Source organism: Carassius carassius, chromosome 23, assembly GCF_963082965.1.
Source record: "Carassius carassius chromosome 23, fCarCar2.1, whole genome shotgun sequence".
Classification (NCBI taxonomy): Eukaryota; Metazoa; Chordata; class Actinopteri; order Cypriniformes; family Cyprinidae; genus Carassius; species Carassius carassius.
This window is the reverse complement of record NC_081777.1, coordinates 5,463,782-5,535,870: the sequence shown is the minus strand read 5'-3', so window position 1 is coordinate 5,535,870 and position 72,089 is coordinate 5,463,782. Positions and strand designations below refer to the sequence as shown.

The window sequence follows — 72,089 nt, the reverse complement described above, 5'->3', positions numbered from 1 at the left end:
CTAGCCATGTCATGGGTCTCTCGCTCCATCAGTGGCAGGTCAGCTGAGCTGTAAAACTCACTCTAGTGTGTCCACCGGTTGGCAGAGCCACAAACATATCTACGGCACTTTGAGAAGCAGTTAAGCTCATCCATTCAGAGCCTGACACACTTTGTTGACAGGCTACAAGCCCCTCTCCATCATTAAGAGTCTGAGTGGGCCTGTTAGAAGCCATTATGGTATTGCCCTTGGTATGGCAGCCAAAGATATTACACAGTATACTGTATCTCAGAGCATGGAGCCTGGGAAAATATGGTTTGTCTGTACAGTACGAACAAAACACAAAGCTGTCAGCAGTTATGGTAATGACAGAATTAGGAATGAATAAGCAGGGTCTGTCCGCCTCCCTCCTTGAAGCTAGTCAGGATCAATTTGATGCTGCTGGAATGCCCCATCAGGCATCGGACTCCACTGTAATTCTTCTGTGGCGGAAAGTTATGAAAATTTGTGCTATTTTTTCAGCCTACCATAGGCTGCTTTTGCTGTGCTGTACACTTTTGCTGTACTTTGCCATCCTCTCCTTTATCATCATGCTTGTATTTCTGTCATCCGTCTCCAACCTCAAACCTCAAACACAGGGGCCAAGATGATCAAACCAATGCAGAGCTGACAACTGCAACTACACAAGAAGAGACTAGGTAAAACAATATAAGATGTGAGAAGACGAGAGTTGAGATGAGGACAGAAGGAGACAAGAAGAGAATAGATGCAACCAAATAAGTTGAGAGAAGAAGGTAAGAAAAGAAAAAGGAGGAATGCAAATGAGAAGGTAATACAAGTTGAGAAAGGACACAGGACCAGAGGAGACCAGATGAGATAAGTTGAGAACTGAGGAGAGAGGAAAGAGTCAAGGTGAGATTAGACAATATAAGAACAGAGGAGCAGAGATTAGATAAGGACAATAAATTAAAATAAAAAGAGATTACATGAGAATAGAAGAGAAAAGAGAGAACAGTAGAATAGATTATACTAGAACAATATGAGAAGAGACAAAAGGAGAAAACATGATGAGAAATTAGAGCAGAAGAAGACAAAATGGGAACAATGCAGATGAGATAAACTGAGAAGAAAGAAAAGAAAAGAAAAGGAAGGTGACAATATGAGAATAGAGGAGATGAGATGAAAAAAGAGACAAGGGAGAGGATACAAGATAAGAGCACACAATGTAAGGTGAGCAATATAAAAAAGGAGACAAGACCAGTTGTGATGAATTAATAAGGGTAAATAGGAAAGAGCGAGACAAGGTGAGTTTATGAGATTATATATAACACGAGGAGAATAAATGAGAGGAGAAAAGAAGAATCGAGAGGATAGAAGAATAAAGGATAAGGCTAAATTATAATAGGGAAGAAATAACGAAAGATAAGATGAGAGGTGAGGAGAGAAGAGGGAGATGGGACAATATGACGAGTAGAGAGAAGATGAAAGGAAACGAGAATAGATGAGGAGAAAACGTTTTCTCTTCTTTCCCGTTGTCTAGTCATTACTCCTCTTGCATCTTGTCCTTTCTCCTTTGCCTCATCTTTTTTTGTGTTCATCTTACCTACTCTTGTCTCTTTTCACCTCATTTATTCTCTGTATTGGTTCAGATAGTGAACCAAACTGAGAGACCATTTTGAAGGCTGAGGAAACCTTTGCAGGTGTTTTTAGTTAATTAGCTGATTGGCATGTAACCATATTCTAATTTGTTGAGATAGTGAATTGGTGGGTTTTTGTTAAATGTGAGCCAATCTACTTCAGTCTGTGTGCATTGAATTTATTCAATACACGAGTTTCACAATTTGAGTTGAATTACTGAAATAAATGAACTTTTCCATGACATTCTAATTTATTGAGATGCACCTGTATATCAGTGATGTTGAATAAAATAGACCTGACCTCATCACCAGAAGAAAAAAAAATAGCAAAAACTATGACTTTATCAAGACTTTATCGGAGCAATTCATTTACTCAAACAGTACACTGACTGAACTGCTGTGAAGAGAGAACTGAAGATGAACACCGAGCCGAGCCAGATGACGAACATAAGACTGACTCGTTCTCTAAGCAAGAACCGTTTCTGTCGGACGCGTCTGATTCAAGAACCGAGGAGCTGATGATACTGCGCATGTGTGATTCAGCATGAAGCAGAGCATCTGAACCGAACTGATTATTTTGGTGATTGATTCTGAACTGATTCTGCGCTAATGTTATGAGCCCAGGTAAACCGAAGGCTTGAATCAAGGGCAATCATCGCCAATGACGTCATTACGTTGAGCGCAAAAGAACCGGTGAACCGTTTTCTTCAACTGGTTTATTGAATCGAACTGTCCGAAAGAACCAGTTTGCGGAAAAGAACCGAACTTCCCATCACTACTGGTGATCCGAAAACCGATGCAACCGGATCATGACTTGAGAACGAGTAAATCTTTCAATTCATTATCTGGCTCGGCTCGGTGTTCATCTTCAGTTCACTCTTCACAGAAGTTCAGTCAGTGTACTGTTTGAGTAAATGAATTACTCCGGGATATTGGTTTGTTTGAGGGAGTGTTAGCCACATTAAAAAAAGTTAACAGCTTAAGTCATTTGTGGAGTAATGCTTTTGGAGATGCGAACCATTTCAAACGATTCAGTTAGATTTGGTGAACTGGTTGAAGAAGATCCGGTTACATCGAGTGATTCGTTCGCGAACCGGATATCACTACACTGCAGTGAACGCGCTCCCAACAGACACGGAAGAGAAGACAATGCTGAATAAAGACGTCGTTTTTGTTATTTTTGAACCAAAATGTATTTTCGATGCTTTATTTCAAATTCTAACTGACCCTCTATTGTCACATGGACTACTTTGAAGATGTTTTTCTTACCTTTCTGGACATGGACAGTACCGTACACACTTTCAATGGAGAGACAGAAAGCTCTCGTACTAAAAGATATCTTTTAAACTGTGTTCCGAAGATGAACGGAGGTCTTACGGGTTTGGAACGACATGAGGGTGAGTTATTAATGACATAATTTTCCTTTTTGTGTGAACTAACCCTTTAACTACACACAGAGCTTAGCCTGATACATTAATGCCACACAGGCTATCTGCACATACTCGGCAGTTACAGCACAAACAGCATCTGATCTGGATATGGCTTTCTTCAGTCAGTGTAAACACAGATCCTGATGCATTCATTTTCTGCAATCGTTTTAGCTGAGGTCAGACGTTGAATTCATTATTTAGTCATGTGATGATCACTGAAAAGGAAATCAATGGCAGAGATGTCTTTATATCTTAATACATTCCATCAAGAAAATGCAAATAAGTAAATTTCACTTAAGAAACACACACACACAAAAAAAAGGTTTTTTGTTCCATAGTACCTTAGTACTAAAATCTACCTCAAACATGCCTTTATATTACTATATACAGTAAATACCATGGTATATGAATATCATTCAGTACCATCACCATTGCTTCCATAACTACAGGGTACTACACTATATAAAATAATAAAAACTGTAGTTAATATAATGAGGATTTACTGGAGAATGTTTTACAGAACTCTCTTTGAAATGCACTAGCTGTTTTTCACTAAAATGTGTTTCTACAAATTTTTTTCTGTGTGATCTAATATTATACTACAGTCAAGCTGCCATTAAAAAATTTTTAGCTACAAGCTGCTACGTACACATTCACCATCTGATCAAACTGATTCCATCAAATGAATCAGATTTTTATAATGAAACAAAATGAGAAATTAAATGGAAAAGCATTTATTTAATAAATGTAATATTTATTAAAGTGATTATTGCTTCTGCTGTACAGATGTTCACACACTCCGCACATAAAAACAATATGATGTAATGTATGTTCCTATCAAATTACTAGAAACACTATTTTAAAAACTGAATGGTACCAAATGTATTAAATGTATGTAGTAAATTTACCATTGTAGTAAATGGTGTTGTTACTTTTTGTTTTCTAGTTTTAGTTTACATATATATATATATATATATATATATATATATATATATATATATATATATATATATATACCTCAAAATGGTATTACCATCTGATACCATTACTTTATCCAACAGACCTGTGCTCTTCATGGCAATCAAACCCTAAACCCCCCACCCCATCCCCGCCATGCACAGCCGGATCTGTGTTGAAAGGGCGCAACACCTGAAAGCTTTTACCCAGCAAACAGGCCCCAGATAAGACTCAGAGACTTGTAATACCTTCCACTCTGATTTCTCCATTCCTACCTCCTCTCATCGCCATTTCCCCCTCTTAAAAAAAACACCCCCAAAACATTTTGTTTTTCTACTGCTCACATTTTCCAGCTTCCCTCCCTCTCTCTCTCCTCCCCTACCAGGGCTGTAGGTCTGCCGGAGCAGATGTGTCTGGACTCCGCAGTCTCAGACTGCTTTAATAAGGGATGTGTTTCACCGGTAAGGAATTTGGTCGGCCAGTCCGCCCCATCTAAAGCAGACCCACTCATCCTACTCATCACAAATCAACTCCACTTTGGAATCTCTGTCTTTTATCTACCTTTCATCATTGTCGTTGTGTGATGCAGCATCTGCGGCAATAAAATGGCAGGGGTTGCTTTTGTCTTTTTTTTTCAGATGTGAACTTGCAGAATTGTCGTGTTCCTGCCAACGAACATTCTGTTCAATGCAATATGTGAGAATCAACTGACTTCAACATAGCTCAGCAAAAATTGATATAAACGTCTCACGACTCAAATTTCGGGCCTAGGTCCAGTCAAAAAGTACTCACCCTTGCATTATTCCAGACCTGCAAGATTTTCTTTCTTCTGGGAAACTTACGGTCCTATGAGCTTGAATTTGAATTAATTGTAATACTACTTCCTTCCTGTCAATTGCATGTGTTCATTACCAGTAGGCCTTGATTTGCTCACATGCTCACACTTCCAGTAACCTATGTGCACAGAAGAGATTGTTACCTAGTGACCAAAGTAAATAGTATGTAGCAATGTTTGTTTTTCTAATTTAATTTCTCTGAACTTCTTATATGAGCAGGTAACAGTCATATGGGATTTCAGACCGTCCTGTCCCTAGGCCTGCTCAATAATGAATGATGCAGTGTCACCTCCAGATACTCTATACCTGTCTCTGCCTCAGAGAATGAAGGAAACCATACGAGGCACATCAGGGCACTGTAAGGCACTAATAAATTATTTAAAGTAACTGAGATGGAGTACTCTGTCTGTTACCTGAGTCCCAGTAGTCTCTTCATCAGAAGGTTCTGGTTTAAATGGGACAGAAGATAAACTGTCCTGTTGTGTGTAGGTCTGCTTTTAGCATTTCCTGAAGTTTGTGACACCATGGGGATGATTCGGTTCTTTCCTCTACTCTGTTGCTTCCTCTTGGTTCTTGTAGAAGGTAAGGAGCAACGATAAAGGATAATGTCTGTTTTAGGACAGAAGTGTGTCAGGAATGTTCTTGATATTAAGCAACAGGACAGAGAGTTCATGTCTGAAGGGGAGGCTTAAGTAGCGATATGCTGAATAGGAAGGTCTGTTATACTTTTGAGTTATTAACAATAATATTTGGTTGGGGAGAATATTTTTTGTGATGAAAGAAAAACCAAGCCAATTAGAACTCTACAGAGTTTAGTTCAATCAAATAATAAGTTAATCATCTTAACCGGATAAAGTTAATGCAAAGTTTGCAAACCTGGTAAAATAAATCATAATGTCTTCTATCCCTGTTGAAAAAAAAAACAGCATATGCTGGTTAGGTTTTGAAGCATGACTGCTGGTTTGAGCTGGTTTAAGCTGGTCAAGTGCTGGTCCTGAGCTGGAGTTAGTTGCTTAGGACCAGCACATGACCAGCTAAGGACCAGCCATTCTTCAAAACATACCTAACCAGCATATGTTGTTGTTGGTTTTTTTCAACAGGGATGTCTATCATTTAATATTTAGTTTGGCACTTATATCTGTAAAAATTTAAGATTTAGGTTTAAGATTTAAATTAGTTTCGCTGACAGATACAACACGGCTTGCATTATATATGTGACAATATGGGATGCAAGTTTTAGTTCAACAATGCCAATGCACAAATATCCTTTTCAAAGTTGCATTTGGCAACTGTTATGATTAACTGATTCAGATGATGAAAGTGTCTGATAATACGCATCATATGGCTAGTTATTTTATCTTAATTTGGTGAACCCAATTAAGGGTTGATTCACTGTGTTAAGAAAACAACTCTTTAATTGGAATATTTATCTTATGTGAGCATAAAACAAGTTACTTGTATATGATTTCTGACAAATTCACTATTGTGTGTGCATAGGTCTCGATATCCCTGACCCCGATGAAATTGAGTATATCAGGCAACATGTGGAGGCTACAGTAAACAGCACTGTGCACCTTCATTGTGGATCCGATGTGCCAACACTGTTCATCTGGGTTTTCTCCAGGCCTGGGACAGAGAGAAATGAGCCTCTGGCCTACAACCACGGCCAGGGGTCCAAACTCCTGGCCTTAGCCAGCACCCTGGGAGAGATTTCCCTGCTTACTAACACAACCTCTCTGGTGATTGAGGGGGTCTCGGATGAGGCCGAGGGGGTCTACACCTGCCAGGCCTTGTACGACATGGAAGAACCGCCTAAGGTTAGGTTTTACTACACCCAGCTGCATCTGCAGGATGAGGAAGAGCGATCCAGGGGGTCAGGATCCTCACCCCCATCCAGTGATTAAGCAGCAGTTTAATTAACAATAATGTAACTAATCACAGAATTTTAAAGAGGGATCAATCATGGACAGTTTATGTGACAGTATACAATATCAGTGTAATTTCACTGAGATTCAATTAGGCTTAACATATTCACATTTAAATAAATGAGTTTTGAATACAAATAAACTGCAGTGGTCAGATTGATTTTGTAATTCAAATTTTGTAATCTAAATAGATTTAATTTCTACTAAACTGGTTTTCACATCCAGCTGACTCATCCACTTAAACAGCCATCATCCAAGTTTCCATCATTCCATCTGAGGTACCATTAACACAGTCAATCTGTCTCTGAATATCTTAGTAGCTAAATTTTTGTTTTTAGGTTTCCACCGTGAACATAACTTTCCCTTAGTGTGGGAAATAAACAGCTTTTGGCCTTGAGTAATGAATCCATAAACCACCATGTCTGGGCTTCTATGCTGCAATAGATCAGTCAGAAAACCAGAACTTCCGATATAAATATTGGTCACATAGCTCAGTTATTTTTATGATGGGAAATTCAGCCATGGCCATCGCTATGCTCAGGCAATGGGAGTGCACCACAATTGTAGCACATCCAAAATTATATGCCTACAAATTATGAACAACAAATTTATCTAGGGAGAATTGTTCAGTCTCTTTGCTACTTCAGATATGACTCTGTATACTGATTACTGAGATTTTGGCAGGTACTGTGGGAGATGTAGATGTAGGGTTACTATTGCAAAACCGCAACCCTTAACCCACAATCAGGAGGAAATGATAGGTTGATATGCCTTAGATAGTTTGCCCAGAAATGATAATTATGTTATCATATACTCACCATCATGTCATTCCAAACTCTTCCAAAATTATGTGGTTGGTTAAATTTGGGACAGTGGCAGTACACAGAGAAAGGCACCCAAGTTTGTCAGCAAAAGGTACTTGCACTCAGTTATCTTTTTTTTCTTACTCCAGTAAGGTTTGGTGCCAAACAACCTGATGAAAGAGAAAGAAAATTGAGGAATGAAGAGCACATTTTACCACTGTACTCTGAGACACAAAATAGCACTCAGGAAAGCAATAGTAGCCACCACAGTCTTACTGTTAAATTCCCTTAAATATTGGGTTGTTTTTAACAAAACCAGTTGGAGCACTTGAAAATGATCAATTAGATTTGCTGACACTATTAGGTGCTTTATTATGTGTTAAAGTTGCCACTGTATGGCTTTCACCAATCAAAATATTCATTCAGTTGTCTTCTTTTTTTCCCACAGAAGAAATTAAGTATCACACTTGGAAGTGCATGATTGGTTAATAGGAATATTGTTCCAGTATAAACAATTATATCAAACCTGGCAAAAATACACTAAGTGACCATATTGACAAGCATTGCACTCTTTCTCCTACCCCACAAGGCAAGAAAAATAGGAATTGACTTTCACACATCGTCAACTGGGATTGGAAAATGTTGTGAAGGTTGACTGAGGTAACGGCTGCTGCTGTCAGCGTGTATAAGTTACTTGTCATCATTGGTCTAATTATGAGCAGAAACATAGACACATGGAACTCTGAAGCGTAGCACAGGTCTGACCTCAGGAATAACCAAAAGCTTGTAAATTAACGTTACAAGACTTTTATTCCCTAAACACAACAGAAATATAGTGATAGCCATAAATAATTCAAACCCCATATGGAATAACAACCCAATCATCAGCTGATCTGCTAAGTCTTGCATACATTTCCTGTCGGCTGTGGAGATCTTGGTCAAGAAAATGGTAGTTTATTTGTATAACACTGATTATGGGGCCAAAATTTGCTTAAAATAATAGATGTCTGGTGCAGGGCCAGAGTCCTAAAGTTTTTATGTGGTTTTGTAACCTCTCGTGGATAAATGGTTTGGAAGCCGAGTCAAATCAGGCAACTCTCAGAACAAGAGACAAGAAAAGAGAAAGAATCGCGGACTAATTCATGTGTTACATTCATTCAGGGCGTGCCAAAGAGACAGGCGAAGAATGGTGGGCGGAGGAGGGGGTTGGAAAGGGTGCTAACAGGTCCTCTCAGAGACTGGGGGAGGAATTTTTGGAGTGGACAATGGGCACATTTGTTCCCATGGTGCCCTTAATAAGGGGTCTGAGTGCTGTGCAGGAGGAAACAGGACAGGCTTGAGGCTGGGTAAGTAGAGAGCGACTTCAGACAGAAGCAGGTCTTTATAAGGAGGTCCTGAACCTTATCTTCATTTCATCAAATGACCTGAGACCTCTGTCAACATCTCTCTTCTTTCTCTCTGTATCAGTCACTTTTTTCTTCTTCAGTATCCTTTTCCCATCTATTGTTTTTTGGAGTCTTTCTCAGTAGAGGGGTTGGGAAGTTTTGGTCCTGGAGGGCCACTGACCACTGATCACTGACTGAGTTTGCTTCCATTCCTAATCAACAATCGTTCCTACATTCTCAGAAATAAAGGTACAAAAGCTGTCACTTCTGCAGTACCTTTTCAAAAGATACACCTTTGTACATAAGAGTCCATATTGGTACATAAAAGGTACAAAAGTAACTTTTGAAAAGGTACTGCACCAGTAACTGCTTTTGTACCCTTTTTCTGTGAACATATGCTTTCATAATTGCTTAAAAGTTACAGGCGTGTATGTTTGATTAGGGCACTAAACTCTGAAGGACAGTGGCCATCCAGGACCTAAGTTGCCCATCCCATTAATAGAGTATGGTTTCAGCACCGTACCTAAATGGTTTTAGTACCTTGCCAAAAGTTTCTGATTTTCTTTTGATTTTTGATTCTCTTTGATCAGTTTTGCATTCCCTGGGAATTGAACCCTTGACCTTGGCGTTACTAGAGTCCTGCTCTATTATTTGGGCTACAGGAATGCCTTTGTGGCTCAAGCTATACTGGTCACCGCTCTAAAAGTCATCTTCACAATACTGAAAAAAATTCACAGGTCCAGGAGGATAAGCTTTGATATCATTGCGTTACGTGATATGCTTCAGGTTTCTAAGCCTACCTTTGCCTGTTGTTTAGATCCTGGCTTTGGTTTTCCAGCTGAAGCCCAGTGGAACAGAAGGGAAATTTTCAAATCCAGACACGTAAGCACAGCCAGAATTCAGGAAACCACCTTGAAGTGGCCGGGATAGTACGCTAAATGGTTCACCACAATCTGGCAACAGTAAGACCTGCTGTCTTTCCTTCATCTCCATTTTTCTTTCCAACCAAGAATGACAGATGGAAGCATCATGATGTCAAAGGATTTGTAGGGAATAACCCGTGGGCCTGAGTGTCTGGTGGCAGTGCTGGCACTATAATTGGAGAACACTGACTGGTTTTACTTGGAACTATGAGACTAAAAGCTGACAGCTCTGTTAGCCAATATCCACTTCAACAAGCCTACTTTACTTAGAACTTAGGCCAAAATATACAGAGGTTTCAACATACCAGTCATGGTTAGTCAACTTATAATGTCACAACATGACAAAGGCTTAGCTCATGAATATTAAGGTAGACACAATTTTTCTTTATCAATTAAGCTCATTTTCAAGTTAAAATGGGAACATTTATGACTTATTAACAACATTTAGCAGTGAAATTCAAAAATTCTAAACAACTTAGAAATGAAATGTGAGATGTAGGTGCAATCGTTATTTTGGTCAAATGAGTGTATTGTAGAATACATTCTGCATTCTTCTGGCAGCAACAAACCTCAGTACTCTAGGGTGCAATAAAAAAGCATTCATATGTCTGCATTAATATTTCGGAATGTTGCTTTAAACATTGACTTCAATTTGTTTTGCAAGATTATCTCAAAAATGTTTCTCCTACAAAAACACTATGTCGAATTTGAAAAAACGTTTGGAGTCGCAGCACAGCACAGTCAAACTTATAGAGCAAGTCACACCAGGTGATGAGAAGCAGAGAGCAGGAGATCCCCGACCACCTAAACAACAAAAGCTGGACTTCGGTGCAAAACCAGTAAGTGGGGGAGAGTTGAAGAAGTTAGTCGGGCAGTTTGTTGTGGAGGAAATGCCATTAAATACGATTGACTCGCCCTCATTTCATGCCATAATAAACAAGATCCCTACCACTGTCAATGCCGCGCTGCCTCACAGAACAGCTTTTTATTCTTACATGGAGGAGTATTATTCAGTGATGGAGAGAAATCTAATATTTTTTATTAAAACGAGTATTTATTTTAAGTCAAGAAAGACTGCCTTTATTTTTTGTAAAAACATATTTTTCCAGGAAATAGTTTTTAAGTTCAACTTTGTCAGGAGATAGATTGTGGATGTTACTGTTAAAAATACACTTCCAATAAAGTGAGTGTTGGCAAAACCGGTTGTCATTTATATGTGGTCGGCAGCTGCTGAATGTAACTAATAAAGTAACTTGTAAAGTAACTTAGTTACTTTTAAAATCAAGTAATCTGTAAAGTAACTAAGTTACTTTTTAAATCAAGTAATCTGTAAAGTAACTAAGTTACTTTTTCAAAGTAACTGTGGCAACTGTTCTCCACCATGACAACAGTGAAAACTGACTATAAAATAATTCCACCAATTCCTGCTATTACTGGCCCTTGCGGAAGTTCCGAAAAACATAAATCACTCATAATATTGATATGAAAACATTTTCTTTAATAAACAAAAAAAGCTAGAGGATATATTTTATATCAGAAATATGAGCTTATCGATTTTCTTTTAATACTGGAAGAGTCTACTTTGGATGAGCTATAGACGGGGAGTATGTATCAGAGCTTTCTTTTACAGGAAGGGTGTAGCCAGGAGTCTCTATGTGAACAGGGAGGTCAAGATGACATTAAGAGAACATATATTTCAATTTTATCATCATTTTAGTCAGTGATCAGTGCAAAAGTTCAGGAGACATTTTTGAAGCCCAGTATCAGTAAAAGCTCTTTATGAATGATGGTGGAGGATGTTTGGGGTCTGAAAGTTACGTTGTGTTTCCATAGTACACCAAGCTCTCGTATCTCAAAAAAAAAAAAAAAGTTATAATAATAATTTATCCTGATCCCATGACGGATGGAATTATGAAAAACTATGAAAACACATCTTTATTAATCCAGCCAGTCTGAAATCAGCTGTTAAAATGCACCACCCACACTTTGGGAATCTGTGGACAGTCAACTTGAGTACAAACCACATCTGAAGCTGAAATAAGGAGACCACAGTAATGAGCTCCACTAGGCAACCAAACAAAAACACTCACGTGATGTCACCATGACCAGCGCCTTTCAACACAGTCTGGCAAGGTCAAAGGTCATTCAAGCACTTGCATATTTGTTTATGGTTAACAAAGAGACGTGGAGAACAGTCAGGAGGTGTGGCTGCGGGGACTGACTGTGGGAAACTTCAAAAAGCTGTTGCAATTACCAGATACTTGAGCAGATATTTCTGATATCCCTCAGGCACCGACAGTGCAGACTGCTTTATTGATTATTGTGGGAGCCAACTAATTTTAGGCTAGGTGAAGACCACAAAACCAAATGTTTTGGTTGCGAGCTTGCAAGCTTCCTGGATTCCAGCTGTGTATAACATGTGTTTTAGGGGTGCAATAAACCATGTTGAGGGGCCATATGAAACCATGGTAATATTCTCAAAATTTGGCAGTTTGGCAGAGCGTAAAGTATGGTATAGTGTTAAAACTTCAGAGGAGTAAATGGACAGGTGTAATACTTAATCTTCTCTTTATATTATTACAAAACTTTACACATACAATGGCTAAACTCCACATTGTGTGGAGCAAACAAAAAAATTACAAATAAAGTCAAATAAACAACAAAAAATAAAAAGCTTCTCCTCAAAAAAAAAAAAGCATAAATAATATAAAAGAAACTTTTTTCTTACAACAGATACATTCATATGAAATAATATTTTACTACTACAAAAAATAAATAAGTCATCTAAAGAGTTTTTACGTTTAAAAGTCCTCTCACAAGTGGGATCATTTCAGCCTTTGAGTCTTCCAACATTTTTGCCTAAAAGTCTCTTCTGCCCTTCGTACTCTTGTCAGTCTTTTCCAGCTCTGTAAGCAGTCAGTTTAGTGTCCATTTCAAGTCACACAATGTCTCTGACCAATCCATCACCGGCTGTTTCATTTTTTTTATTATTCATTTATGTTCCAATTCCCAATTTCTCTCTTTTAGTGTGTTTGATGCATAAGTGTTTTCTGGTTTAAACGTGTTCAGATCTCTTGCATGGTAGGCTGGATGAGATCTCCAGTCAGGCTTCCAGTAGAGATCCAGGCTGTTTTTTCCTTACAGTGCAGATCAGGCAGTCCCAGCCGTTCCCAACACACCACAGGACCCTCCGAGTCTTCATGCTGCACGGGCTGAACTCCTGTTGCACACACACGCAAACAGATTTATGCACTAACTCCAGTATGCAGCAGTCTAGTCAGCTAAAATAATACTGCATGATGGGTAATTTACAGTTTGCCAATGCTGTAATTTCCTGAAGTGCAAGAAGAAACAGTGACTTTCCTCATTCAGAGGGAGTACGGAGTGAATCAGAGGGCTCTTTATAGGGCTGAAACTCTCTCACCTCTCTGCTGCTCGAGGGTGGATTTTGTTTCCACTGGCAGACAAGTGGAATTCTGGGAAAGGGGTGGAGCATTGCCCTCCTCTGCCTCTTTGGCTGGATCTCTCTCCTGGGAGCCGTGGAGCTGCGGGCTGTCACGTCCATGACAGTGAGACAAAACGGTGTTGAGGGGCATCATTTCCAGCCCGTCGGGTTGGCGCGCTGCCACGCGGTGCATTAGAGGGAGAGTACCGCCCGAGAAAGTGCCATTGGTTTTTGTGTAACACCTATCAGTTAAACACAAACGCAAAAGATGTGAATAATGGCCACCGCACGTGCCGAGGCTGAAACTTGAACTTTTTTACTTCAAACTTTTTCTAGATAGTCTCATGAAAACACAGATATAAACTTATATTCTTTTGCCAACAGGAGAGGTTTCGGCAAAAAAATTAAAATACCAAAAAGCATCATAAAAGTGGTGCATATGAATATACTATTATTTCACTATATGAACTTTAGTTTTAGTCTTCTAATTTTTTATTTTTTTGTGCACAGAACTACTTATTTCAGTATCATAAAGATATTATTATACGTTTTTATTAACAGTTTTGTTAATAGCGAGAATTGAACCTTAAAATAAAGGGTGACCTTTACATCCATTGTCACAATATACTTCTAGTGTACTGTGCAGCATGAACATTCTTCAAAGTTTCTACTTTTGCGTTTTACCAAAGAAAGTCACACAGGTTCACAGGTATATGAGGGTGTGTAAATGATAATAGAATAATATTTATTTTTTTTGTGAATAAAACCATTATAGTACAGCTTGAGCCTGTGTACCAGCTGAAACAAGCATCTCGGCAATGTCGAATTCTGATCGCATCTGAGATCACAGATTTATTTCCGCGAGTCTCTACGCTGCCTGACCAGACTCAACAGCCTGTGTCTCTGTGTGTTTGCACATGCTGATAAGACAGAGACTTCAACACACACACACACACACATAAACAAACAATACCTGAGAGCATAAATACACATGCAGATAACTGTATGCTCACTCAAGAAGTAATCGGGGATATAAAGCGTACACAGATGCACACGGTTATCTGGTACGCTGATATCAGCTCCATTCAGAAGGACTTCCCTCAGCTCTCCCACTGGCCACGGCTAAATAAACACTCCGCTCATTAAGACTGTAGCAGGGGTGCGTTCAGTGTAAACTGTTACTGCCGGACACACTAGAGTAAACAAACAAGCCTCGTCGAGGGAAGTCGCCATGTGTGTATGTGTGTGTGTTTAGCCCAGAACAGAATAAGCTCAGGTCAGGGGTGAAATGAGAACCAGATGGAACAGATGATTGGTTTGCTGACTGGAGGCGTGCTGAGCAAAACATAATTCGGCAGGCATGTAAACACCAAACATTAAGAAGCTACTGGGCTTGACTTCTCCAGTATTACATTTCGCTCTTTCTTACCTGTTGTTGTTGCAGAGGTTTTGACAGCTCATGCAGTCCGATGAGTCGTTTTGGGGCAGAGCCGTGTATATCCCTCCACCCTGCCAAAGCAAACACACAACAGATATAACTTAACTAGCCATATTTCACTTCCAGTCAGATATGAGTGTTTTATAGGCTAGCACTGTTTCTTACTCTCAGTATCACTAAACCACACTATAAGAAAAATTATACCAGGGAGCAGATAGACTATTGATGTTTATATATATATATTTACTGTATGCATATGTTTTTATATCTACATAATAAATATACACAGTACACAAACATATATTATGTAAAGAACACTTTTATTTTGGATGATTAATCATCATTAATCCTTAGAATTTAAAGAATAAAACATTATACTATGCTACAATATACTGCTCTATACAGTATAAAATGGATTTTAATTTAATGGTTCTGGATGCTGATTGGTTAATACAGCATTCCACAATAAAGTAACCGCTACAACACAAAAACTGCATGGGGATCAAACAGGCCAACAATGTCAGGCACTTTATCTCTATTCAGTTACCAGAACTGAAATACAATCACACATGCACACATTTACTCACGTTATGAAGGTGATGAGGGTGTGAGTGATCGTACTCCATGGTGTTGTGGGGCAGAGAGGCGTCATGTGTGTGCGGATGCCCAGGAGGGTAGAGGCCTCCTGATCCGTTCAGCAAAGCCAGACCATTGGGCAGCTTGTGGTGGAGGTGATGGCAGGCCTGGGGCATCATGGGAGCGGTGTGTCCACATCCCGAGTGCACGCTTCCATTCACATGGCTGGAGCCGGGCAGCGTGGAATATTCCAGAACATGGCCGTTCATCTCTGCAGACTGGTAAAGGTAACTTGGAGGGTCGTATTCTACAGAGAATATTTTTTTTATGTTAGTATGTTTTGTCATGGGTAGCTGACATCCCGTTGTGTGACACGCTAAACTGTATCTAAAACTATTTGTTTATTGCTGTGTCATTATTATACATCATTTTTTATACTGTTCAAACTCTTGGGTTAGTTCTGGTTAAATGAATACTTTTATTCATCTAGGACAGTATGTTACAAAATATTTCAAATAAAAACTTTCTGAAAAAGCATATCAGTTTCCATGAAAATATCTGTGCAATATTCCAACACTGATAACAATAATCAATGTTTCTTGAGCAGCAAATCAGCATATTAGGATGATTTCTGAAGGATTGTGTGACACTGAAGACTGGAGTAATGGCTGCACACCGGAGTGTGTGTGATTAAAGTTAGCAGGGCCATTTGTGGCCTATTTCAGGGGGAGGTGTGTCTGTGTTACTACTTATACACACTGCTGTGGCCAACACTGTTTATTCTGTTACTCAATCTCATTGAGAGTGGAAGAGAGAGAAAAAAAAGGCAGAAAGAAAGAAAACTTCAAAGGGTCAGCTTTCGAGGAGAGGCAATGAAAACCAGGCCTGGATCAGGAGGTGGACTTAAACTCAGTTTCATAAAGAATTTATTGACATAACACAACCCTCTTAACCTTACAGAAATACTACATAAACTAAAACAACAAAGCGCTGCTGCTCTCCTTACTACATATCTAAATATAATAATAATAACAACAGTGGCTTCAAAAGAAATTGATACTTACAAAAGCAACAAAAATATACACCTTAAAACAACATTGTAACCATTTTTGGAAACTACAGAGATGGAAATTCAATAGTTTTCTTAGAAATCATTCAGTACTTTGCTTCTCAGCAGCCCCAATAAGCATATGGACAAAAACTAAAACCTAGACCAGGAAGTAAATAGGAAGTGGTGCTTACTATGCAGACTGCTCTGCTGTCGGTTCCTCCACAAGCACATGACGATGAAGACCAGCAGAATGAGCACCATGATGCCCAGAACACAGCCCACGATCAGGTAGAGCAGGCCGCCCGGCTGGATGGGTGTATCTGCGGGGGAAAAGTCTGGAGGGGTTATGGGGCGCTGGCTGGGCACACCTGGAGGTTGACGGGCTGAAGGGAAAGAAATAGAAGAAAGTTAGTGTGAAGGGATGAAACATCTGAATACCTTTCAAGAGAATATATCACAAGTTCTACATTAATAAGTTACTGATTGAGTTTTTATTTTTATTTTTTACATTTACAAAAAGAAATGCTGCTTGCCCAGGCCAACTTCAATGACACTATACTTAAAACCCAAAGTATACTTCGGTTTTTATACGTAAGTCATCATGTATTTGTAATTCGTAATTACGTATCGTCAAATCAAGTATTTGAGCTGTAAGGTGTTTGCAGGGTATTCTATACTGATGATAGAATGTTCGGAGTGGATTTTAGTGTCAGTGAATAAATAGGAAAACAAAAGTTATTTGAAAAAGTAACCCAGATATTTCTTTGCAAATTTAAAAGTAATGTGTTACTTTACTAGTTACTTGGTAAAAGTAATCTGATTACATAATTACTTGTAATGTGTTACGCCCAACTGGTTGTTTAATCAACGGTATTGCTTTTGTCTAAATCATCAGCCCATGCTACTTCAACTTATTTGTGAACCTCTTCCAGGTGAAAAGTTACATTACCCATAATTATACAGAGAAATCTCCACCAATCAGATATTTGTGATAACCAAATTGCATTATAAGAAAACTTTAGCAACGGCCCACTAAATTATTTAGTTTCTGCATACCCAACACATTTAAATCAATATATTTATATTTCTCCATTGTTTTTATTTTTATTATGAATAAGTGCTTTGTAGTTCTTTCTCTCATTAAGCACAGTCTTTTACCTTTGTCTTTTGTCTGATTTTCAAATGCTTTTTTGTTTAAATCAAAGTTCTGTAGGGTTCTGATTCTAGAAATACTTTTTTTAAATCCCTACTGGAAAAAGTAATGGTTAAAATACTTAAAGATAAAAAAAATGTAAAACATTGGCAGCACTGTTACACTCAATATCTGCAGGGTGTCCTGGGTGGTTGCTGACGTTGCTAACCTGCTAAACTGTTTGGGATGATTTTAGCACATTTACTATGGTGTTATGGATTCTTTCTTGATCACGAGAGAGCCTACAGCAAGCCTACAAAATAATTTTCTACTCTATGGATTATCTTTCCTCTCGCTTGTTTTGTTCCATGCAAAAATATATTGGTTCAATTGCTAAGAAACACACAGCTCTCCTCAATAAGCTGCATGAATTGATGAGTCAATCATGTCTGTAGAACTAATGGGGCATGATAGATTATGCATTGTTTAACACTAATACTCTAAAATGTAGGATTAGGGGTTTGTTCAAATCTCTAACCCAAGTATAAGCAATAATGAAGCAACACTAGCAAATGCTGGCACATAACAATGCAACTGTTGTCAGTCTTAAAGCTTGCGGCAGCAGCAGGTCTGTTTGCACTCCATGATTTTTATTTGCTCTGGCTGTGAATGATGCTCTGGTTTGATTTCAACAGTGCTGCATTAGGGCAGTTATCAGTGAATGATGTCAAGAGATGCAGCACAATGTCTCTCTTTGTCTAGCTACTAATAAAACGATAGCTTGCTTTCCTCTGTCATTACCGCAGGGGCTTTATGGGTTCCTGTCTACACGTTAAATATACCGTTCATGTGACGGTACTTCAGCTTCTCACCTCTAGTCTCACAGATCATGACGTTACTATATTCGCTCTCGCCGCCGTCGTTAAAGCACTGCATCTTGATGTCATACGACGTCTCCGGTTGGAGGTGACCAATCAAGTGACTGAATTTGAAGCCTAGGAGAAGGAGGCGGGAAAAGGAAGGCAATGAGAGTGACTCTACTGAATGAGAAGGGCTTTTCTCAAAGCATGTGTTGTTCTCTCCAAACCACAATTCATTTTCTCAATCTCATTTTTCTCTCTGGCGAACACACACTCTCGCTTTCTCATTCTCACAGTGTCCCAGAAGGATTCAGACAGTTGCTTTGCTGCAGACAGGCTCCTTATAAGGCAGCTTAACGTTTGTTTTGGCCTGGCTCCAGTATTCCCACTGAACACACTCAGGGCCCGGAGTACACACACACACACATATATCGCCACAGTCACTCGTGTATGTTAAGAGCCAGCTTCGTGCCACAATATTTTATTTGTGTAGCTCACTTCTCTTTTTAACACAGTGAAGGCATGGTGTACACTAAATGACCAGCTGCTGTACTGCATAATGAGAGAGAAAAACGCTAAACACACAGACTCGCACAAACATGAAAAATGCTTTACAGGCTTTTTAGTGCACTTTTTTTTTCTCTGCACACACAACATATCAGTGTTCCCTGCACTGTTGTTCAGCATGAGTGCTGAATCAACTGTGACGCGGAAAAAGAAATGATATATAAATTGTGAGTTTGCAGCCGGAATTGAATGTGATGAGATAAAAAGCTAGAGTAAAATAAAGATTACAAATATAATAAATAAATAAATTTATATATATATATATATAATGTTTGTGTATTAGGATTTGAATTATGAAAGTGAACAGTACAATTTTTAAACCTTTAAACCCTAATATGATACATTAGGGTTTAAAGGGTTAAAAATTACACAATTTACTTTCATAATTCAAATCCTAATTCAAGATCCAATCAATTTTTTTATGATTAAAATAATGTTTCTTCCTACATTTTTCCACTTTTCACTGATTACAAAAGAAAAATGGGTTGCAAACAGTATTTCACATTGACTTTAAGACAATTTGTAGGACACACTCCTGAGATTTCTGTAAATGCTGAGACGTATGAAGCCATCTTATCTGCCCAGCGTGCTTCTGACAGCTTGTTGTTTGGATGGACGAGGAGAGGTTCGAAGGGCCAATGTGAACAGAGAGAAAGTAAAAATAGGAGACGGAGGACAGGCGACGGCAGTTAACATTCCTCTCAGAAACTTGAATCCCTCTATGAGCGGTCAGTGTTGGGTTTCAGTTCAGGCCCATTAGTATGGCAGCCATTTATTAAAAACACTTTTTACACAGACTCATTACTCTGAGCGCAGAACTCACTACACATCAATCAACAGATTACGCTGTCTTTGTCCCGCCCCCTCAATAACCATTACACACTCATACTACAGGGCTCTCTGGAATACCTTATTCTGATTGGTCTATTGTAGCACTTATCTGTCAAATACTTGTGTGTAATGTCTAATCAACTCTATAAATGATCACTGTCCCAGGCACCTGATTTCCTGTGTGCATCATGTCTCTCTTATCATCTTTTTCTTAAAAAATGAAATTCCAATATTTCAAATTCCTTTTTGTTTATGTATTGTGTAAGAAGCCATGAAATAAGAGCAATAACAGAAGAAAGACACCACGATCTCACCTTCCACCACATCTCTTTTGTAGTCACTGTCATTGTCGCTGTCTGTTGGCCGATAGTAGATGTAGAATCCCTGGATGGGTGTGTTGTTATTACTGGAGGGAGTGTACTATGAAAGAGATTGGGGGAAAAAGCTAATTAGATATTTTTGTTTCTTCAATATACACTATGCCATCAAAGATAAGAACTAGGGCTGCATGATAAATCGCATGCAATATTTAATGCGCATCTTGTCAGTAAAGCCGGCTCTGTAATCAGGGGCAAATCTCCATCTCCTGCGCACTTTCACATGGAGCAGCATTTAACACACAGAGCTGTTGTTCAGCGACGAGCTGCGCAAAAATCAGCAAAATATGATCAGTCAGTAATGACAGATTTTGATTTTTTTTTATGACCTTAAATGAACTGCAGAAGGTGTGTGGACTTCATTGTTTTTTTTTAACATGAAATTTTCAAGTCATTGTAATTGTGCAGAAAAGAAACGCTAGTACATTCTTCCAAAATAATTTCCAATTCCACAAAACAAATACAGATGAAGCGAAGTAAATGGCAAAACATTTTCAAATTCTAGATGGACTTCTCCTTTAAGACACATCAAACTTTTTCTCCTCATGCATGTCTTCTAAAAATAGCTTAACTCAATCAGTCTGTTCCACTCGTTAAGGCAGGATAAGGATTCCTTATCTGTTCCTAAACTCACATACACTTTTTCCTGCAAAACTGCACCAGTAACCATTGCCAATTAAAGGTCTGTTTGGACATTCTGGGGTGGCTCTCAGGGGCTGATGGGAAAGCTACTACACAGTGCTTGGAAAAGTGCGCACACGAATGCACTGCAGAGAAGAACAAACCGGGGAGTGAACTTGTTAAGTGGTTAGTTCTGGACACTTTTTACACTCTCTTTTTGAATTAAGCAAGAAATGTGTGTGTAATTAAATTGGCCATTAGATATAAAAGGCATATGTCTAAAACAATAACACACACACACGCTAGTTTAAACCCCGGAGCTGCTAATATGAGGTTCAGGGTTATTCCTTCAACAGACCAGAAACAGAAACAACATTTGTTTGTACAAGTGGTGAGACCCTTTTTAAGATTAATGTGCTAATGATACACGTACAGAAGCACGGAATGATAGAAAAACTCACAGTTTATCCAGTGATGAGTTATTGAGTGCCTGACTCTGTTCCAAAACCTAGAGAGCTGCCTCGCTGTCTACTGCCTCTACTTTAACCTGAACCATCGTATATTTTGTTTCCTACTTTTACCAACAGCCTTTGTGTTAGCAGTACAGCTTAAAATGGGCAGCTCAGGTTTTGAGGCAGAGTAAGTCAATGTAAATGTACTGCTTTTGTGTACTCACAGTCCAGCGTAACATGATCTGAGTATCGCTGACAGCGTCAGTGGAAGAGATGTGAGGGCCGGTGATGGGACGGTTTGAGACGGGTGGATTCGACAGGGAGACCTGGTACGGCCTGGAGGTGGCACTAGCAGGGCTTTCACCATAGGTATTCATGGCAATGACACGGAAACGGTATGTGGAACCTGTCAGGAAAAGATTTATTAGACCTAATAACATTTTTGTATTTGACTACTAATTACTTGCTAATTACAGAACAGAATTTCAGTCACTTTTTAATACTGAATAATAATAAAAAATGATTTGACTATTAATTCAAATACAATTTAACCCTGATTATTAAAATAAACAATGGTAACACTTTAGTTTGGGGGCCACTTCTTACTTTTAACTAGTTGCTTATTAGCATGCATATTACTAGCATATTGGCTGTTTATTAGTACTTGAAATGCACATATTCTGCATGGCCATTATCTACGTCCATTAATCCTGTATTGGTAACTCCAAACTTTCAGCAGCCATTACTTCAGTCTTTATTGTCAGATGATCCTTCAGGAATCATTCTGATATTCCAATTTGCTGCTCAAGAAACATTTATTATTATTATTAGCATTAGTATTATCATCAATATTTAAAACAGTGGAGTACATTTTCTTTAATGAATAGAAAAAAACAAAGATCAGCATTCATATTAAATAAAATAAAAACTTTGTAAAATACACAGTATAACATTCAGAAGCTTCGAGTCAGTATTTTTTTTTTATATGTACTTTTATTTAGCAAGTGTGCATTATATTGCTCAAAAGATGACGATGATAATGGCATTTATAAGGTTACAAAAGATCTCTATTTCAGATAAATGCTGTTCTTTTGAACTTTCCATTCTTTAAAGAAACCTGAAAAAAATTATACTCCGCTGTTTTCAACATAATAATAATAATAATAATAATAAATGTTTTTGAGCAGCAAATCAGAATATTAGAATGATTCTGAAGGATCGTGTGACTGAAGTAATGATGCAAAAAAATCAGCTTTGAAATCAATGGAATTAATTACATTTTAAAATATATTCAAATACAGTTATTTTAAAAGTACAATTATTTCTAAATGTTTATGTTTTTGCTGTACTTTGGATCAGCAAATGAAGGCTTGTTTACTTCTTTAAAACACATTAAGAAATCCTGGTGTAACCTTACCTGGTTCCATGTTGCGCACTTCCACAGACAGTTTAAGTGGTGAGATATTATCGGCCGCGATGATCCAGTCCCCACTTTTGCCCTGCTTCTTGTACTCCACACGAAAGGCTGTGATTGGAGAGCCACCATTGGCTCGTGGGATCCAAGTGACATAAACAGAGCTTTCTGTCGCCATAGAGATAGTTGGGCGATCTGGGGCCTCGGGAACTTAGGGATGAAACCAACCAATTAGAAGTTTGAAAAAAATATATGCAAACTATAAGATCTAATTATTGTGTTTTCCAAAAATAAACAGCAGTTTTCATGTCAAGTGCAAGATGTAACCTCAACATCCATCAGTGTAAAGACCAAAAGAGCAGACAGAGATAAAATAAACCTACACACACACACACAACAGACTGACAGCATGCCAGAGTCAATTGAGTACTTACTGAATGGGCTCTGAGCCATAGACACAGAGACGCAAGCAGAGAGAGAAAGACAGAGTCAAATTTATGTGGCAAATAAAACTGGGTCCATACCCATAATAACTAAATGTGCACACACTCAAACTCTAATTACAGAAATGCATCGCACACATCTGTGAGTCCCTGTGTATATTATAAGATTATTTCACCAAAAGTGAATATTTACTCATCCTCATGTATTTTTATTTGACATGGAACACAAACGAAGACATTTTGATGAATGATATAACAAGTTATGTGGAGTAAGCTTCTGTGTAGATTTTTCTTATTTTTCGGTACTTAACAGGGTCACAATATGGTTTCACTGTATGAAAAATAAGCATGAACACATCAAAATATCTCCTTTTGTGCTCCACGGTATAAATACAATGATTTTCCTATTTTTTGGTTAACTACACTTGGAGGGTAAGTATATTACTGATTAGAGCCCTGCACACGCCTCAAATTTAGGCCCTAGCCCTGCCCTGGCCCAAGATGGTCAGGCTTATACTACGGTTGCAACTATTAAAATACTTCAGTTTTGTATGTAATGGCAAAATTATTATATTTAGTTTAGTTTAAGTTAATTTAGAAAAACTTTTTTATAATTGAAATATAATTATTTGTTTTTTAAAGTTACGACCAAGCAACCAGCAGCAGACAGTTAGCTGATCATAGCATATGTTTGATCAATTTAGCCTTCTAAAATAATTTCAACTTGCCTAAAATAAAATCTAGATATACTAAAACAGTTCAAGCATATAACATCAAACATAGTAAATGTGTGCTATATCCAAGTTTGTGCAGAGAGTGGAAGGTAAAGCACAATTTGGAGGACATGGAGGCACCAGCGCAACTACTTGCATTTTTTTTTCAGTGGAAACAACTTAAAATAGCCTAAGCCATTATTTTTTGCTCATAAAGGTAAGAGTGATACATCATTCTGAGCTGTAAAGGGTCTAATTTGTATTTGTATGCACTCACAATATCAAAAAAAAATTGTGCTTTTATAAAATAAAGATAACAAACATGATGTGCTTTCTGTGCTTTCTATATATATATATATATATATATATATATATATATAGAAAGCTTTAAATTACCACTTCACAAAATAAACCTAAAACAAAATCTCTTTCATTATAATCATAATCCGTAAAGATGTATTTCTCTCTAAAGGTGCATTTAATGAGGAGATTGCGAGTCAGGATCATCATCTTCATCTTTGCTACATGGACTCAGGAAACACAAGTTTATTAGTAAATGATTCAAATGCTGAGGATTTACTGCAAGCTGAAGCCTATTCTGTGCATCTGAATGCAGAACTCTTCAGCTGCACTGACAGCACGCATGCTGCTGCTGTGGGACACTAAACAGAGCCGCTCTTGACAGTCGCTGTAGCATGGCCTCGTTTTGTTTCCACCAGCACTGCTATTTTTTTCCATCACTAATTGATGGATGTCCAAAATATAAAAATTAGGAGAAGCCTAAAATAGGCCTGAGGCCCGGCCCGCATCTGAACTACGACGTGAAAATTGGCCCGAAGTTCAGCCCGAGGGGTGTAAAAAATTCAGGGCCTGTCAGGCCCAGACTGAAATGCAGGGCTCTATTACTGATGATTAGTAAGCAGAAGACAGACATTTGTGGTGTAATAGCATTGTGGGACGTCCCCTTACCTCTGTCATGTATGACCACTCCATAGTAAGTGTTGGTGGTTTTATCTTCCAGTGTTTTCTCTGGAAGAGGCACAATCGGAGCCTTGGAGGGGTTCTTATTAGAGGACGTCCTCTCTGAGAAGATGATAAAGAAAAGTTATGATCTGATTCATAATGTTGCTGTTGGTGATCATGCTGTATTATGATTAAAACATGGTAAGACTTTTTCTTGTTTCCTTTTTTTTTACCAAACAAAAAGTGTTCATTATGAGCAGCAAGTGGCAAAGCAAACATTATTTCTTATGCTTACTTTAAATCTAGAACATGTATGAGCTAGAAAATATAAAAAATATTTGCCAATGCAATAATGCTGGGCGATATATCTAATGATATGATTATGCGCTAGTCCGTAAACCTGGTTCTGTGATTACCGCTAAAGCGCCATCACCTGCTTTCAAATGGAACTGCATTTAATAGACAGGCGAAGGCGATAATGAACGCGATATTGCATAGCTTGTCAGTGATCTACATCTCTGTCTATTAAATGCAGCTCCATTTGAAAGCAGGTGATGGTGATTTAGCGGTAACTTTGTAAAATGAATTACTTACCATATAATATAATAATCATTTAAAAGTTTGAGGTTGTATTTTTCTCTCTCTCTTATGCTCACCGAGGCATGAAATTGTTTGCTTAAAAAAACTGTTACAGTAAAAATATTTATATTGTATAAAAAAATATATTAAAAAATCAACTGCTTTACTGTCACTTTTGATCAATTGAATGCATAATTTGCTGAAACTTACTGACCCCCAAAGTTGTGAATGGTGGTGTATATGTAATATAATGCTTTTATAGACACAATTCCTGACCTATTTTCCACTGCTCAGATTCACAGAATTATGACCTTGTTCTGACGTAATCAAAGCGAAAAAGCTTTGGAAAAGTGAAAATGAGCTTCAGCTGTGCAAACTGTATTCTCACCCTTTCCAGTGCGGAAGGTCAGCATGGCGGGCTGGCCCTCTCCTGCAGCGCTGCGGGCCACCATCAGAACCTCATACAGGCTGGATGGCTCCAGCTCAGACAGGGGCAGGGACTTCTCACTGCCTGGCACCCGCACCGTGTGCCAGCTCCCCACCACATGACCCATGTCGTCCACCTACAGGGACATTCAGCACATGCGCAGTCAAGAGACAGTCTTACCTTATGTAGTGATCTCATTCACCTTTCAGCCCTCATATTCTGTCCCTGACTGCACATGCTGCACATAAAGTTCAACAAAGAACAGTAACGTCTTTCTTATTCTCCTACTCTGAATCATGACAAAAGATCAACCCACTCAACTTTTCCTGAGAACACAAGCTGTGTCACACTTTCCTGAGCCAATGTGACAAAAGCTGCCAATGCAATCTTGAAAAGAACCAGAGCAGTTTTATTAGCCGAGGGAGCTTATTATTGAAGAAAACACAGGCTTTTTAAAGAGGAAATGACCAACTTCTTACCAAAACGCTGTTGGCTGGCAGATACTGCTGAATTGTGTTAGCGCTGACTTTTACAGTAAACGGCACAGGGCGTTGTTATGACTATGTGCTCATTCTCAAATCTAATAACTATAAATCTGACCTGATAACTAATGCCAGGGGGAAAGAAGAGGGTGGAGCACGGTTCAGTCATTATTGGCGAGGTAATAATTATCTACATTTTGTGCCCCACTTAAAAAGTACATCAGTAAAACATTCATAATGGAAAATCTGCAAGCATACTTTATGATTTCTTACCTTGCGGTATTTAACAAAGTATGCATTGATAGGGATGCCCCAGTCCCGACCTGCTCGCCACTCTAGATCATACATGTTGGGATTGTGCGTTTGTGGTGGGCTGATTATGATTGGTGCTTCTGGCGTAGGTTGGTCGCTGATTCTCTCAGTGGCTAGTCCTGTAGTTTCACCAGTCACCCCCTCCCGTATGGAGGGGAACAGTTCATCACCCTCATCACTCTGGATAGGGTGGACAGAAGGCTCAGTCTTCATGGGAGCTCCAGACATGGAACTAGACTGGGGTTCTATAGGGAAAATAGAACAATTTTGATTAATTTTGGCTAATTATTCTTAAAAGTTGTTCATTTTACCAATGCAATGTTTTAAGGTGAGGTTAATATGGTGTAATATTACATAAATAAGTACTAAATAATATTAATTAACAACATTACTATAGTACTTAATATTAGTTTCTACAGGGTTAAGGTTAGGGTAAGGTTTAGGGGTAGATGCTAGTAATTATCCTTAATTTACTGTGATTACTATAGTAAGTACATGTCAAAGTAAAAGTTTATTTTTTAAAAACAGCAAGTGTTTATCAAAGTGCTGTACACACATAAAAAAATAAAATATCAATGATGCAAACAGTCAACAATGCAAAAGAAGACGATAAGAAACCACAAAGACAATAAAAGGAAGCAGCTCTCATGTAGCGTCAAACGCCAGTCTTTAGGATAGACTTAAAAACAGCAAGTGTTTGAGCGTGTCTAACATAACATTTGTAACACATTAAAATAAAGTGTTACCATTTTAAGTTAATTAAACACAGCTATAGCTCTCTGACTGGCAATATGCAAGGCTGGAAACTACTTCTCCAACTTTAAGTTTTCCACTGGCATTAAAATAAAAAGCAGGAAACCTCCAAGGGAACATAAAATAAAGCTCTATTATTAATTGATTTATTTTTATTAAACCCCACCAGAATGGTCCACTTGGGAATCTGTGCTTATGACACTGGCTTGGCAGCGGATCATCTGAGCAGAAAGTTTATGAACTTGGATTTAGTGAAAGGCAACAAACTCATTTACATGTGGATTCCTTTTTATGTGCGAATAGCTGTTCACAGTGCATGTTGTATACAGTTGTATACATTCAGAGTAAGGGTCAGATAGCAACTGAGTAATCCTAGCTTAACAGCTGAAAAGCAGTTGTAGGAGAGGTGAGGTTTGTTGCTGGTTCTTAAGGTCTCTCATTCGTAGTTGTTGGATGTGTGGCACTGGTTTACCTTACAAAACAAACAGCCCCAGAGTCAGTAACTCTAGAGCTCAAACTGGGCCCGACGCCAGCCGCCACACATTCCACCCTTTGGCCATTAAAATACCAGAGCGAATCAGAGCCCTTCACCAGCTCACAAACCCACCTTCCAATCATGTTCTGTTTGAGCCATAGGGCAAACCATGAATGCTTTATGGGTAAGCCACGGTCTTACACCTGGTATCTGAAATGAATGAAGTGTACTAATGTTTTATATTTTTGAAGAATTTTTTTTTAGTGTAGCAACGTGTTACACTGAAAAGTGACTCCAGGTCCACCTTTAAAGAAAGCCTGTGGGCCAGTCTCAATACCAACACTTGCATGCACACATCTGGAATTGCACAAGACTGTCCCAGATCTGAAAAATGCCAAACCTCAGTGCCCTCAACACACACTATTAAGTCCACATCATCTCTAAAACCACTTAGGAACATTATTTAAGGCTAAGTTTAATGTATTCTATCATTAAAGTTTAGGAATTCACCTGCCATAAGAATTCCAGAAACACTCTACATACAGAGCAAGTTATATACAGTTTGGTAGCAAAACGTAACATTTTCTTGGTGCAGAGATTGGTATGTGTGTTTTGTAAAATGTTTGCAACTGTTTGGACTACTGAACAGACATTTAGGAAAGTGTGAAGTATTGAACATTAAGATAAAAGCGGAGTCAAAAGTGAGAACTTTACTTTCTTACAACACTATGATGTAAGTCTGCCTCATCAGGTAATCGAAAGTTGTACACATACTTAAAGTCTTCACGGTTACTTGGCACATTTCTGGTATTTGGCCCGAGTGTTTATATAATTAGACAAGTGGTCAAGTGCACAGACTGCAAGTGTGGGTACTAGTGGGACCGACCCAATGTCGTTTTTAAGGGATAGTTCACCCAAAAATGAAAATTCTGTCATTAATTACTCATCCTCATGTCGTTCAAAACCCGTAAGACCTTTGTTCATCGTCACAAGACAAATTAAGATATTTTTGACTAAATCCAAGAGCTTTTTGTACCTGCATAGACATTTTTGCAACTATTACGTTCAAGGCCCAGAGAGGTAGTAAGGACATCGTTAAAATAGTTCATGTAATATCAGTAGTTCAACCCTAATGTTATGAAGCTATGAGAATCCTTTTTTTTTGTGCAAAGAAAACAAATATTCAACAATTTTTTCTCTTCCATTTCAGTTTTCGATGCCCATTCACAATTTGATTTATTTTGATATCCTTTCTACACTGCTGGGCCTGAGCGTGTCAGTCTGACAGGTTTGGTACAACATAAGGATGAGAAATTAATTAATTAATTTTCATTTTTGGGTGAACGATCCCTTTAACTGTTCTGTCACCCACAAAACATTTTGATGTATAATTCATTTCCATAGCACAAACAGTACTGGAGCCTCATACATTGGTTACGGGTACTAAAACCATCAGGCTAAAAAAAAAAAAAACTCAGATTTTGCGTCAAGGCTTTTTATGGTGTCTTAAAAAACACAAGTCCGGTCAGTATCCTCAACTAAATCTAAAGCATTAAATCTACGACTTGTTTTCACACGCCCAGAGCTGATTAGGTCTAACGCCGTTTCTTCTTTTTCCAACAGCCTACGGATCATGCATCTATCTCAATTCTTGCCGTTAAACATAAACAACTCTACTTTTACAATGACCTGCATTTTATCAGTGCGAAGTAAATCAGCCTTGTAGCCGAGCCAGGAAAAAAGCGATACGAGCCAACATTTGGAAAAGACCTCCGTCATGTTTTATCTATTCTAAAGTCCGCATATCTCTAAGCTTATCAATCATGTTTGGAGACACAGTGCAAGGCTGAGGAATAGCCTCAGAGGAGGGCAGGGGAGGGTTGTGTGTGTGTGTGAGAGAGATGTGTAATAAATGTAATAAATATAATAAATATAGGGCTAGTTGTGTGTGAAATTGACAGCAGGGTGGTCTGGTACTCGTCATAACCTTGTGCAGTTACTCCTTACATTCCGCTGTCCAAGAGCTTATCCCAAACAGCACACACAAAGCTCACTCTCACAGCTTTCTCATTACCAGCCAAATACACCCACCCCAACTCCTCCTTTTCCAGCCAAACTCCAGCTAAACTCTCTGCCCTGCTGGAAGAATATACTGTCCCAACACACTGTACGGAAAACCTGTATCCACGGCTACTTCTACTAGTAAAATTCCCTTTTAAAGATTATCCAGGGTGTTGTGGGTAGTTGCCAGGCTTTTATTAAGGTGATCTGGATGATTGCTATAGTGTGCACTGAAGCATCGTCTTACCTGATTGGACACTGAGTTTTCCCACTGATTGTGCAGAGCTAATTCCGTTGTCAAACAGGCACTGGTAGATTCCTTGATCTTGAACCATTACTGAAGAGATGTGAAGAGAGGGGCCAGCAATTTGAAGGCGGGGTGAAGTAGCAAGAGGGGCGGAGTTGAGGAACCATGTGATGTTTGGGGTTGGACTACCATTGGCAGCACAGGTAAATCTCACGGAGGAGCCCTCTGTCACAGCCTGATCTGACAAACCTTGCAGGATGCTTACTTGTGCTGTAAAGAGTTGAAGTGCTGGAGTTAATATATACAAAGAAATTATACAACTATTCTCCATAAACTACTAATTATGTGTTCCTTTCTACATTTTTTATGGGATATTCCTACTGAATATTTCCAACATCTGATTATTTTGTTGTTCGTTGTTAGGAAGTATGCATAAAAAACAAAAATGGTAATACTAGCATTTGTTGAGGTTATAATGTTTCCAAGTTGGAAATCATGTGCCATTTTACTGCATATTTCCTATATGAAGATTGGAAATTCTGAATTTCACAGTTGAACGAGAATAATTCAGACCCTTCATGCAAGGAACAGTACCCAGTGCTTCCATACAAAAGCTGTTCAGGTTGAAGAGAACCTGAACTACATGGATTAAGCTGTCCCAAACCTTGGTAACATAAAGGGATATTAATGTAATTCCTTACCAAGCACATTCACAGTGTAGTTGACACTGACCACAGCTCCATGATCAGTCAGAACAGAGCAGCAATAATGTCCTCCATCACTCAGCTGAACATCATTCAACACCAGGTTGCTTTGCAACAACATCCATTTGGAGCTCAAGGAAAGCTCCACTCCATCTTTAATCCATTTGACCTTTGAAGAACGACTTCCTGATACGACACACTCAAGCGTCAGAGATCCAGATTGGTCTACTGTAAGATTGCGAGAGAAGATGGGATAGATGATCCTTACAGGTGAAGGATCTTCTGAATCTACATGAAGAGAAAGCGTTCAATCATATTATTCCTTCATTCAGAAATATAAATATTTTAAATAACAGTATACACCCATTATCTAACAGCAAAAAAAAAATCTCAGAATATACAGCAGCTGATTTTATAGCAAAACTTATACAGAATGAACTTCATGGGAAGTGCAACTCAAATCTTTGTGGTACCTAGAAAAACGAATAGAGTTCGCTCAACCAACCTCTGACTATGAGTTTAGTGCCATGAGCCTCTACTTGGGTCTCTCGGGTTAAAGGGTTATAAGCACCACACTTATACATGCCCTGATGTTCTGAAGACACTGAGACAATCTGAAGGGTCCCGGAAGGCAGGATTAAATACTCGTCTGAAAAACAGACAAAAGAAACAATATCTCAAAGTGTTCAACTGTATATTAATGTGTTTTTGGAGGGTTTAGCATTTGAAGCTGTCTAGTCTGTACCTGTTGACTGTTCCAGCCATTTACCCCGTATCCGGAAACGTGGGAGAGCAGGTGGATTGCTACGAGGAAGTGGGCATTCGATAAAAGCGGTTTCGCCCTTGTTTACAGTAAATGTCCTCCGATGGGTCTCGGCAAACCTCTCAATATCTGAATGAAGAAATCAAAAGAGCGCTCAAACGCATCCAAGCAACAGATGTAAAGTAACTTTTATCATGACCAAGTAATGATTTTCAGTTGAAGAAAGAAGCTGTGTAGTGATATGAGAGAAATTGAACTAGAACAGCTAGTTTCATAACTGGTTACCTTTGACAATAGTCAATTATATAGTTTAGCAATCATTCTACAAAATATCTGACCAATGAATGTGGCATCTGACTGATCAGAATCAAACATGTGTCAGCTGTGCAATAAACTGGTATACTCATTTCATCACAAAGACCTTCTGTCAAAGAGGTGTTTATATTGGATTGTGAGTGGCAGAGAACATGTGCTTTCAACTGAATAATGCAGCCTTATCTGCAAACCTAATCAGGCCCTGGGTCAGGTGCCGGGGGGTTTGCGTCCGCTAGGGCGCCCTTCCCGGCATCAGCTCTCAGTACGACACAGGAAGGCCCCAGGCTCATTAAGGATACTGCTGAAGAGGTGTCTGGATAAGTGCCAGACTGAAAAGAAAGAACCATTTCCTTCCCCTCCAACACTCATCTACGGTTGGCCATTCTAACAGTGTTAATGGCTTGAGAAATCCGCCTTCTGATACTTCCTGTCTTTCTTATCCAGCGACCTCTTTGAAGTGCAGTCTTGTAAGAGTGTTGTTCTTACAGCTACGCTGAAAGTGTATTTGCCAGCATACTATGCCTGTGATCAAGTGTGCCTACCTGCAATGTGAACTCGTGCATGCCGGCTGATGATGGAGCCCGTCTCGGACTGCGCCAAGCACTGGTAGGAGCCTGTGAGAGCTGATTGGAGAGATGACAGAGAAAGGGACCCTGGACTAAGTTCCACTCCAGACTGGTGGCTAGGGTCTAGTGGTTGACCCTGAAAAAGCCAGCTGATTCTGGCAGTGGCTGGATGCACTGTGCAACGCAGGTGGACCGCACTACCCTGCTTCTGTACCACAGAGAGAGGCTCCACACGAAAAGAGAGAGACAGGACAGCTAAAGGAGAGAGACATTGGGATAAAAGAAAAGAAATAGATCAACAGGCCATAATATGTAAATATTCTTCCAACAGCTTGCTGATAAAATGTTTAATGTCATTTCTCAATTAGCATTTCAGTTTCAATGGCTTAACACAGGTGTGTGCTAATGTTTTAAATGCTAGTGTGTTACTAACAAGGGCAGTTGAGGAGCAGGGTTTGGCAGATGCACAGCACAGCGGACAATAATCTCAGGCCACTGTCCTCCATGACGCTGTTTCACCTCTGTGCACTAACCTGGGGCCTCACACACACCCCCTCCACACACACTGCACACCTGAAACACATAAAAAAAAAATATTGGGCAATAATTGTCATGGGCAATACAATATTTGAAAAGACTGAACATGATCAATGACAGTTTTACATGGTTTATGCAACAGTTATAACAAAAGGGTGTTACCAGCAAAACATGAAATATGAACACTTTGCCAAATATTTTGTGTTGATTATAGATGAAAAATACAGTTGCATGTGTCAAAGCGCTAACAGAAAGTATGATCAAATTAGTTTTAGTGGATCACTAGTTGGTTGATATGGTGCGTCTCTCTAACATTTTGGTCCAAAGATATGGTTTATTTCACTCCTTTAATGCAAGTTTGTAGGAATTTTGAGCTCATATTATTATTATTATTTAATTATAAAACACACATACAAACCACTTTGAAAGGTCACAGCACACTTCCCCTCAAAAAGCCTATGTAGCATTCATGACTATAAGGCAAATGACAACGGTTGCAAAGTTGACAGTTTATTACTTAGGAGTTTGCTCAGATTGCTGAAGTAGAAATGCCTTAACCAATAGTAAAAGTTGCCAAAATGCCTAATCTTTCTAGTATATAGTAATATAATATAATATAGTTTTCATCTTCTATCTATAGCTGGTCAAGGAGTTCAGCTTGTGGGAGTTACAAAACTTAACATTTCACAGTTAATCCTAAACAACACTTTCAATAACCTTTATGACACATCCCCTTACACACGCCTTGATCTCGTACAGCCTTCCCCCAAAGAGAAATTTCCTTCTGTTGATCTACGACCCATTCCCACAGAGCGCTTCTCCAGTGAAACAGAAATTCCTGAACTTCTACGCCCTCTCACCCACCCTCAACCTACAATCCTTCCCCCTTGCTCTCTTTGCCTCTTCATTTCTACCCATCTCCGATGCAAGAAACCGAATTTGAAGAGTCTGCTTGTGGTCTACTCTTAATATCACTATCCTGTCACAGTGCATTGCTTTCTCACAGACTCACTGTAGCCTGAAGAGCCTCCACATGGCTTTCACACACTCACACACAGTCTCAAACGCCCTTAAAGAAAGACCAGGGGAGCGCCCAAAAGATGAGACACGGAAAAGAGTGAAAGGATCGTAATTAGGAGCATTCCTCTTTGCTTTTGAACCCATCCTCCCCTAGCGCCAGTCCTCTGTATCTGGGCTGCGTTAATCCGGAGGGCCTTTGATCACAGGCTCCTGGTCTGTGAGTCTAGTTTGGGCCAGGGGGTGGCGGACAATGGCCGCCCAGCTGTGATATTCACCCAACATCAGCCCAAAGGACAGGCCAATCGACTGGGTCAAATTAAAGAGGTTATGTCTGGGTGAGACCACTAAAGCTGAACAGGTCTGTGACAAGACACACACGCTCAAATTTACTCACATTCAAGCTTACTAAATACTTCTCTTATTTCGTTTATTCCTTTTGAATGTTTTTCTTGAGCAGTGCTTGCTTTAATAAGCGGCATTATTAGATAAAATGTCTTATAGCGTCTTAAAAACCTGACAGCTGACTTAATTAATGGACAATAAAATGAGCAAAAAGAAAAAACCCATTACACTGAAGCACAAATTAGAGTTATATCTTGGATCCAAAGTCAGGAGAGGGCTTTTTGGTCAACCACCTAGCAACTATTCAAAACACCCTAGTATCCACCAAAATAATGCCCTCTTAGCAACCATAGGCCCTTTCACACCACGGGAACCTTTTCATAGTACCAGAACTAATTGTGGAACTACCCACTTTTTGGCATTTTTCGCACCGCCCAAACTGGTTGCGGTCTGCTTTTTCCAGAACCAAATTAGCTCTGACTCCAGAGCAGGGTCTAACCAGCACAGCTGATACTAACCGTGACGCGAGTAGACATTGATTTGCCAAACGCATACCAAAACGCCCTCATCCGCCATGATTTAAAATGCAGTGTAAACATTGTAAACATTGTGTCAACTTATTTTGCAAGTATGGAGAACAGCGACAGATAGACAGACGCCTAAGTGCAGGCACTTGTAGCAAATGTAGCACTGCCAGTTGTCATTGGAGATTCTTAGTCCTCCTCTCCGTTCTTTCAATCGCTTTACGTTTACGTTGACATTCCATGTTCATTATTGTAAAACCTGCGAGACACAACAAAAACACAGCGCCGATCACAGCGTCCTCCATCCTCCTATTGTTAACCTTGTTCCTCTTTGTTTCCATTGTTGAACGCCGCACACAAACGACGTCGCTGTCAACCGGCACTTCCTAGTACACACTGCCGGTGCGAATGCAACCCTTTAAATGGTAGTGGGAAATAGTTTGCGCAAAATCATCCCAGTACTTTAGTACTGAACATTTAGTTCTGGAACTAAAGCGGTGCGAAAAGCCCTTATAACATTGTGCTGAAACAAAAGCATATTAACAAACTATGCTGCAACTTCCCACAACACCTTTGGACGAGTGCTTGACTTAAAAATCAAGTTAATAGTAGGGCTATGCAATTAATAGGCCTACGTAAAGCCAGGTTCACACACTCCGTCTGTGGTGCGTAATTTTTTCAGAGCCCATGTTAACGGATCAGAGAGTACACACTGCACGCGGTAACAGATGCGAAAGATGTGAACAGAAAAGTTTAGTAATAGAAAGGTGCAAAAATAATTCATATCTAGCGTTTGTGAGTGCACGTTCTAAGTGCGCGCACTCTCTCTGGGCGACAGCAGTGTGTATCTGAGCGTGCCTGTCTGGTTTTATGCAAGAGCAAAGGAAATCTGCTAGGGATGTGCACGGATAGTCGAACATTCGAAAATTCGTTCTGCTCTAATTATTCGATAAATAAAAATTATATTCGAATTTCGAAAAGAAAAAAAAGTTCACATTAAAAACCTAATTTGGTCACTTTTTGTGATTCTCCACGGCATATTTGAAGGTGTATGCAAGCAAAAAATAATTAATGAATGATTAAGGGGCCATTCACATATCGCGCCTACTAAGGCTTGGAAAAGGCTATGCGTTCCGCTTTCTCCTCCTTTCCAAAGCGCTCGGGCAGAAGCGCTCCTGAGGCGACGCGTTCTCTCCATGAAGACGGGGAAATTTCAGCAAAGGATAAATGGATTTGCAGCACAAAAAAAATCGCTTTCAGTAGCTCTGCTACTAAATTTATTTCAAAATGGCAATCCATATACAGCTATGATCAGCTGTTCCTTCATCTTGGCTGAGCTTTCAACGTTGTTACAGGAAAGGATGAAGCTGAATGTTTAGTTCTTGTCACATGACCTGCGGTGCGCTTGCGGCATTCTGGAAGTTGAGATGTTTTTAACTCGATGCTGTTCGGACGCGCCTGGAAAAAACGGGACCGCGTCGCACCGCGTGCGCATTGCGACCGCGTCGCTTCCATTATGAGCGCGCATACCGCGCGCCTACATTGGAAATAACGAACTTGAGCATGCAAAAGACGCGATATGTGAACGCCCCCTAAAAGAACTGCGGTCTTCTAGTACTTCAAATATGCCGTGGAGAATCAAAGTGATCCAAGAACATTGTTGCAGCATCTCTCAAGCAATGAATAAACACAGCTAACTTGGAGAATGCAGTGAAAACTCCTCTTCTCGCGTCTGCCCTAGACCCTCGGCACAAACATCTCCGGTTTCTCGATGAAAACATGAGAGAAGTAAGGAAAAAAACCTTTTTTGAACATTATCAGAACATTTTCCTTGATGCGAGTGGTGCGGATGCAGCCGCTGTCACCAACGATGAAGAAGATGCAATGCCCACTCGTCGGAAAAGGCTGAGCCAGTATTCCAGCGATGATTACAGAGAGTCCAGCCGAGACGAGACGAACAGTTCTTGATGGAGCCATGTATTCCACCAGATGAGGATCCCATTCAGTGGTGAAACGAAAAGACGAAGCGCTTCACAAAACGTATTCGCTTAGCACACCGTTTTATTTGTGAGTCCCGCCAACGTCTGTGCCGTCAGAGCGCGTTTTCTCCGCGGCCGGCTTTATTGTTAACAGACTAAGGAGCCGACTTTCCCCCAATCATGTTTACATGCCCGTATTTCTTAACAAGAACATTTGAAACAATAGAAAAAAAGAAAAAAAGATTTGCTGACAGTTTAAAAGTTAAGTGTAAGCTACATTCTGTACAATAGCCTAATTGCTGCAGGCTGCTTTACGTTTTTTCTTTGTTCACTTTTTTTTTTTTGCTTTTAATCGGTACTTTTGTTTGTTTGCACGCATTGTTAAAGGTTTTCAGCTACAAAACACGATGTGTAATGTTGTAGCTTATTGTAAGCTTGTTCAAAATGACGAAAACAAATGTTGCTGAAAAATAACGTCTGACTCATTAAACTTAATTTAAATAAACGAATATTCGAATATTCGTTTTTTGTGAGCTCAAATATTCGAATGTGATATTTGTGGAAAACGCCCATCCCTAAAATCTGCGTGCGAGCGGAGAGATTTGCACTCGCACCTTATATTAATGTGCTTTTGCGCTACAATAATACACTCTCTCTACTGCTTCTGCATCACATACACATACTGTATACGCACTGCAGACAGAGTACATGTGAACCTGGCACAAAAAATATATTATATCATATTTCAATACCTGAGTCACCATTACAATGAGAGTAATTGTCATTTTGTCACACCTTTACTTAGGTGATTATTTGACTTATGTCTGTTCTAAAGATATTACAACTTTTTGATAAAGCTTTAATTGGCTTTCTTTTGGAAATATGTTTCAAATTCATACTGAATGCATTTATGACTGTAAAGCATGTCTGTGTATGTCAAAATCATGATTAAAATTGAAATCGCAAAATTTATAAAAGAAATCGCGATAGATTTTTTTTAGTCCATATCGCAACAGCCCTAGTTAATTGTTGCATTCTGAAAGAATCTATTATCCCATCATTCATTTTAGCTGCTGTGAAACTCTTCGCAAGCATCAAACATGCACATACATACATATCATCTCCCCCGCCCCCTGCGGGACCACTCAGAGGAAGACGAAGTAGGAAACACAGGAAATAATAAACTCTCCCAGTCTCCTGCTCACGCCCCCTCTAAAGCCAAATGTCAAGGCTCACCAGAGAGCAGAAAGTCAGCGGGTGTCTGGCAGTTGTGGCCCCGCCCCTTGGGGTCACCCCAAAAAAACAAGGTGATAAAAGGATCTGCACTTGGCAAGCACAAAATAAAGCAAAGCAGATGGGCGTTTAATAAATCTGCACCAAAGTTATTATAGTTTTGCTTTTTTAAATTCGTTTTTATTTTAATATCGTTTTCAATTTTGCTTTCAATTTAAGTTTAGTTTTAGTTAGTTTCATGAATGGTTTTGTTAGTTTTAGTTTAGTTTTTATTTTGCAAACACATTTCTATTTAGATTTTATTTTATTTACTTTCAGTTATAGTTTTAGTTATTATAGTTTAGCAGCTAACAGAAAACTTCCAGTGTAGACCAAAGAAAGCAAAGCAAGAATTTATTTTCAGCAAAATGTAATGTTTGCACAGTTTACAATTAACTCTTGATAAAAATAACAAGGGTTTGAGATGCAAAAAATAACTAAACAAATGCACCCTAAATTTACATAATACATGATGAACATGCATATGAAAAAAACATACATATTTAAGACTAAATCTTTTTGAGTTTGTGTGTATGTGTTGAATGTTTTATTCAGCGTGACAATGCATTTGCTTTTTCCTGTTTCGGAAATAAAATTCGAAATAGTCCCAAACAGGGCTCTGTCGTTTCCTACCCCCTGCCATCATTCATGTCTGTCCTATTCATCAGTTAACTGATGGTGCTGTCAGCCTCAGTTAACCTCACATGCATAAAGCGCCATCGACAGGTAAATGTATTATACAGCCTGTTTGGTTTTAAACTAAACCACATCAGATTTTCCGCCACGGGATGAGAGCTTATTAATTACGAAAACGAATACTTATTTTTGATAATTATTACTTTATTTCAGTTCGTTTTTCAATAACTGTTGCTAGTTTCATTTAGTTTTAGTTTTTCATTTATTATGAATCTTATATTTTATTTCAGTTAAAAAAAATGTGTTTTAACTGATCGTTTTAGTCTTATTTATTAGTTTTCGTTTTACGAAAATAACCTTGACCTGCACACTTTTGAAAACATTTCATAGAAACTTCACCGAGATTAGTCATAAACTCAGCAGATCTCAAAATTAAATATGTATATGTATGAATTGGCTATAAAATTGTGTGTGCATGGTTCATCAGTCCATGGATTCTAAGGGTAACATGTCTTGTCCACGAGTCCCAACAAGCCCTCTGCAGTGCCCCATGCCATCAGTGGAAACAATCTTCTCACTCCCAGAATAATAATATATAATTACAACAATAACAACAGCCTTGAATGAAACACTGGCAAAGATTGGCAACATCGCCCCATGTGTACATAGATGGCGATGTTTGTACCCTTGGAGGGGTGGGTATAACCCTGGATAAAGATATCTGGTGTGAGGAGTGACGCTGCGCCTCTTGCTATCTCTGCAACAGATCTGGCATGACGAGGAAACACAAGCATCATTCCTGTGTTTTATCTCTTTGGCTTCCTTTTGACATCCGCCTGTATGTACTAGGCTCAGGGCAGACAGACACTTTGTAGGATATCTGCTGTCCTCCATCAGAGAGAGAGAGAGACAGGCAGCTACTACTACATGCAGGCAAGAGAGACAGCAGGGAATTGGAGCAGTCTAGAGCCTTCAATAACAGAGATATAAGTATAGAGAGAGAGGGACAGAACGGGTAGTGGAGTGCTGAGACATGTCTGATAGTAGAAGGTAAGGGAAGTCCCCTATACCTACTGAAGATCTCCATCAAATAGGCCACATCAAAAGAGAAGATTAAGGACAAAGAGAAAACAGTGCAGAAGGAAGCAAGGGTTTAAGAAAGAGTGAGAATTACAAACATTAACTTGACAGCACCTCTATTTATGTAACATCACTGTACTACTAATAACTCAAACAAGAATGCTTGCTAATAAAGCTATGGAACTTATGACCAAGAAATATTTACTCTTTGCTATCCAATCCTTGGTAGAAGAACCTGCTTAAAAGTATGAAACAGCTTTGACCAACAAGAATCATGATCAATCTACAATCAAGAGATACATTTGGCTGAATTTCCCAGAAAATCAATTAACAAAAACATTAACAGACATGAAATGTTATTGTTAGCTTCATGTTTAGCTCGATTACACACTTTAATTAAAATTAAGGGTATTGGTCATGTTGCACAGCTGATGTCCACAGTTTTCCTTATAAAAAAATCAGCCTAGACTAGGGTTGTGATGGTGAGGAAATTTTCCCACCAGTTAATCAACGCGTGACAACACCGGTAATACCGGTATCACCGTGGGGGCGGGGCGTTCACTCTTTTCCTCGCTTTCACTTTTCATATAGCCGCAATTCGGCGTAAAGCAATTGTTAGCTTACAGTTCGTTTGAATTTTCCCTCTTTTCCTCGCTTTAATTCGCTTAAAAGCACAGTGTGCATTTTACTTTCACTTTTGTATTAGCGGCAGTTCGGCGTCAATTGCTTGAATGCAACAACAAAATACAACATCAAACTCGCTAATATATAAAACATATAACTTTTATTAAGAAAACAAATAAAAATACACCATGCTACAGGGCAGGCTATGCCTAATATAAAATAACAAATAACATACATAAAGTTTAGGTATAGAAATAGTCTAAGTAAACATGTATAGTATATAACCAAATAAATAAAAGAAACGTAAAATGTTTATTAGCAAAACGAGTAAGAAAGCTTGGAGGCATGGCATAAACCAAATGTCAAATAAAATAATTAAATGACACAAGGTTTAAATAAAGTAAAAATCATTAAACAATGTGGAACCAATTAAATAAGAAACAAATGTTTAAAAAAAACTTCCAAAATCACCTTAGATAAATGCCAAAAGTCAACAGGCTTTTCAAAATCCAAAATACTGCCAAACAGGTGCTTTTGTATTTCGTTTCAAAACTAAATAATCCGCCATCTTCTCTGTCTCAACTCACTCTTTTTGTCAGTCAGCTCTCCTCACGTGATAAATGAAATCTGATCTGTGATGCGACTGTCGTTCGGCACACAGCACTGAGCAGGCGTGTTCAGTTTTTAATTGTAGTGTCTGTTCTTTTACTCAACTAGAATTTTTTTTATTACTATAAAAATTCAAAATGAAGGTTGGGGTTGGTGCCACGGTGGGCAAGTGATGTAAACCAGTGTTGCGGCTTAACAACGGTATCACTTTCAGCACCGTCTATCGTGGCAAGCCTAGCTTAGATTAGCCTGAATGTCCATTTTGGTTGTGGCTGGTAGGCTTCTGACCTATCCTGTGGGAAAGAGCATGCTGTTCTCCAGCAAACTCTAGACCAAAGTATTAGCTTAAGCTAGTTATAAAGGCTGGTGGGGGTGCTAGTTGCACTGCAGCATCCCAGAACAAAACATACCCTGGTCATCAGAGGTATTTTTTTTATAGGGAAGGATCTTTGGCCAGCATGCTACTCCAGAGTGTCCAAAAGTTTCATAAGACTTCTCCTGCAAGCCTCTCTCTATTCTGTTATTACATTTACAAGCTTGATTGAGGACTTTCTCAAGCCAGAAGAGAAGATTCACACACACTGAGTGTTTTTCTGAGAGGCTTCCAAAGAGCCTGATCAAACAGCAGTCCAACAAACCCACAGGCAGTTGATGATCATAAATCTAACCTTATCAGTTGTCAAGAGTAAAAACTGTTTTTCCTTTCTGTTTTCTCTCTGGAATGAGGGAGCAAGACCAGGGTCATACCTGAGATCCTGCCAAAGTGCGGGGACGGAAGACAAGACTCCTCAGGAAGTCTAAGAACATCCATCCTCAAAAAGTGCTATATTCTGTAAGATAATTCTGTAAGACTCTTTTAGCCATTAATTAATGTGCAGTACAGAGTATCCACACTGAAAATAAAAGTGGCTCTGATACCCTCATATCTTTATATGACACATAGCTTTTGCAATAACATTCTGCTGGAATGCTGGGACAATCTTGCAGAAAGATGGATGCAGTGTAAGCAGAAAATAACACAGGATGACATTAAGGAAAATAAACAATCTGACAAGCCCCTAGGTGTGTGTGCAAAGGGGGAGGGAAGTGGCACCTGCAGTCGTGTAAAAAAAGTGTGAACAAGAATGAGTCTTTCTCTGCAAGCAGTGCTTGAAGTTTCATCTGCCCCCTGCCCAGATCCCTGTCATATTGAGTAAACATGGACAAAAGACTCCACAGAGCTCTAGAAGAACAGGTCACAACTGGTACAAAAGTAGAGGCCTGAACTTAATGGATAAGAAACAAATAAACTTAGCAGTAAAATATCCACAAAATGGATCTTATTAAACAAACAAATGTGTCATATGGTTATTAGGCAATGCATAAAATAAGGACACACAAAGAAGCAGAAACATGAGGGGCACCAGAAGGAGAAAGAGACTGAAAAACATACTTCAGAAGACAGTGGGTTAACGGTTTGTAAGAGGAGAAGAAGAGTGAGTGAATATCTTTTCTGATAGTCTGGTCTGACCCTATGTGGTAAGGTTGATCCTCCTGCTGTATCCTGAACCTGTCCACACTCGCCCCCCACAAACCCTGACAGAGGAGCCGCTCTCCAAACATTCCACATAAAGAGAAAGAGATGAAGGAGAACAAAAAAATTACAGAGGTTACAAAAAGAAAATAAAAAGAAAAATATGACAAAATAAGAGAGGTGGTGTAAGTAAGTGAGATAAAACAAAAAATGAGGCATGAAGAACAGGAGGTAGGAGAGTGAGAGGAAGGGAATGACAGTAAGGAAAAAAAGGGATTCATCTGGAGATTCAAACTTCAGCTCATTTCCCCAGATAATGCCCGACAGACAAGCTTGTACTGTGTGAATCTTGCTTGTAATCCTCCCAGTCAACTGACAGTACAATGTCTTGACTTGGTGCAATCAGAGAGACCTGGCAAGCAAAACAGATCAGGAAAGGGAGAAAGTCTAAGAGACTTCAAAAGGGGGTGGGAACCAAGGCCTAGTATGGAAGACCCAAGTTAGGCTATAACAGGCTACTACTGGTCCAAGTGGCAGGAATGAGGGCAGCTCCAGGCTATGCAGATGGGACTAATGAATGGAAATACTGGGCCTCTGAACTGAGCAGTGATTAAAGGGAGCAGACATTATTAAAAAGAGAGAGAGGGGAAGACAAACAGGAGAGAGAGAGAGAGAGAGAGAGAGAGAGAGAGAGAGAGAGAGAGAGAGAGAGTCAGAGACATTTGTAAGTTAGTAAGCATTAAAAAGGGAGCATTTGTTTAATCTATGAGCAGAGATGGAAATCAAACTACAATTAGGCAGCACTCATCAGCATCCAGAAGGCTCAAAAGAAAGGGCAAACGGAGGTTAACCTTCAAATGCTCTCTTTAGTGAAAGAGTGGGTGAGTATGTATGTGTGTGAAGAGGCATTACATTCGGAGTTTGATGCTACTTCCCCGGACCAGCCTCCCCCAGTCTCTGTTGACAGGAAATTGTATCAGAGTCTACACAGCACAGGAAGCACTGGTTTGAGATGCTCATTGGGTGACGGGGCACAGCCTGGACAACCATGGCGTGGTTAACAGTGAAAGGAAAGATGGGAGGGGAGGGGAGAAGACAGGAATGAGAACAAAGGCCCCAGGGATCAGACAGTCACCTCTTACAAAGCACTGTTTACCAAGAACATACACATCCCTTTACCGCCTCTCTCCTCCCGGGGGGATTCTCAGCAGAAACAACCCGGTCTACCTCCGCCTCCTTACCATGAGTGCCAGGCCTCAGACCAGGGAGACAGTGCTAATTCCTGCCCCAGGCAGTTTGGCCTTAGTCACAAACACTTTACACACAGATCGCCCGGTGAGTAGGGGTGGGAGGGAGACCCTTAGCCCCGGTACAGTACAGAAGAACCCTCTTAATTGGAGTTTGTTGTTTGCCTTGGAATAGGAGGAGGAGGTGGTGTGGAAGGGAACGTGGTGACATAGGAGGGGTGCAGAGGTAAGAGGGCCATTTCCCAAGGTTTTCAACAACAGGGATTAGGCAGAGAACTGAAACTCAATAGGGTTGTCTCGGACACTAGAAATGGATCTCAGGGTATCCCGCCGCACAAGGCCGAAGCCAAAACTGCATAAACGCAACATGCATAACTAACAACACCCACGGTATTGTGGGAGCCACAGAATATTCTTCCAGCTGAGTTCACAGCTAATCAGAACCCTTGAGGGGACGTTTGCACACAGGAAGGGTACTTCTAATGGAGAGGAGGAATGTTACAGATAGGAGAGACAGCAGTCTGTCTGCCCAGAGGGTGTGCTGAGAGAAAAAGTTGATAGGTAGGCTAGGCCAAGAGTGTCTGATTCATCAGCCAAGCAGGGGAGGATGAGAATGAGTGTGTATGTGAGGTTGTTAGAGTCAGCAGAGCATTGGATGACTTCTCCGGTAGATGCCAAGCACTCAAATTCCAAAAGCTTTGACTTGAGAAAACAGTAACATGTCATAGCCGTGGCCTAGTTATATGAACATGTTCCAGACTTATCAAGCTGTGGTGCTCATGTAAGAAATGCTGGTTTTAATCTTGACTGTGCCCCTTTCCCTCTAGATGCTCTTGCAAATTTAAAGACAAGAGTCCAATTTTTGAAAAGATGACCGCTGCAGAAAAGTTGGAGGCAGCTAGTGTTTTTTTCTATCTCTGCTTCAGCTCAGATTCAGTCCTCCCTAGCTCTCCTGGATTTCATCACCCCTCCATCACCATGGCAACTAAGCTGGACATACAGCTACACAACAGGTCCTGCTCAATGCACCACCGATAGGTTTTTGGCCTCCGACCAAAAGCACTCACAGGGCAGGGACATATATTTGAAGTTGTGATTCAAAGCATGTACCAAAACAAAAACAAGATGACAGCAGGATTTGAAATCCTTCCTCACTAGCAAAAAAAAAGGAAGACCAGGGACATCACTCTAACATTCATGCTGGCCAAAGACTTACTAGATATGACTCCAAACTCAACCAAGAAAAGAAATGTAAAGATAAAAATGATCAAGATTCATTGTAAATTGAATTTGACTAGTTTAAGGGTATAATGCTGTGCCTTTTCAAAATTGAAAAATTAACCTCATAGAACAAAAACAAACAAGATGTAAGAGGCTGTGAAGGCTGAATTATACTTTCTGAGTGTGTTGAAAACCCCCCAAAACATAAGGCCAACTCTCTGCCTTGTATGTACAAGCTTGAGGGCTCTGAAATAAATATCCACTCCAAACATTGCCTCTGACTGAATCTATTTAGGTTGTCTAAATGTTTATCTGTCTTGTCTTGTAGCCCTCTGCAAGCCAAGAGGTCATGTTTTCCAGTGCTTCCAAAATAACAAAACAAATTGTGTGGTGTGAGTTCAACAAACGTGCTTGTCTGAATTGCTATCACTGGCTGTCAGATACTTGAACTCTCTATCATATTCAGGCTTCAGCTGTTCTCTTATCCTGATGGTGAGCAGATTTCAGGCAGTGGCATCAGAAGGTGCAAAGACCAACATTACCTTTACAAAATGTCAAAATAATAATAATGATAATACAGCTTGAACTTACTACATTTGCAGTATACTTTCCCACCATTTGGGAAGCTTATAAAAGGGCTCTTTCAGAGCACCAATGGATGAGGTTTTACAGACACAGACCAGGAAGCCTGTTTGTCCGAGAATCATAAATATTATGCATCTCCCATCCTGTATCTAAATCTAATCTGGGTTGTTCTAAAGGGATGGGTCAGAGGTGTAACAATGCATGGCTTTCTTTGGGCTTACCCCTGTAATTAATTCTTGTTTCCTCAAGCAGTTGAAAAAGACTCTATAAATGACCTTTTAACTTTGTTCCCCAGAGGGGCTGCCTCTTCCCACGTTGCGAGGCTCAAAATGGCACTTATTACCACAGGCCTCACAGTAGTAGTACCCACAGTGCCTCAGGCTCTGATCCACCAGTTATGCAGCCCTTCCAAACAAACAGTCTGTTTGTCAGGAGCATGGGGAGAGCCAGCCGTGGTTGCTTTTTCCTTAATATAGTCCCGCTGATCTGTTGCCTGGCTTGGGCACTGGGCTACAGAGAAAACCCATGTCAGATGTCGCTTATGGGCAGCAGTGTTTGAAATAGAACGCTGTGGTATAGCTGGGCTTGTACTAAAGTTTAAAAAAAAGAAAGAAAAAGGACACAAAGAAGCGTTCTGGCTGCTCTCAAGGCTGGATCTGGTGAAGAAGGGGCAGTTCAGGAAGTCTCAAAGAAATTAATCTTGAAAACAGGAAGGTGCTGAGGATGGAGAAAACCCCTCCTAAATTCTGCACAGGGTCAGGGCTCCCCAGTCTTTTTTTAAAATGCGGGAACAATCAGTAATGTGTACAGTTCAAAAGTTCACCCCAAACATTACAGTCTATTGGGTTTATTTGACCAACAACAGCTAAGTGTGCATAATTCCATAGTTGTTATAAACCTGTTTTAATTTCTTTCTTCTAAACACAAAAGAAGAATTTTGAAGAATGTTGATAACTAAACGGATGCTGGTCCCCATTAATGTCCATAGTTTTGTTTCGTTATATACTATGGAATTCAGTGGGGACCAGCAACAGGTTTGAAACAACTTGAGGGTGAGTATATGATTACAGAATTTACATTTTTGGGGTAAACTATCCCTTTAAATGACAACACCCATCAGAAGAGTAAACTTCATGTACTATTGTGCTTTTTAACTTACATACAGGAGTCAAAATACATCTTTAATGCACTAAAAGCTAGACTAATGGAATTGATGGTACCCAGTGTTAACTTTCCATGCTCCTGATAAAATCTGTAATTCTTTTAGTTCTGTCCTTGCAGTCCCACAAAAGGATAATGACAAAGCTGGGGATGAAAATATTTTGATATCAGGCTCATAGGTGATCAAAAAGTATAGCTTTTCTGTGCAGTATGCCAATTAATTATGCACAAAAACCAGGGAGTAGATTTTAAGGATGTGTCTACATTTTCTGTTTAACTCTAAGGACATTAATAGTATGATGGGCAATGAATCATGAGAAATAAATTCTTATTGTTGCCTCAGATCAGTGGGAAACGACCTTGGCGTCTAGTGAATTCCATTGTGATAGGATCATCTTTTTACAGCCAAATTTGCTACAATCTGTTGAGCTAGAAACAAAACCTGTGCGATATACCATTCACGCGATGTACATAAATGCTGGACGGTATCCATCACCAATACCAGGGCCCTAAATCACAGCAAAGCTTTGGCAGCCAGCAGTGATCTATCTCCAATTCCTACGGCCCTCCAGAAGGATGACGGCTGTCAGCTAACCCAAACTAATGAGACCTGGACTTCAGGGATTAAAGGCAATTATTCCGGGTGGTGGACCAACTCAGTATCACAGTAGTTATGGTATATGTAATGTACCATCATCAGATCTTCCACCTCCATGAAATCCTTTATACTGTTCGAAATCAGACATCATGGTCCCAATTAAAAATAACCTCAAATTTGTTCGGTGGTTCCTCTAATCAGAATGGGGCCGATTATGTATGCAGTGTGACGGTATGCTTGCCACACTGCATGACCACATCTGGCCGGTCTGCATGGAATGAAAGTAAGCCAATTTATTGAATATCCACCATATATTTCATAATGTATTTTGGCTGCAAATATTAAAATATATTTAAAATATATTAATTTATTTAGAAATATTTTCCATCCCTATATGAAACTTTATTTCTTCATCTCGCCATTTACGGCCAACGTTAATCTTGGAATGGTGCAGAGAGCAAAGATCATAGCCCCAAGCTAAATAAACCTTCAAACGAAACAGCCCTACAAAATCACTTTCATCCCTCCCTGCCTAGGGCGGGGGTAAAAAGAAAGCTGCCTAACATCTGTTGGGCAACAGAGGCAGGGCAGAGGATGACTCCCTAAATACACCAACTTTCTCTCTTTCGTTCAAGTCTCCCACGCCAAAACACGCCTCAAAGCTACTCAAACACATTCATCACTCACTTTTAATGTGCATTTACATTCTATCCTGCCCGCAGCCCAAACACACACAGAATAAAAAATAAAAAAAATAAAAATAAATAAACCTAAAACTTTGTCTGAATTGCTCAATCCACTTTTTGTGAAACTTTGCCCGCCTTTTTTGCCCCAGACTGATCCCTCTCAATGAGCACAGTCCTAACTACTAAGACAGGGCTTTTGCTCGCCCATGTATTGATCTAAAGCAGTGTTTCAAACCCACAAAGTGCGACAAACTACGACAGACCACCAGAATGACTGGAAAGGCCATCACTGGGTCCGAATCATTACACATGCTTACATTCAAATTGGCCACTTAGCATACCTTTTCAACAGCCCCATGTGTTTATCATTACCCAGAACCCTCTAAACGGCCAAACATTATTCTAGCGCTGTAAATAGAACTGCAGCGTTTAGCTACAGTCTGTACTGGATAACCGATGCCCTGCTAATGATTTATAAATGCTCGTAATTAGCGAAGGGACACTGATGGGTCATGACTTTACAAACATAAAATGTCATCAAGTCATTTAATTAGGAAACCAAGAGGGCTTGATCACAAACGTGCAAAGAAACAAAATGGGGAAGCAATTGATGAAAAGTACTTCTTGATCCAACTTATCTAGAAAGATAAATGCTAAGTTGCGCAAAAAGAGTGATCTCAGAAACCATAGCAATCATTTGACTGAAGGATAGGAATGAACGGGAAATGCTGGCTTGTCCCCCTCCAATACTAATCAAAACTGAGTGTGGGTTCTCTGAAGGTGCCCACCTGTGGCCCAAAGCCTCAATAAAAAATATTCAGGGTGATGTTTTCTGGAACGTCAACTCCAGCAGATTCTAAGTGCAGCCCCTATGTAAGAAAAGTCTGTTTGAAACAGTGGAAGTATACGGGCATCATTACATTTTAGTAGCAGACAGAAAATGGAGATGCCATCTGAGATGTGGAAGCTTAATAAAGTAAATGATCAAAGCTACTGGAGGAAAAAGACCAGAAATTTTCTTTTTCATCCTTCTCTTTTTAAGCTATATATATATATATATATATATATATAAGGATGGTGAAACATCAACGTTAAAGTATAAAGTATAATCGTATAAATTTCCTACAAGCTACACAAAATGTAGCTTCCGAAAATTCAAACTACAAAATTTAAAGTGGTTAAACACTGTAACACTAGCTATGGTAGAAGTTACTAAAGAAAAGTAGGTAATTACACTGATTTTTTTCACAGCTGTATTTTTCTGGTACCAAAACAACAATAGATTTTTATTTAGAGTAACAGCATTTAAATTAACAGACACATTTACACTAATGGACCAAAAAAAAAAACTTTATTTAAAAAAAGTTTTAAAAAGACAAAAAAAAAAAAGAAGATTTAAAATGCAGGAATTCAAATTGAAAATGTACAATTACATTACCATCTGAACAAACTGATTCCCCAGAATAAATCAATTTCTGCTTCTATATTTATGAGGTTTAATTATTGTTAATTATCACTCGATTTTAAAGCTATGTGTGCAATTCAAAATAACATCAAAACATTATTGTAGCATTTATTTGTCACTCTAAAACACTACTCTTTGGAAAAGCTGTGAGAGACATCCTGAACTGCACAGTAACAAACCAAAAATACAGCCAAAACAACAAAACTGAAACCTTCACCACTGCAATATATTTGAAAACCCAAAGCAATCTGTATACAAACACACCATATATTTGCAGTTTAGATTTGTGGTTATGCAATCTAAACATTGTTTTATCTCTAACCAGAGTGACAGGAAACGATTTCGACAGCTCCAACTGTGCAAAGTGAGATTTTGTTGTGTAGTGATTATGATGAGATGATACGCGTATGTTCAATCCATCAGCACAGTTGTCTTTCTCACCATATTTTATTCTGACAAGATCGTCTGAAGAATGAGAGACAGGGAAAGCCAACAGGTGAAAGAGAACCAGTCAGATTATACGCGACCGAGCTCAATATTCCAGCCTGGACAAAAATAAAGACTTGATGATAAAAGTTCACTCCGATGTCCTACAGTCTCTTATCCTCTGTCTACGCCTTTCACACGTCCCATAAAATACCGCAGCGTAACTGCATAGCAATTTTCAGCTAAATGCACGGGGTTGTAAAAAGCTGTGAATGTAGCAAAAATGAAAATGAAAAGAAGTCAGTCTTACATTCATTCATTCCACTTGCTTTTCCTGGAAAGCACTTCTTAAATCTTTTATTGTACTGGTATCTCGAGATCTCTCGGTCTCTTTCTCTCCCGAGCAGAGAGCATGAGGGCTTTGTTACCCAGCAGTCATGTTGTCCTAACCTCTCTGATCACACAAAAGACACTCACATGCCACATGTAGGCATCCATTTACGCCTCTTTAGAAGCAGAACCTCAAAAGAGTCCTTACGCCCACGGGAGAAACAATACATAGAAGCAAATCTCTATCTACTGCCGGAATCATAAACATCAATATGCAAATAAACAATTTTTTTTTATCACATACAAAGGCATATGCATTTATATAGATGCAAGATCAACCTATCAAATACAAAACGTATAATCTATTCTGAAATACACCGTGACTATAATGAGACATTTAATATGAATTTGGGTTGGTTTAAACTCTACAGAGAGTTTTACCTTTCAGCTAAGAGGTTTTTATACAAAGGCACGTTTCCTTTAATTTGAATCAAATGATGAGAATCTTCTCAAAAGGCTTGCAAAACCATATTTGAATCTGTTCACACATATACTTTCCCTTAAAATATGACTAATTCTGGCACAGCCTGTTGCATCTTTACAAGTCGAACCTATATTTTAATCTACAACAAATAAGAATATTTCCAAACACTTTTAAACATTTTATCTGTAAACACTGAAATTGAACTGGTCATCAGATCAACTACCGTACATATGTTATGTTCTTTAATATGCAACTCTGAAATAACCCATTCTGTGGATTATCTATTCTGTGAAAAGTTTTTATGTCATTGATTTTCAATCTAGTGCTATTTATTTTCCAGAACAAAAAAACCAATGGATTCTGTCTCACAGGTATCTCATTTCAAAGAGTTGGGGGTCTGACTAATACATACTGTGGGGTTTGTTTTCATCAATAGCTATCATCACTGCAACAGTAGTAAAGAAATGACCATTGTTCCATGCATTTACATACAAAAACATACATTTAACAGCCAAAACTTTCCTATGAGAGACTCCAGAGCTCACGACCAGACTAACAATCCTAACACAACACAGCGTCACAGAGAAAAACTCGTCCAATTGTTTCATGTTTTTTATATTTACTGAGATAACTCTTTAAGTGCCCCAAGGCCAACAGGAACATCGTGTTGTGTTTATACAGTTACAGTTATGATTAAAATCACTGTCAGAAAAAAAAAAACTAAAGTCACCTTAAACTCAAGGAAAACTAAAACGGTTTCATTCATGGGACATAGAATTGCCACTTTTACACTGGAACAGTTTGACTCTAGATAGTTTGTTTCAACACTTTACACTCAGGGAAAAGGAGTGTTCATGCATTCCAACACAGAATCTTTTACACTTAGATTTTGTAAACTTGTATTTGCACTTTGCTTCATAATCACATCATACTCTTTTGTTTAAAACCTTTAACCTTCATTCAAAATTATAATTTTTTTGTTTTGTTTCGTTTACATACGTTGTTTCTATTTACTTTGTACTTGGATATTTTGTTTCCAGTCTTTAAAATGTGTCTCTACACTCTTCACACTTTTGTATATACGCCCTTTAACACTCAAATAGTTTGTTTTAAGTCTTGAAATTTGATTTCTAAGATTTAAACTTTATTTCTACACTCTTTACATTTGGGGGAAAGGACTGTATATGTTTGCGCAAACAAAACTTTTTCACTTGGCACATTACATCTATACATTACGTTTTGACATCTAGACAGTTTACAGTGAAGTCGAGCTTCTAGTAAAACCTTCTGCACGCTTTAGTCAGAAGTCGTGCATTCCCGAGCAAAACAAAAGTACATTTTAACACTTGGCATTTTAAAATTTCTCCTCATGTATGATGTCTGCAGTGGAGACAGCTGCCTCTCGTCAAGGAAAGAAGAAAAAAAAAAGGAATACACATGAACTTTTCACACCGTTAACACTTTTCAGCGGAAGAGGCTCGTCCGAGGCGGTGGGTGAAGCTTCTTACCTTTTCCAGGAGGACACACTAGCAGTGAAACACATTCTCTTGATGGCAGATCCGCACGGGGCCCTCCATTAGACGCGGGCGCAAAGAGCAAAACAACAGGGGGAGAAAATAGAAAAGATACGCCGTTTCACTCGCTTTCTGTCCCAGACGTACAGGAGCGTGAACGCCGAGGAGTGAAAGTACGTACTCAAACCTTCAGATCCCGGTGAAGTTCGTAGTACGTGAACCCTACTCGTCTAACTGTTTACCTTCAGTCCTCTCTTTTCCCTGCACACGTTCACTCTCTCTATTACTAGTGTCTTTTCTACACACACGGAGAGAGAGAGGGGATCATATTGCTCTGCAGCTCGTCAGAGCAGGAATGTTCCAGCCCTACAGCAGCAGCAGGGCAGAGCTTCAGTGTGCAGGGGGTTGCCCTTCTGCCGCTGTGTGTGTGTGTGTGCGCGCGCGCGCGCTTAATGAATATTACCAACATACCAGCCTGCACCCCTACAACCCCAATCATCCACAGCCTGAATTAGTTTCTAACTGGAATAAAAAAATAAATAATATTTAATATTATTTAATAAAATTTATTTAATAAAATATTTATTAAATAAATAAAATGTATTTAATAAAAAAATGATTTACATTTAGTTCAGTAATATTTGGTTATTTTATTTTAATATAATATTTTAAAAGAAAAAAATTATAATTTAAAGATTTAATGGAAGTAGTGTTTCATTCATTTACATTATTTAACTACTTGAGTTAACATGAACTATCAACAAGTTATTTTAAGAGCATTTATTAACATTTATTAATGTTAATACAACATTTAGCCTACCTATGCATTTTTAAAATCTATCTATCTATCGATCTATCTATCAATCTATCTATCTATCTATCTATCTATCTATCTATCTATCTATCTATCTATCTATCTATCTATCTATCTATCTATCTATCTATCGATCTATCGATCTGTCTATCTCTATTTTTATTATTACTTATTTACTTTTCCGCCTACCCGTCTGCAATTTTTAATTGAACTGAGATTTTTGGAATTTAAATTGTGATACAGTTTTTCTCATAATTGTGATAAATAATAAACTGCAATAAGTGTAACTTTTAACTAGAAAAATGTGTTTGGCCTTGTCTGAAAGTTTAAAACAAATTCAAACTTTAGATTAGAATAGTCCTTACAGACATGAACTGCAAGAAACATTTGCACAAATATCCAAATTAAAACATGAAACAATGCTCGCAAATAGGCCTGTTTATCTCGCCCCACATCTAAATGTTTTAAAATTCAAATTTAATTTAAGGAATTTTTTTTCTCCATTGCTCTAAACCTGTGAAAAGTCCACTTTAACCAAGCATCACTGGGACAGATGTTGGTGCAGTGGCAGGTGGTGTCCTTGTTTGCATGCCTCCGTAATCCTCAGCAATGCAGGAGTTTTCAGGAAGAATGTGATATATTTGTGGAGAGCACATTCCTCAGTCATTCGCAGACAAGGACAGTTAGAAAAAACTTTAGCATTTGCTTTTGTAGCGCCTGTTAAAACGAGATTGTTTGTGCCTTGTTTGAGTAGCTACATTCTGTGGGTCATTTTGAGCTCTGGGCTGTTGGTTGGATGTAGCTTGTGTTTTTTGGCTGGAACTATTTCCTCAGCACTTTGTGCGATGGGGTGTGTGTGAGGAGAAGTTCAGGTGTGGGAGGAATGGCTGGCTGGTTAATGTGTGTGTGTGTGCGTGTGTGTACTGGGTTCCTGAGCTTGTGTGTGAAGCAGTCATCTGTTCTTTGTATAGGCATGTGTAAATAACATAATCATCTTTGCACATGTGATCATTGGACAAGACCAGTGACGGGACGGCCCACCCGGACCGGTGGACAGCAGGTGTTTCTGACAGCCCATTCCGGTGGAAGGTGTGATTCAACTTCTCCAAAGTCTGCAGAGAAACATGCCGTTTGTGGTCTCAGCCAAGCCGAAGAGCCTATAGATTCCTGACACCAGAGAGAGAGAGCTGTTGGAGCGTAGAGGCCCTCTTATCTGACAACTGCTGCTTTCTATTCTGCTTGAGCGGATCTGGACATGCCAACATGCCCTCACTGCCCCGCTTTCCTCCCTTTTGATTTTTATGTGAAACAGATTTACAGCTGTTATCAATACTGAAATATTGTGAAATAAGCATATTTTTTACAACTTTTAATGGCGGTTGCATCACTGTTGTTAATGCTCATGTCTATGGTTAGTTATTGAACATGTATTATACTTGGCATGTAACTCGTCCCATGCTGTGAGTGTTGAGTGTTATCTGTAGGGATGGCCAGATCAATCCTCACATAGGAATGTTCATTTCAAAAGTTTTTTTTATTATTATTATACTAGAGAATTCTTTTTACATTAACATAAATGTTAATGCATTTTTTAAACTTTGACATTTAAAAAGAACTTTGTATGCAGAATGCTGCATTCAGAAAAAAACAATGTTAAATAAACACAAGAATAAATGTGGTGAAAAGTAAAAAGTTTGGAATAAATAAAAATTAAAAATATACATAGTATTTTCTTTTTTTCTTTTTTTTGATAGAAGCCTTTTATGCTCAGCAAGACTGTATTTATTTTATTGATAATACAGTAAAGACAGTAATATTGAGAAACATTTATTACATTTTTAAAATAACTGTTTTATTGAAGTATATTTTTAAATGTAATTTATGTAAAGCCGTATTTCCAGCATCAATACTCCAGTTTTCAGTTTCATGATCCTTCAGTAATCATGATGATATGGTGCTCAAAAAGCATTTCTTATTATTATCAATATTGAAAACAGTTATGCTGCTTCATATTTTTGTGGAAACCATGATCCACTTCTGTACAGAAGTTTGGGGACAGAAAGAAAGAAGTTAATACTTTTATTCAGCATTAAATTGATCAAAAGTGATAGTAAAGACATTAAAAATGTTACATTGTTAAAAATTGTTAATTGTTATTTTTAAAATATAAAGTGTTATTTTACTCATCAAAGAATCATGAAAATCATCATATGACACTTAAGACTAGAGCAATAGAGTAATATTTAACAATTTGGCTGTTTTTGCTGTATTTATTGTTAAATACATGCGGCTTTAGTGAGCATAAGAGACTTATTTTAAAAGCATTACAAAAGCTTAATTATTCCACACATTTAATCGGTAGTTCTACATTTGATGGTCATGTTCTTCATGACTGATCATTATAAATGGAAAACAAAATGGGCATAATACCCATTTTATCTCCATAAATCACTAAAATGTTCCATTTTACACAGGTCATGGGACAGTAAGCAATAATGCTAAAAGCTATAGAACGCCATAGCGATCCCAAAGCAACACTCACACCAAAAACTTGGTTTAAAATATCTCAAATATCACACAATGTGGTTCTACACCCTTTTTTGAACTTTTTCCCAGACCATATTACTGGCCTTTGCCCAAACAGTCCCATTCCTCTCATCTCTCTGCACCTCAGTACAGAGCTTTTGCCTTCTTGAATGGGATTTTGTCAGGGAGAAAAGCTCAGTCCAAGCTAAGAGCAGCAGGCTGTCTGTGTGCCCGGCGCTGGATATAAAGGCCTCTTTATTGGGCTGCATGAATTCAACAGGTACTGGAATGAAATCAACGGTGTTCACATGAACCAGACTCCAGGAGAGGAGGTGTAGACCTCTCCACACACAGGTCATGTATGTAACATCTCTCTGTTCAGCCCAGAGATCTTTCTCGCTCTAGTTCATAACCTCTGTTTTACCTTTGTGTTTTGCACTGGTGGGAGTGTGTGTGTGTGTGTGCACGTGAGAAGGAGAGAGCTACTGCGTGGCGGGTTCAGAGGCGTGGAGGGGGGGGGTTCGAGAGAAATAATTTGACACACTCTCATGTGAAAGGCCAGAAAGCGGGCAGTCCACGGGGAGCAGGGGTCTTCATACAAAAGAGTTTGAGGGGGTCAGACACAGCACTGAGAGAGTTAGAGAGGCCGGAGCCATGCTGGGAAGTGAAGTGGCTACATAGATTCCTCCCTGGCCCTGCAGTCTCTGTTTCTCATACCAACATGTCAGTTCAGAATGAGAAACCATTCTGATGGCCATGCATGTGTGCTTCTGAAAAGCATTTATTTCATGATTCCACTTGACTTTCTAAAGTCTATGCAAATAAGAAAAAAAAAATTAAATTGTAGCCTATACCTGGACTTCCTTTCATAACATTTAAGCCTATTTTTCTTCCAATTTTCATTGCCATGTTGCAACATGATTATATTATTTCAAATGTGAAATATTTATACATCATGGTAGTGTTTATGGTACTTTATGCTAATTTTGATTATTTCATTATTAAAATCATTTGTATATTACATAAAAAAATTGCACATATCTATATCTAAATCTGTTTCGGTCTATATTATTTTAATGATTGGTTTGTCTTATTTTAAATCATGAAGTCATTTTGAAAATTAGACATGATTAAAGAAAATAAATATATCGTGCATGATGTTTTAATATATATCTTTGTATGTTGATTTTATGTGATTTAATTTTAATTATTTAATTTTTAAAACTTTTAAAACTGTTTGGTTTTAAGTATATACAATAAAATACAACAATTTAAGGGTGAAATATAACCTAGACATTTCTTTTGTGGTTTTTCTGATTAGTTGAACAGGAAAACACAAAAAGCCCCAAAAATAAAATCTTAAAAAAGATCCTTTGCATTCCAACTCTAAATCTTAAGCACCTTAAAATTAGCCACTGTATCAGAAACCCCCCACATGCCCTTTCTGTAAGGTGCTCAACCCATGGTTCTGTTTATTGTTTGCTTTGTGTGAGTGTGTGTCCCGGGATAATCAGGATCTGATCACTGTCAACAGAGTGTTTACGAGCTGCAAAGCAACACAGGGTGGTGTTGACTTTGCCAGTGGGGGCCGTGATGCTCCACTGTCCCTCCTCCTCTCCCACTATCAAAAGGTCATTAGAGATAGCAGGAGTGCCATCAGGGCTTTGGGTTAGAGTCAGAGGTCAGAGGTCAGAGTACACAGTTAAATCAAACCTGGGAGAATCCTCAACTTAGCACAGGAATGTGCGTTCTTATGTCAAAGGTTAGCTTATTAAATCCTGCTTGGAAGAACTCATCCTACTGTATGGGTTTGTAATTCAATTTACATGAATTTCTTACAGTTATATAAAGACAGTTACTTTGAATATACATTGTAGATTAAAATAAACTTTATAAATCCCAAGAGAAAGAAAGTGCAGTGTTGCAGCAGCAGTAAAGTTGCTGTTTTGTGTTGTGAAACAGGGTATTTGTTATTTTATCATGGGAAAATGGATTGGATCATTAAATTTGGTCACTAGGGTGTGAGAGAAGATAGAATGAAATCCAACAATAGAAAGAAAGTCATTGAAGAGGCACAGAAAGTTGTTACTTTTGAAATAAAAAAAAAAATACAAATAGAAACATCAAACAGAAAAGTGTTTAAAGTCCATTTAAAATTTTTAAGGATAATTATTTGGTTTACCAGAATATGTTGACATGCTTTAATGTTCAAAAAACACATTATTTTTAAAATACTGTACACTATTGTAGGTCCTCTATGCCCCGCCTCTCTCAAACGCATTGTTTTCTACCTAGTGCATTGTGATTGGCTGAACACCACAAGCACTCATCAGAAATGTAATGTCCCTCTCCATAATCGCGAGCTTCATCTGTTAATAATGTCCTTAGTTTTACCATCAGTTCAAGCCCAGTGATGGAAACACAGTGATGAAGCTCCTATGTGTTTGCAGTACACAAGCCACTGTTAAAACAACTAACACCAGTATGATGTGACTGTCTCTCTCTCTCTCTCTCTCTCTCTCTCTCTCTCACACACACACATACACACACACAGACACACACACGGCGAGCAAAACTCCGCATTTGAACACTCAATAGCAAATACTCAAACTAATAACAAAACTTACTTCCAGTAGCTAATTCAGAAGCAAAGACTGTCGCAGCAAAGTCAGAAGTACTTCCTCTCCTAGGTTCACGAAACGTCAATAAAATGCGTTGCTGTTCTGTTTTAAGTAATCTTAAAGATTCCTAAATGCATCTACTTTTGGAAGGCCAAATAAAGTGCTTTTGCTTCCGTCTAGAAACACGCAGCATCTCCCTGACATGACCGTTTCAACACTAACTGCATGTGGTTACTGAAACCACGCCTTCTTTCTTTGTGTGAACATTTGGGCGGCATTACACAAATATTTCCACATAGTGATGTAGACATGTGGGGGCGTGTTTGAATGAGCAGTTTTAGGGTCTTAACCCTGAAAAAGAATATCTCTTTGGATTTGAGACTTTAGTCTTTGCAACTAAACAGATCTTCTTTATGCACCAAGAGCTTGTAACACTCTAAAGAGAAAGGAAAAACTGAAATCGAATCATATGACCCCTTTAAAATGTACAATTTACAAAATGCTAAATATATATTTAAAAAAACTGAAATACTACATAGTTAATATAATTATAGTTAATAATAAGTACAAAATAATAAATACAAACTATGCTTGTACTGTATATACTGTTACTACTTTATTAGTATTTTAATTGCTCCAATTAATTACAAATTTTGGGTCTAAACCCGGTTTAATATTTGCGATATAATATAATATAATATAATATAATGCTCAATTATGAAGCTCATTTCTTGATCATTAAATCAATTTTGGCACAAACCACCCATCTGGTTTGTGCATCACTGTGCCCAAATTGTATTATCCATTCTGGCCTCTCTGGGAATTTCATCAGTATGTTACATCTCACTTATTCAGTCATCTCTCTGCACTCTGTTCTTTCTCACACACATACTCACATACATTCTTTCGGCCTCAAACATAAGTCATTCATACACATACACACACTCAGAACCACCGTTTCCCTGGAGAGTTTGCAGAGTACTCGAGTTATTTACTCCCCTCATCCTATCTTTATGTTCAGAGCAAAACAACTCTCCTTTGTAAAAGTGACGATAGTTCTGTTTAAAAATCTAGAAAACATTAAGGTGCACTTCTGATTCAAAAGCTGTTCTAAGTTACGCTACTTTGTAAGATACCTTGTTTTGACCAAAACATCACATGTACCCTTCAGGGACAAGGCAATCCCAGAATGCACTGAAATAAGCTCAGTGAATCTAAACACTCAAGAGCAGCACCTTTTGCTCTGCACAAATAATTCTCTGAACAAGAGACTAAAATCATAATTGATTTCAATCGAGTGTGGCATTAGCATGTTACTAAGCTAATAGCACATCCTCTAATGCCAATATACATGTACATTTTGGGTGAAATAATACATTGTTTGGGTACGAAGACCTACATTTTATAGAAACTAATTCGGGTTTACAAATAGTTCTCTGAACAGGAGACTACAGTCATAACTTATTTAAATCGAGTGTGGTGTTGGCATATTGCTAAGCTAATGGAACATCTTCTAATACCAATGCAATATGTAATACACATAAGTATAGGGTAAAAATAAAATATTTTTAATTACACAGACCTATATTTTATCCAGACACCCAGGTTTAAATTAGCTTATAATCAATTAGTCCACCCAACCCAATCTCATGAGAAAGCAGAACAATGGCAATTTCGAAGTGGCAATTTATAGTGTGATTCATACAGAAAAATAAAATTTTAAAATAAGTATACATTAAGGTCCACCCCAAACCTAGCCTCAGCCATAGGCGTCACACCCACAGACTGTTGGCTAAATGTCTGATGCATATGGGACACAAAAGTGGAAATACTTCAGGAGTGAAACAGGATTTCCACAAGACGTTTGTTTCACGTTCCACCTGGAAACAAAGAGACCATGATTCCAAACCCCCTCACGAAAGAAGAAAGCCACCGTGTTTACAACCTTGATGACAAGCGCTTATCAGGATCAACTAAAATCTGGATTTTCAAAAGTATAGCCCCTTTCACACTGCATGTTGGACTCGGAAAATTGCCAGAACATTGCCGAGTCGCCTTCTGTGTGAACGCAAACAGGTCCTGGGATTGATTCCGGGATCGATCCCGGGTTGGGAACTTAGTAACAATACCAGGTTCAGTCCCGCAACGAGCTCTGTGTGAACAAAAGCCAGAACTAATGCAGTAAAGGGTTTGTCGTAGTGATGATGTAGTTATTGTGCAACTTTTTTACCAGGTGTTTTGAAGGCAGATCAATGTTTGCGGCAAAAAGAATATGTGCAAACTGTAATGAAGCAGAGATCAGTTAGTTCCTCACTTTCCGTGCTGAAGCTGAGATCGTTCACCAGCTTAAGTGAAAGTTAACGTGCCTAGCGTTTTCGATTCATACATTACACGTCACATCCTGATGTCACATGTCTTTACGGGACTTTTTCGTGTTGTGTGTGAACGCACACACATATTACAGGTAATCACTGGCAGTGAGAAAGGGGCAAAATCTAGCGACCCGGGAACAATTGCCGGGACACATTACCCGTGTTTTTTATCGGAATCGCAGTGTGTGGTTGTTTGATGCATTGGTCAAACGGCCTCATAGGCGCGCCTTGGCCAATGAAAGCTCCTATGAATTCCAGGCCTTCAGCTAGACTAAACGTTAGTGGAAAATGTATATATGAGATTGTACAAGTTCATATGTATTAGCCACAGACTTGCCAAAACGCAAAATAGTTACGAATTGCCATGAAAGTGTGTTGGATTTATTTATGTATTTCACTGAGCTTGTTGCAATGCATTCTTGTATTGCCTTCTGTGTGAAGGACACATGTCATGCATATGTGAACTTTAACGACAAACATATTCTTGCCTGATCAGGAAGTTCCCAGAATGCAACTGTGTAACATATACATGCAACCATGAGGCAGCTTTAAATTTTTTGCTGTCTTTTCCTCTCTGGAGAACATTATAGGGATATTGTAGATGGAGTATCGTTAAAGATAAGCTGGAAAGTGATGACACAACAGGGCTCATCCATGATAGAGTGAGTGAATGTGAAACAAGGGAAAAAGAAGGGAAGGAAACAGGTAAAGAGAGTCATCAGTCACAGGGTGCAGTAAAGTCTCCTTCAGTCCTGCACTGTCGGCCTCTGCTGATTTATAGCACCAGGCGGCTGAGAACATCACAGCACTCTCACTCACATGGATACATGTGTGAGAGAACATGCAGAGATACACACATGGAAGTATGCATATGTGCTGTGGGGGACAGGAACGAGTATATATACACATAAACACACTGCAAAAAATAAATAGTTCAGAAGGCAATTTGATGCAGTAAGGCTGAGAGTTTCTCAACAATAGTTTTTTTTTTCAGGACAGACACTTTGTTTAGCCAAAAATACATTTATTAAAATGTATTAGTCATAAATGTGTTTGTTCAAGCATAATCATGAATAATCATCCTACAAAACCAAGAAATCCAGTTTATAGAGTGTTTGAACATACTCTAGGCCTCAATACTTGACAGACAAACCTCATAAACTGTGGCGATGTAAAACAATAAATGTAAAAATATAAGCTCTTTAACTAACAATCCTGTAAAAAAAAAAAAAAACACAGCATATGGATCCTAAACAGGAGCGTGTTGCTTAGGACCAGCACATGGCCAGCTTAAACCAGCTCATGGCCAGCTAAGAACCAGCTTAAACCAGCTCAAACCAGCAGTCATGCTTTAAAACACCTAACAAGCATGTGTTTTTTTGTTGTTGTTTTTCTTTCCAACGGGGAATGACAAATCAGCAACAACAACAAACAAAAATAAGTTTAAATGAAGCCAACAAACAGAAAAACAATAAACTTTTCTTAAACTGGACCAAATCAAACTGGATCAGTGTTCAGGCACCTTTGATAACAAATATGTATACCGGTATACCGGTAGAAATGTGTCAATTATTAGACATTTTGGACCATAATCTATATAGCAGTTACATGCTCATGTGACTTTTCCAGACGACTTTTCTGTGCTAAGTGGACAAAAATACAAAAAGTGAGCATGTGATTTTAAGTCATTGAAATGCAATCAGCAGCGAAAGAGAACTTATTTCGTTATATGTGTGTGCTTTTTATGAGATGTGCATATGCAGACGGTGCTCACAGAGTGTGGGAATATTGAACGTTGAGTTTTTTTCTATAAATACACACTTGTATGTGTCAAAATGAAGATCTTTGCAAGCATCCTCATTAACACATAATCCTCATTTAATTGCAGTTTTCTTCACAAATAAGACAAGAACCATCAGTGACCAATTCTCCACACCACAGACTGAGGATACCTTCATAACGACTAATACACACTCTCTCTCCTCCTTCTCTCCACTCTCAGAGGCAGACGTTTCCAAACTTATCCTGTCCAATCATCCTACTACTTGTCCACTTGATCCGATCCCCACTCACCTCTTTCAAGTGATCTCTTCTTCAGTCATACCTTCACTTACTCACATTATCAACACCTCTCTTTACTCTGGTACATTTCCCTTAGCATTTAAGCAGGCTCGGGTAAGCCCACTGCTTAAGAAACCATCTCTAAATCCAGCACTTCTAGAAAACTACAGACCAGTATCTCTTCTTCCATTCATTGCAAAGACACTTGAGCGAGTTGTGTTCAACTAGCTCTATATGTTTCTTGTACAGAACAACCACTTGGACAGCAACCAATCTGGCTTCAAAAGCGACCATTCAACTGAGAATGCCCTGCTCTGGGTTACTGAAGCCCTGCTACTGGCAAGAGCAGCTTCCAAATCCTCAGTACTAATCTTGCTGGATCTGTCTGCTGCTCTTGACACCATTAATCACCAGATTCTACTGTCCACCCTCAGAAAGATGGGCATCTCTGGAACCACACTCCTGTGGTTTAAGTCCTACCTCTCGGATAGATCCTTCAGGGTGTCTTGTAGGGGTGAAGTTTCAAAGTCACAACAACTTGCTACTGGGGTTCCTCAAGGCTCAGTACTTGGACCACTTCTCTTCTCCATCTCATGACGTCATTAGGATCTGTCATTCAGAAGCATGGCTTTTCCTATCACTGCTATGCTGATGACACTCAACTCTACTTCTCATTCCAACCAGATGACCCGACGGTAGCTGCTAGCATTGCAGCCTTTCTGAGTGACATTTCTAGCTGGATGAATGACCATCACCTTCAGCTCAACTTTACTAAGACAGAACTGCTGGTGGTTCCAGCTAACCCATCGTTTCATCACAACTTCTCTATACAGCTGGGTTCGTCAACCATAACTCCTTCCAGGACAGCCAGAAACCTTCACAGACCATATTGCTACAACGACCCGCTCCTGCAGATTTGCCTTGTACAACATTAGGAAGATTAGACCCTTCCTGTCAGAGCAAGCCACCCAACTTTTCATCCAAGCTCTTGTTCTCTCCAGACTGGACTATTGTAATGCTCTCCTGGCGGGCCTTCCTGCATGTACTATCAATCCTCTACAACTAATCCAGACTGCAGCAGCGAGGGTTGTCTTCAACGAGCCAAAAAAAGCTCACGTTACTCCTCTCCTCATCAGGTAACACTGGTTACCAGTAGCCGCTCACATCAAATTCAAGGTACTGATGCTTGCCTACAAGACGACCACTGGCATGGCACCAATATACCTAAACTCACTAGTTCAAACTTATGCTCCCTCCAGAAGCTTGCATTTTGCAAGTGAATGACGCCTTGTGGTGCCATCCCAAAGAGGTTCAAAATCACTCTCACAGACCTTTTCTTGGACTGTGCCCAGCTGGTGGGATGACCTCCCAATCTCAATTCGAACAGTTGAGTCTTTACTCCTTTTCAAAAAACATCTCAAGACTCATCTTTTTCGCCAGCACTTGAACAACTAATACTAGCACTTACTTTTTCTTGTCTATCCTATTCTTGAAAAAAAAAAAACTTGCCTACGGGTTCTGTGCTAGCCTAACTGAGACTTGTCATGGCACTTGTATACTGTTGTTGTTCTCTTGTTGGTCTGATTGCTTCTATTGTTCTCATTTGTAAGTCGCTTTGGATAAAAGTGTCTGCTAAATGATTAAATGTAAATGTAACACAGTGATTTAGGTCTTAATGGTGCTATAGAATGCAAAAATAAATTTTATAAGGTGTTTGAACACAGTTGTGTGTCCACAGTATGTAAAAACAACCAGCCTATAATGGTAAAAATCACTCACTCATTTTTTTATAATTCCAAAAAAACAGTTCCTCTACACAAGCAATTCCAGACTATGACGACATAGTCTGTGAAAGTCCTGCACATTTGTGATGTTCTCTGCCCTATTAGCGTAAACACATCCCTGAGTGAGAATTTGCGGTCTGCCATTACTGTTCTCTTGCTGTAGCTGCTGGAGATACAATATCAGTGCCAAAGAGCCATTAAAAGTGTGTGTTGTGTTGCACCAATGAACATAGGAGTCTCCATAGACCACTGAGGAGGATCAGTGCAGCGCTGGAGTTGTGCAGAGATTGCTTCTGAAAGATAGATCGATACCAACGTTTCTTGCACAAAAGTCCAGGCTCCAGACAAAGTAAGCATCACACATCATATTTTGTTTTCCAAAAGAGCTTCTTGACTCTCTGTAAGGCTAATGTTGCTAAAGCTACCATTGTCTCTGTCTATTGTCACTAATGCTTTCTTCGCGTGCTACCAGAATGATCGTGAATAGGAATGTGGTGGTTAAAAATTGCATTTGGAAGCAATGTGTGAGGTCAGTAACATGGTCACTGTAACACGGTCTGCCCGCTCATGGTCTACATGAGCTCTTGAAGCTCTGCACTCTTCTGAGAAGGGAGCAGTGTTGCCAGGTTTTCACACCAAAACCCTCCCGCAGACATGAAAAGCAAAAGCAGCCCAATTCCGCGGGAATACTACAGACTTGGCAACACTGGAAGGGAATCGGGAGCACCAGCTTATTTTAATTTAAAGGGGACAAGAAGCTATAGAAAATTATCTATGGGGTATTTTGAGATAGAACTTTGTATAGACACTCTGGGACATCAGAGAACAATATAAATATTGTATCAATGGATTCTATGTCACCTTTAAGTGAAAGCAAACAACTGAGAAAGAAGTCTAATATTGCTGCTGTCTGTAATTCATTTTTAATCAAGAAAACAAAGGAGAGGAAATCTCTCACTGCTCTTGACTAAATCACTTTTGTAACTTTAATAAGAAGAAATATATATTTAATTCACTAAGTTAGGAATATGCAGTGTTTTTATACATTTGATTACTTTATACAATCTGTGTAGCATGTCTTGTTTTGTCTCCCTTTTTCCAGTTCACAAAATAAATTGTAAAATTTAAATTGTAAAGTATTTTTTTTAATTATGTGCATGCAGTATAAAAGTATGCATTCATACTGTGTATATTACAATTTTTTATTTGACCATTAATGTTAATTTTTTTTTTTAGCAAATATATATCACTATAACAGATTTTATCACTGGTATTTTGTATTTATTTATTTAGATGGATATCGTGTCATGCATTCCTTTAAATCCCTTTTAAACTACTGGATGTGACTTAACTATTAACTATCCACATTAAAATATTGTTTACATGTTGCATACACCACCTATGAAAGTTACATTAGTAACAATAGTAACAATATTAATATTTATATTAATCAATATTAATAATTGATTATTGTTTTCAATGGTTTTTAAAGTATGTCACAAATTCACACACATTCCTCATTACAGATCAATTCTATTTCAGGTACATGCTGTTCTTATGAACTTTCTATTCATCGAAGAAAAAAAAGGGGAAAATCACTGTTTAAAAAATATATATATTAATCAGCACTTTTTAGTATTTATATAATAATAATAATAATAATAATAATAATAATAATAATAATAATAATAAATGTTTCTTGGGCAGTAAATCAGCTAATAGAATTATTTGGGGACCATGTGACATGAAGTTGAAAATTTGGCTTTGCCATCACATGAATAAATTACATTTTAAAATATGTTAAAACGGGAAACTTAAATTATAGGAATATCTCAGTTTTTATGTATTTTGGATCAAATAAGTACAGCCTTGGTGAGACTTATTTCACAAACATATTTCTTTAAAAGTCATACCAACCCCCAAACTTTGAACAGTATATAAATGCATTCAATTGCCTGATCCTATTGCATTTTTACTTTAAATTAGAGTTGGATCATACACACAAACACAGAATCTCATTCAAACTCTCATTCACACCAGTGCTGATGCTAATAAACTCTTCTTAAAACCTCTGAAATCCTTTATTCATTTGCAAAAGACAAGTAATTGGCTGGTTAGAGCACACATTACATAGGCAAACACTCACACACACATATGCTAATGCTCGGTTTCAAACAATCCCGCTTTTAATTGAACCGCTAATCCCTCGGATTGAAGTACTGCCTTCTTTTCACCACATCCGTCAGCTGATGACACTCCATAACACTCCCAATACACATACCTGCTCATGATCTCTGTATGAACCTAACCTGAGGGTGCATTCGAAGGGTGCACAGAAAGGGGTCAAGTAATTAGATGACATTTGTTACTAGCTGTCAGGCAGCCGATGAACTGCAAACTAATAAAAGCAATAAAGGAGGCAGACATTGCTAAATTCGGTCATGGTTGTGACTCTGAATGACCTGAGCTGATTTAGAAAATGAGCTGTATGAGTGGGATTACTGCTTACACACTCAGAGAGAGCGCTTATCGGCTCTCATTCACACCCGACAGAGGTGGCTGGGTGTTGTCATGGTAACAGGAAGTGAGAGGCAAGCCTTCAAGATGGCTACCAGCTTGTGAATGGGTGCATTCCTCAGTGCTGGGCTATCCCGTGGGGTCTGTGTGCGGTTGAGGGGGAGGAGGTGGTTTTAGTGTATTTACTCCAAAGGGACACTATTTAAATAGTAACTGCTGCTGTTTTAAGAACTTCCTGTCACTAGGTATTCCATAAAACAGTAGTTAAACAAACAATGGCCTTCCCATTGGACCTCAACCATGTTGTAGCTCCATGCAAGACTTGGGGGAGAGAGTTCAGTCCAGGAACTCTCAACTGCTGCGCTGAGGCGTGTGTGAGTATTTTCATCATGTGCCTGTGCAACCCAATCTCATGGCAATTTATAATTTTTTTTATAAACGTAGGTAATTCGTACGACCTTACTTGTTCAAATTCATATGATTTTTTGAGAAAAAAACGGATGTATTTTGGGCCGGGCAATTTCATAGGAATTCCTATGAAAGACCACACATAACCCCGCCCCTAAATTTCTTATAAATAAAAAATCATATGAGTGAGCCACCTCATAAAATACATATGAATTGGCTGTGAGATAGTGTTTATCCTTTCAGGGTAAATTACTTACAAATTTGTAGTCTGTTACCAATTCCAAATTACATGACAAAAAAAAATAATAATAATAATAAATTGGTTGTTAGTAATATAATCCATGATATTACATAGGACTACTTTTAGATTACTTTTGACCTATACCTCATCTATTACATTGATTTAAATAACCCACTAAGTGGTAATTTAAATAAAATGGTATGTGTTCAGAAGTTGATTCAGTATTGAAATGTTGAGAAAACACTTCTTTAAATTTAAATAAGTTTTTGAAAATCCAGTGGTCAAATGCTTTGTGTCTTCTTCATTTTCTGAGTAGTTATAGCCACCTGACTAGTGACTGGTCTTTGTACGAAAATTGAAAACTTTCGGAATAATTATAAGTGGTAAGATATTTTAAGACGAAAAAGAAGAATTAAGGAGAATCAATAAATTATGAATTTTTGCAATCTGATTACATAATCCAGATTACATTACTACCCAGCTCTGTGTGCTTTTCCATAAAAATATACACTGTATATTAGCAGAGCTTGTATACCTTTGATATCCATTGATAGGACACTTTGGAAGTGGAAACTACTGTATAGCCGAGGGATAGTTTGCCTAAAATGAAGATCAATTATTTACCCGTATGTCATTCTAAGTAAATGTAATATGCGTCTTAAAATTTACTTTGACATTTCCCATAAATCTGTGTTATGCATCTCTGCATGGAAATATATTCATAACAAATAGACATCTACTCATGTATTACACAGCCAGCTTGCCAGGGAATGAGACCAAATGTTTTCTTTGCCAATTAAATATGGTTCTTGCCTCGGTCCGTGCCATTGGTAGCAGTATTCCCAGCTGCTGAGTGAATGTCATGCGTGTTTGCTCAGAGTTTTGGTTGGACAGGGATGTGGTACGTCGGATGGGATAGAGAAGCAATAACATATGCAAACATGCAAGTGTTGCAGTGACTGAGAATAAAGACATGATTACATGCATAAACAAGCACAAATTCAAAGCTATTACAACACGTTGTGATAGAAAATAGCATATATATATATATATATATATATATATAACATTTCTTTCAAAATGTTTCTCTTCGTTTTTCTCTTTTCACTTAATGACAGCAGCATTGGAAGCAACGACATCTGAGCATATATACAAAGGAACCACATGATCGGTGTCACAGATGTGTTTAAAGGGGTCATATGATGTTGCTAAAAAGAACATTATTTTGTGTATTTGGTTTAATACAAATGTGTTTATGTGGTTTAAGGTTAAAAAACACATAATTTTCCACATACTGTACATTATTGTTTCTCCTTTATGGTTCGCCTTTCTGAAACACGTCGATTTTTACAAAGCTCATCATTCTGAAAAAAGAGGTGTGCTCTGATTGGCCAGCTATCCGGTGTGTTGTGATAGGCCAAATGCCTGAAGCCTGTGATGGAATTGTTACGCCCCTTAACACTGTGATGCCATGTGTTCCGGCATCATGAGACAGAACCAATACAACCCATTATAATTGAGGCTTTGTAGGCAACTCTCACCGGAAACAGCCCTTGTCCTCAGCAAAATGTGCTGCACACATCTGAATATTTAGCTTGAACTGTTTTGGAAGGCCAAACAAATTCGCTTCACTTTCACAACGAAACACAGCATCACCATGACATGGTGAAACATGCATGCCGGCAGAAACAGTAAGAATCTAAATAATGCCTTCTTTCTTTGCGTGAACATTTGGGTGGTGTTATGCAAATCTTCCCACACAGAGATGTAGAAATGTGGGGGCGTGTTTAAATCAGGCATTTTAGGAGGGCGTGGACAAGTCATAACTTTGATCAAGAATATCTCTTTGGATTTGAGACTTCAGTCTTTGCAATTTTACAGATCTTCTTTATGCACCAAGAGCTTGTAACACTCCAAAGAGAAAGGAAAAACTAAAATCGCATTATATGACCCCTTTAACAAGTATTGTGATAGCACCATGGAACTTTGATATATACCATAGTACTGTATGATAACCAGTGTTGTGCCAGTTCATACTTAAAAAGAACTAGCTCAAAGTTCAGTTCACACAGATGATAATGAACTAGTTCATGTTCATAGTTCTTTTTTTTTTAAATGAACTAAGTTCACATATCTAAAAACGAACTAGTTCACGTTCATTTGTATCATTATAATATTTTAACAAATATGAAACGCGCTTTTTTTTAATGGCTACAACATTATAGTATGCCTACATAGCCTACTCTCTATTTGTACAAATTTGTGCACATTAATTTAATTCTGAATTTTGCACACACAAGTTGAAAGGCATTTGTTCAAATCAAGTTCACGGATAATTGTGCGTGCATTTATTAGCCTAATTATGATACTAAAATCCTAACAAATAGGCTATGCTATGTACAAAAAAATCAGATGAGCCCATAATATTAACGGTTAAGCATTTTCCTCCCATAGAAAACCATTATAAGAACGCTTAATGTGGCTTAATGCAGATTAGAATGTCCTCTTATTATGTCGAAATAACGAGATATCGATACTAGGCTACTGTGTCCACCGTGGCCTCTTTTTTGATCAGCGGAAACGATGTTTGCTTGTTTGGGATCTGACAGTCCAGCGTATTTGAAAAAGTTAAGCAAACTTTCCTGTCTTTTTGACATTTTTCCCCTGCGTGAAACGATCGAGGCTAACAGCAATCTCAACTAGTACAACAAGCGCGCAAGTCATGTGTCACAAACATTGAACACTACACAAACAGTAATTTTTTTTTTCATTTAGGCAATTAATTTTGGTGACACAGGAGATGCCGGATCCAATGTCGGAGGTGACGGAACATGTTCCGGCTCAAATTAAGCCCTGGTAAAACCTGACTTTTCAAATGAGCGTGAACGTGAACTGCGCGTGCTGTTCATTCCTGCCAGAGTGAGCGCCGCTCTCGTTCACGTTCATTGTATGGAAAGTGATTCGTTCAGTTCAGCGTTCGGCAAAAATATGAACGCGTTCAGTGAACGTCGTTCATTGAACGCGTTCATGCACAACACTGATGATAACTATATTCATAAACCATGGCATTCAAAAAAAAATAGCACGGTATTATCATGGTACTTTTGTCAGGGGTTTAAGTGTTAGGAAGTGTAAGGCGAGATGTCAGAACACTGTGGCGTCGAAAGATTCCCTTCAACAGGATGTAAGACAGGAATCCTAGGCAGATGTGAAACCGGAGACCCGGACTGATGTCTTCATAATAATCTCCATTTACTCTCTCTCACTGTCTCTCTGTAATGGTCTCATCCATCCTTTCTCTCTCTCTCAGTCACACTCACCACCAGAGAGACCCTCTCAACCCGTGGACAATCAGTTCCAGCCTTCCAGGCCTGTTTCGGTCCCATTTTCTCTGCCTGTTCCCTGGGCATGAATTGCAGCTCCCTGGGGGTGGATAGAGAGACAGCCGGCCATAGAAAAAAAAGAGATGAAACTGTCTGAAGAAGCTTCTGTTTCAAATTAGTTTTGCAGGACAGAAGGTCACCAAGAAAAACAACTCAAAAAGCCCCTGATAGCCCTTACTAATATCTCTGCATATGAGAGATATTACAAGAACAGACTAAACCCTGACTAGACTTTTCTGTCAACTGCTGGAATCACAGGCTTGAGTAGCCCAGGCGTATAGTGTCCTGATTGGGCATTGAAAGTAAGTTTACAGGCCTGTTAAAAGTAAATAAAGAGCACTTTTCACTGAGGCACGTATTTCATGGCCTTCAGTACCCCAGTCTCATTTTCGCTCTCTCGTTCCTTTGCTTTCATTCACAGTATGTCATAGCCCACCCAGCGTGAATATTGCTGTAACCTTGCTCCTCTCGAAAACAGTGCTGTCCTGATGTCTCTGTAAAACTGCAGACGAGTCAGGTTAGGTAACTGGTTAAACACAACTTTTTGGTTTGGGAAGCAGCCCTATCTTTCAGCTGATTGGCACAACCAAAATTGTTTCTTTGTATAGCATATTAAAGTCTTAATACCATAGTTACATTTCTAATAAAATTAGCTGGCGGGTGAGTCAATAGTATGTAGCAGTTCCACTAATTATGTATTCCTGCAATGGTTATCATTATCTGCCTGTATCCTGGTTCTCAACTAGTGTTGTTTCAGGACTTTACATTGGACAAGTGGTTACCTAACCCAGTGCCGAAATTGTTAGTTGAATAAAACATTAAATTTGAAGCTTTTACTCTCCTCACATCATAATTCTCAATAACTATCGTTCATGAAACCCACTTGGCTGATGAATCTTTGTCTGCAAGAAACTGCGATAAGGCATCAGATTTTGCTGCTGTTTTGCAGTTTCAAGGTTGTTGTTTTGACTTTCACATTGGAAATTTGACTCCCCAGCACGAATCGGGTGAAATAGAGATGAGGTAAGGCAGGAGACAGGACAGTCTCTTATCCAGGAATGGGACAG

General features: G+C 38.8%; 1 protein-coding gene across 1 annotated transcript; it reads right to left on the bottom strand.

The window, feature by feature from the left end:
* Nucleotides 1–12,429: 12,429 nt before the first annotated feature.
* On the bottom strand, nt 12,430–52,693 carry LOC132101267 (cell adhesion molecule-related/down-regulated by oncogenes-like). Its single transcript, XM_059506081.1, has 19 exons — nt 52,290–52,693; nt 32,876–33,015; nt 32,419–32,697; nt 31,544–31,690; nt 31,304–31,447; nt 30,796–31,086; nt 30,095–30,364; nt 26,520–26,803; nt 25,726–25,900; nt 24,765–24,878; nt 22,643–22,849; nt 21,450–21,631; nt 20,090–20,195; nt 18,390–18,512; nt 16,577–16,768; nt 15,346–15,641; nt 14,750–14,829; nt 13,300–13,562; nt 12,430–13,095 (listed from the first exon to the last, which is right to left on the bottom strand). The coding sequence occupies exons 2-19, from the start codon at nt 32,946–32,948 to the stop codon at nt 12,941–12,943; spliced, it is 3,381 nt and encodes a 1,126-aa protein (XP_059362064.1). The 5' UTR covers nt 32,949–33,015; nt 52,290–52,693; the 3' UTR covers nt 12,430–12,940.
* Nucleotides 52,694–72,089: the final 19,396 nt, after the last annotated feature.

What these genes read in the sequence shown, in the direction of transcription:
- LOC132101267 (XM_059506081.1), bottom strand. Translation starts at nt 32,948, where the DNA reads ATGGAGGACAGTGGCCTGAGATTATTGTCCGCTGTGCTGTGCATCTGC. An exon ending in TGCACGAGTTCACATTGCAG is followed by an intron (nt 31,691 to 32,418) that starts GTAGGCACACTT and finishes TTCTTCATTCAG; the next exon opens with ATATTGAGAGGTTTGCCGAG. An exon ending in ATGGCTGGAACAGTCAACAG is followed by an intron (nt 31,448 to 31,543) that starts GTACAGACTAGA and finishes TCTGTTTTTCAG; the next exon opens with ACGAGTATTTAATCCTGCCT.